This window comes from Eurytemora carolleeae, unplaced genomic scaffold (genome assembly GCF_000591075.1).
Source record: "Eurytemora carolleeae unplaced genomic scaffold, Eaff_2.0 scaffold1045, whole genome shotgun sequence".
NCBI classification, from domain to species: Eukaryota; Metazoa; Arthropoda; class Copepoda; order Calanoida; family Temoridae; genus Eurytemora; species Eurytemora carolleeae.
In genome coordinates, this window is record NW_019396947.1 from 1 (window position 1) to 71384 (window position 71384).

General features: G+C 33.4%; 8 protein-coding genes across 8 annotated transcripts in view; 1 reads left to right on the forward strand and 7 right to left on the reverse strand.

Annotated features, from left to right (window-relative positions):
• Window positions 1–7518: 7518 nt before the first annotated feature.
• Window positions 7519–15998, reverse strand: LOC111710397 (uncharacterized). Its single transcript, XM_023484477.1, has 12 exons — window positions 15771–15998; window positions 15447–15514; window positions 14894–15102; window positions 13684–14249; window positions 13357–13419; window positions 12937–13064; window positions 12578–12642; window positions 11734–12206; window positions 11223–11284; window positions 10352–10724; window positions 8987–9324; window positions 7519–7759 (listed from the first exon to the last, which is right to left on the reverse strand). The coding sequence occupies exons 1-12, from the start codon at window positions 15892–15894 to the stop codon at window positions 7721–7723; spliced, it is 2508 nt and encodes an 835-aa protein (XP_023340245.1). The 5' UTR covers window positions 15895–15998; the 3' UTR covers window positions 7519–7720.
• A 1076-nt stretch (window positions 15999–17074) lies between these two features.
• LOC111710398 (glutamic acid-rich protein) lies at window positions 17075–33005 on the reverse strand. The gene is made up of 16 exons (XM_023484478.1): window positions 32909–33005; window positions 32541–32683; window positions 29485–29543; window positions 29094–29179; window positions 27554–27727; window positions 26864–26981; window positions 26054–26146; window positions 25260–25435; window positions 24649–24908; window positions 23955–24031; window positions 22948–23422; window positions 21517–21611; window positions 19740–20732; window positions 19199–19368; window positions 18139–18248; window positions 17075–17175 (listed from the first exon to the last, which is right to left on the reverse strand). The coding sequence occupies exons 1-16, from the start codon at window positions 32992–32994 to the stop codon at window positions 17093–17095; spliced, it is 3198 nt and encodes a 1065-aa protein (XP_023340246.1). The 5' UTR covers window positions 32995–33005; the 3' UTR covers window positions 17075–17092.
• Window positions 33006–34491: 1486 nt separating this feature from the next.
• Window positions 34492–43862, reverse strand: LOC111710396 (eukaryotic translation initiation factor 5B). Its single transcript, XM_023484476.1, has 10 exons — window positions 43799–43862; window positions 42729–42832; window positions 41978–42087; window positions 41312–41420; window positions 40902–40946; window positions 39538–39777; window positions 39287–39371; window positions 38368–39009; window positions 35020–35096; window positions 34492–34574 (listed from the first exon to the last, which is right to left on the reverse strand). The coding sequence occupies exons 1-10, from the start codon at window positions 43860–43862 to the stop codon at window positions 34503–34505; spliced, it is 1548 nt and encodes a 515-aa protein (XP_023340244.1). The 3' UTR covers window positions 34492–34502.
• A 475-nt stretch (window positions 43863–44337) lies between these two features.
• LOC111710402 (ataxin-10) lies at window positions 44338–45854 on the reverse strand. The gene is made up of 4 exons (XM_023484482.1): window positions 45730–45854; window positions 45328–45423; window positions 44893–44949; window positions 44338–44471 (listed from the first exon to the last, which is right to left on the reverse strand). The coding sequence occupies exons 1-4, from the start codon at window positions 45742–45744 to the stop codon at window positions 44412–44414; spliced, it is 228 nt and encodes a 75-aa protein (XP_023340250.1). The 5' UTR covers window positions 45745–45854; the 3' UTR covers window positions 44338–44411.
• Window positions 45855–45948: 94 nt separating this feature from the next.
• On the reverse strand, window positions 45949–53560 carry LOC111710403 (uncharacterized). The gene is made up of 11 exons (XM_023484483.1): window positions 53495–53560; window positions 51583–51689; window positions 51386–51477; window positions 50767–50862; window positions 50130–50200; window positions 49369–49466; window positions 48012–48119; window positions 47724–47819; window positions 46728–46823; window positions 46466–46555; window positions 45949–46116 (listed from the first exon to the last, which is right to left on the reverse strand). The coding sequence occupies exons 1-11, from the start codon at window positions 53524–53526 to the stop codon at window positions 46019–46021; spliced, it is 984 nt and encodes a 327-aa protein (XP_023340251.1). The 5' UTR covers window positions 53527–53560; the 3' UTR covers window positions 45949–46018.
• Window positions 53531–56966, reverse strand: LOC111710404 (uncharacterized). The gene is made up of 6 exons (XM_023484484.1): window positions 56873–56966; window positions 56364–56442; window positions 55532–55596; window positions 54863–54950; window positions 54559–54640; window positions 53531–54303 (listed from the first exon to the last, which is right to left on the reverse strand). The coding sequence occupies exons 2-6, from the start codon at window positions 56388–56390 to the stop codon at window positions 53660–53662; spliced, it is 906 nt and encodes a 301-aa protein (XP_023340252.1). The 5' UTR covers window positions 56391–56442; window positions 56873–56966; the 3' UTR covers window positions 53531–53659.
• A 1432-nt stretch (window positions 56967–58398) lies between these two features.
• Window positions 58399–67719, reverse strand: LOC111710399 (dnaJ homolog subfamily C member 21). The gene is made up of 13 exons (XM_023484479.1): window positions 67584–67719; window positions 66901–66993; window positions 66399–66471; window positions 65616–65655; window positions 65257–65327; window positions 64642–64858; window positions 63740–63860; window positions 63332–63398; window positions 62278–62331; window positions 60762–60841; window positions 59278–60109; window positions 58912–58997; window positions 58399–58441 (listed from the first exon to the last, which is right to left on the reverse strand). Exons 1-11 carry the CDS (start codon window positions 67671–67673, stop codon window positions 59354–59356), a joined length of 1662 nt encoding a protein of 553 aa, XP_023340247.1. The 5' UTR covers window positions 67674–67719; the 3' UTR covers window positions 58399–58441; window positions 58912–58997; window positions 59278–59353.
• A 957-nt stretch (window positions 67720–68676) lies between these two features.
• Window positions 68677–71384, forward strand: part of LOC111710405 (uncharacterized) — a gene marked incomplete in the record, with an annotated part of 23082 nt that continues 20374 nt past the window's right edge. Inside the window, 1 exon segment of the mRNA XM_023484485.1 lies at window positions 68677–68723. Within this exon segment, the coding sequence (XP_023340253.1) occupies window positions 68691–68723 (33 nt within the window).

Consider the following 71384-nt stretch of genomic DNA (forward strand, 5'->3'; position numbering starts at 1 on the left):
AAATCTTCAGGGCATATTCTAAAAAACATACAAAATAAGAAATTTGAATAATAGATGTTTAAAATTTTAAAGAATTAAAAGATAAAAGTAACAATGTATAAACAAAAACAAATAAACAGATTTCAAATGTGATACCTTACTTTAACTCGACCAAAGATTAACTGAATATAAGTTTGAATTTTATGAATGATGATGGTCAGATCTAGGGTTGCTATATATAAAAAAGTTGTAATCACTGTTTGTCTGTCTGTTTACAAAAAAAGTTGTAATATTTTATATATTTAACATATCAGACACTGAAATAAGTGGCAGCGCCGCGAGAAGTACGAACTTTTTAGTTTTTTTTTCCTAGGGGCGGTAACACAGATTTGATTATTAGAATTTACAAAAATATTGATAAAAAGGGAAATAATTAATTTATGTAGAAAGTTAAAATTCTTGAGATAAATGAGACCCAAAAACGCCGAGGTTTGGGCGGATTTATCAAATTAGCGTGGGAGTTAAAAAGTTTATATATTTATCCTGAAAGATGTTGGGTGGTGACAAATTTCTTGTATATCATAATACAATACATAATCGCTAGCCAAGGTGTTAAATGTCCATGAAGGACTTAAAGAGACAATAGACGTAACTTCAAGTGATCCTCCATTTATATAAAGTTGCATGCACGATAATAAAACTCTTCTATGCTAAAAAAAGTGTTAAATTCTTACATTATCCTTCATAAATTTTACATTATCCTTCATAAATTTTACATTATCTTACATTATCCTTCATAAATTTTACATTATCTTACATTATCCTTCATAAATTTTACATTATCTTACATTATCCTTCATAAATTTTACAAATTTAAAACTTGAAAAATAAGGATTAATCAGACAAAGGTTTATATATTGTGAATCGGACATGACTGTTAATGAGAATGTTCACTAAATGTATATAACAAGAGGCGCAACCAGTGGGCCTTAAAGGGGGGGGGAGTGCAGCGCAAGCCTCCAGGATATTAAAAAAGAAAAAATGACATGGCATAAGCATCGTAGTGGCAATTAATTTAAGTACATGATTTAAAAAATACGATTTGAAATTCCAAGATTTTCGATAACATGTTTTTAATATTTTCTTTGTCTCACTAAGAAGTAAGAAAAACCCAAGACTGTGCCTCTATATGTAAATCAATTTAAAGAAAGAGAATACCAGACTTTACACAAATGTGTTATTCAAATTCAACGTTTATGTTAATGAGAACCTTGTAGAAAAAACTGCGCAGCTACGCGCCGCGGGGGGAGGCTCAAAGGCATTTTCAGGGGGAGGGCTATGGGATCTCAGCCCCCCTCTGGATCAGTAAAATCTATGATTTCCAGGGGAATTTTGGGTCCCAATGGGTGCTGAGCCCCCCTCCTTGAGAGAAAAAAGTTTACCCCCCCCCTAGATTTAAAAAAAAATGAGGCTCATCATTTTGTTTCTATTTTAAGATAATATTTGCATTAAATGGGGTTCATAAAAACCCAAATCAGTCATAACTACATTATTGTTTTAACCTTAATAAATGCTTTTGAATATACAATTGAATACTTTCAATGAAAGTTCTCCAAAACTTACCTGAACAGTCCATAAAAATACAAGTATAGGGGCACCCATGAAAACTATGGAAAAGAAAGACGACTTTTAGACTCAAGATATGACTTTAGATAGTTCAATAAACATAAAACACAAGCCAGAAAGTGAGGATAAACTTTATGCAAAATCACTGGTACTTTGTGATCTCATAAATCCACTATAGTTTTGATTTTACGCAAAAGTATGAGAAATCCAAATTTATTTAGTTATATATTAAATATTCAACATCCCTTAAATAAGATGGGTTTTGATTAATTAAACATTTTTAAGATTTCAATCTGTCAATTTACTTTAGTTTAACGTGTACACTGTTCATGTACTCTTTTCAATTTACTTTAGTTTGTCGTGTACACTGTACATGTACTCTTTTCAATTTACTTAAGTTTAACGTGTACACTGTTCATGTACTCTTTTCAATTTACTTTATTTTAACGTGTACACTGCACATGTACTCTTTTCAATTTACTTTAGTTCGTCGTGTACACTGTACATGTACTCTTTTCAATTTACTCTAGTTTGTCGTGTACACTGTTCATGTACTCTTTTCAATTTACTTTAGCTTGTCGTGTACACTGTACATGTACTATTTTCAATTTACTTTAGTTTAACGTGTACACTGTTCATGTACTCTTTTCAATTTACTTTAGTTTGTCGTGTACACTGTACATGTGCTCTTTTCAATTTACTTTAGTTTCACGTGGATATTGTACAAGTACTCTTTTCAACTAATAGGTTAATTTTTAAGCTCATGTATAACAGGGTGTACCTGTAACAATCTAGGTCCCAAGTATTCCTTAGCTACTTGTCTCTAACTCTAAATCTTAAGTCAATCCTGACTATCTTCCTAGCTTAACTAGGACTTTTTTTCTGGCTCCAGTATGATTTTATAAAAAAAAAGTCCTCGGAAAAAGTCCTCTAACAAGTGAAAATTCAAGATTCACAATTCTAGGTTTTTCTTTCCTCGGATTTATTTTCTTCAGGACTTTTTTTCCTGGGATCTTATTTCCTGAGACTTTATTGGCAGTCCCCATTCCATATCAGGAAAAAAAGTCCAAGGAATCCAAAACACAGTACTTTATTAATTATTTCCAGTGACATTTTTTCCAAGGACTTTATAAAATTCGGACTTTTTTTCCAAAGTTTTTATTTCCAGGTTTTTTTTCCAGGAACTTTTTTCCCGGGACTTTCTTACATAGATTCGGCTAAACACGTCCGTGTTAAACAAAGATTCGTACTATACTAATTTATTTATAACAGGTAAAAATCGATTGGCCGGTCGGGCCGGTCAGGGTCGAATAGAAACATAGATAATACAGATAGGTAAACTATACACAATACCCATGAATTTATTACAACCCAATTAACATGGAAATTCAGTGACGAATTCGATTTCGTCTTTTCAAATAAGTCTTTGATTTAGTATAGTGATACCTACTGAGAAAGCTGTTTTTGTTTGTTTATGTTAACTTGGCCGTCTTCACTGTTCATCTTGCGGAGACATTATAGACACATCTTTACAGTCTTTTACCCTTTTCATAAAATAAACTCTAGCAGACACAATACTATTATGGCTGTTAAAATTAGGTATTACAATGCTAATTCATAAGAAAGACAATATCGAATTCGTCACTGAATTCACATGTTTTTTTGGGACACCCTTTAATTAAAAAACAATATCAGATACAAATTCGTTTGCTTAAATATCGTCTTCGTAATGTACAGTTGTTTTGGGGTCCCACTGTATCAATCCCGATGTTGTTTTTTGGGAACACCCTGTAAACCATTCAGACCTGAGACTATAGGCAAATGTATACTTCCTTCCTGATCACTCCTCTCAATTGGCAGATTTTTTTCAAAATAAAATTTCTTTAAAAAAAGGAATATATTAAAGAAAAAAAACAATTGTGTTTTGGTGAAAAATATGTGAGGTTGTTTTATCCCTGTTTCTACACTCATGATTCTTCATCTCCTATACACCCACGCTAAATATATATATATATATATAAACATTCATATACAGGGTAAACCACGAAACATAGTTTTAGATCTTTGAAGTAATGAAAATCTTCAAAATTTTTGTAATCTTCAGATCAAATTAAGAGCGCAAAAAGACAGACCACATTTTGGAAATGCCACGTCTTGTGATTATGTGATTATAGTTTGAAAAAGGCGGGCCGTAAATATTTTCAATTGAGTCGTCTCCCGGTGGACACCCTGTATATACACACATATGAGTCCATTCATATATATATATATATATATACTAGACATCCATCATATCTCGGTTTACGATACTCCCTGGTTTTTCTCCGCCCTAGGCTTATAATAGGGATACTCAGTTATAGACATACCAAGAGATCCTCCAGGCAAAGATGACAATGCCAGATTTTCTGAAAACTGATTATTTTGACTTGTGGTTTATCTTCAAAATCTACAATTGCCCATTTCTTGCTTATAAGAAACACTGGAGAAATTATCAGAATTTAACAGAATTTGATCAGATTAATGTTACAATGGTCTGTAACATTAAATATTTAATATTAAGCCGGGTGTCTTTTACAAATTTTTTATTTCAGTATTTTTTGTCCTAGCACTCTCATTTTTTTTACACTATCACCGTAAAACTTTGTGACATTTAATGAATAGTAATTTAAAGAATTTTTTGAAAATGTTTTTTTTAATGCATAGGGTAGGGTTTATGGCGGAAAAAAATTTAGAATAGCCTAGAACATTTTTGTAATTACAACTAAAGATCTAAAAACTATAATTTGAAAAACCCTTGAAAACTAAATCCAGAAACATGTTTCACACTTTGATATTTATTTATAACAAAAAATGCTTTTTACTACATTTTTCTGACCTTTTTTTGGCATTTTTTCAACCCTTCATAGCACCCAAACAAATATTTGGTTATTGGTCTAATTTTTTTTTCAATAAGCAGGCCTTGAAAAATTGGGTTATGAACATGCATTACAACCTATTCTCTAAAGGGGACTGTACCGTTGTGAATGGGGCATTGTCATCTTTGCAATGAGGGTCACTTACAGTCCCCTTAAAATATTATTTTTGTAGTTTCGTCGATAGAAGGAAACAGAACTTGATACTGGGACCGAAATTAATTTAATAATCTTTGAACCACATCGTTATCCCGCAAAGAAGGAGACTTCAGAGACGACTATACGGAATTTATACCATCTGAGGCTGAATTAAACTCGGACTATGGTTTTTAAAATAGAATGTTTCGAAGATGAATTAAATAAATCTGTGTCCGAATTTAATGAATTTAAGCCGCGTCTCAAATCCCTCGAAAAACGATTTCAATTGAGCGCCGGCTTCAATCTTGAAACATTTAATATAATTTTAAGTGTAACCAACCATATTTGAGTCGCGGATTAAATTTAAGCCGCGGCTTTCTTTAAATTCGGCCTGCAGTTGAAAATGAAAGCTTGATCACGCACAAGATAAATAAGTGCTTTTGATTTCTACTAACTTCTATCTGTTGCGTCTATAAGGTGAAAATTGTAAAAACGACTCATTCCGAAGAACGTAGCGTCCATACAAATTCAGAAAGTTGCAACATTGAACTCGAGTCGTAAAATAATCAATTTAATTCCAAACAAATCATGCAGCTGTTACAACCAATAGTCATCGATCATTTTTCGACATATTCGTATATAATTAATATTTCATAACATTTTTTTATTTTTCATGATCTGAGAGATACTTTTGAAAACATTTATACCTGTTTCGAGGATTTCTAATTATGAAGATGACATTTTCATATTTTCCAAAATGTTCGAAAATCCTGCGCCAGCGAAATATTGATTAAAAACAAAATTAAAAATATTATGAAATTTTACATATATACGAATGCGTCGAAAAGTAATCGATGACTATCGAAAGAATTTATCAAATGTCGTATTCTTCACTTTCTGATTGATTTTAGATCTACTTTCGTAGTCAGCCCTAGAAATAATTTTCATCATCGGCTTGTAGACGGTTGAATACTATACATATACATCCTAGCTCTAATTTGAATTAAGAAACTAGTAAGTTTAGGATCAAAAGACTCAGGCAGAGAAACTTCTTCTCAAACAGTTTAAAAGTACCTAAAATGATCATCCTAGGTTTTACGTGTCTCATACTTCATATGGAATATATAATCGGAGAAAAACCAAAATTCAAAATATAAAATATAAAAAAATATAAAATATACAAATAATTTTGTAAAAATTAAGTTTTAAATGAGCCAGTGCTTTGCCATGAAACACCTGGAAACTCAATATTTATCAAATTTTCGATTGCTTCCAGATGAGTAAAAAGCACATCATGACTGGTTGAAACAGATCCACCTATACAAATTGCATTAGTTTGTTTTTTCCAACGTCCGAAAAAGTGCCTTTATTATTCTTCACTTTCTGATAATGGAATGTTGCAGACATTTAGTTTTTAAATTAAATGATTATATGAAGCTCTTTAAAACTGTTCTTGCATATTCATGACTATTTATTTATTTTCGTAAGTACTTTCTAGGACTTACTTGACCTATTCTATATCATCGGTAGAATAAAACTTAAAGTGACCGTAAGCCTAATTTCAAGTGACCCTCCATGCATGCACAAATGACGATTCAGGATTTACATTGGTACCCTTAAAAGCTTTGAATTAGATAACCATGAATTTGTTCAGAAATTCGTGGAAATAATTACTTCTCGAGTCTGAAAACGATGTTATCTTCAACATTTTTAATCGGATTAAGGTTTCAAAGGTACCGTTGTAAATCGGGCATTGTTATCTTTTCATGTGAAGGGATCCACTTGAAATTACGTTAACAGTCCCTTCAAATAATAATTTGTGCATGTAGGTCATTTGACTTTTCATGCTTTGAATAAATAAACAAAAAGAAAATGTTTTCTAGCTTAAAGGGACTGTCGTAGTTTCATGTCCTTAAAACCTTAATCGGATCAAAAATGTGAAGGATATCGTCGTTTTCCTTACTCGAAACCGCAAATAAAAATAATAATTTATAAGTAACAAAACTGCCTACCGCCGGTTCAAATTCTAATCACCGATTCAAATTCTAATCACCGATTCAAATTCTTCCTTAATATTTAACTTAGAATCAGAGGTTCAAATTTGAACCGGCAATATTTAGTTAAGCGACTGGGCTCAACTCTAATAAACACGATCCTTGGAACCATTAGAGTTGCACCACAAACTTGATCCTGATCATTTAAGCCGTTTTGACGTATATTGGATGCAGAAAACGGAAAAACTTTTAAGAGTACAGTTTACTATTTTTGATTTTTGCTTCCTTGGTTTTATAAAGGTGAAATGTATTATCGGTTACAAACAGTCATCGACATATATACCAATACAATGAAGACGACTTTATAATTAAGATTACAACAGTTTTGAACAGCTGAGGCACATATATAAAAATGGGGTCAGAAAGAAGCTGTAAATAGACTTCTCTTTTTGTTTAAATGTAAAATTGCAATTTAAAAAAGACTATAGTCAGGGCTTAAATCATTATTAATAAAATAAAAAGTATCTTCATAGTATTGACATAAACGCGCACCACTGTAGAAACTTTAGCTTGACAAAGTCATAAGTTAATCTTTTCCTTACTTTTAGTTTTCCACAGGGGGCGTATATTTTCCTAAAAAATCAAAACCTCCTTTAAATTTTTTGTTTAAATACTAAATTAGGAAAATAAATAAAATTTTGAGTAAAATTTCCAAGATGGATAAACAAATTTCCAAGATGGATAAACAAATTTCCAAGATGGATAAACAAATTTCCAAGATGGATAAACAAATTTCCCAAATGGATGAACAAATTTCCAAGATGGATTTCCGGGAGTAAACAAAAATCCTATTCGCTCACAAATCGGACTCCAATTTTTCATGTTTATTTATCAATTAAATGCACAAATATTGTTTTATACAAGTTTAAGACTAAGCAAGGAAAAGACATGTCAACATAAAATGATTAAAGACACTGGAAATCCGTCATCTTCTTCGTAAGTTGGAAAAACTTCGCAATTTGATATAAATTACACAGTAATAGGTTTACACTTCCTTCAGTGCATATTCCACTATTCTACAGAAGGAACAGAGTTCACCTCCACCGAATTCTGAAAATAAGGAAAATTAATTTTCATAATTTTTTCGGATAGTTTTGGTTCCAATAGAAACCCCCATTCTTTGTTGGAATCCTTCCACCTTAATGATAACTAAGGAAACCAGCATCACTTCAAGGCACTGTAATCGTAATTTCAAGTGATCATCCATGCAAAGATGGCAATGCAAGATTCACAGAGGTAACCTTAGAAGCTTAGTCTGATTAAGAATGAATTAGATTTCAATGTTTATAATTTTCATTTGTGGTTTCTCTACAAAAGTGACTGGCGCATTTCTACTGCAGAAAAAAAAACATAAGAAATGATCAAAATAAACACTTTCAAAGGGGTTTTAAGGATACCGTTGTGAATCAAAATGATTTGACGCTACCCTACATTTATATTCTCAAAATGAGAGCTAGGAGCTATCCCTTTTTTTATCTAAAAATTGTCCTTTTAGATTGCGGGATCTCAACGAATTTTAGCCGAAAAGATAAAAAAAAATTTGAAACAGAAAACGACAAAAATTGCCTCATTGTGAGAAAAAAGGGATTAACGTTTTATTGAATTTTTGTCGATAGTCACATACTCATCCATTTCCCCACTAATCATTTTGAACTTCACAACTTCAGGGTTATCCAAAAAGGATAAGACTTTAGTGTCGACCTTAAATTTGTTAGTTTAAAGAATTAGCTTGGCCCACCGAATTAAAAGTAATCTCATAAAGGACTGTTTAAAAGGAATATTCGCAAAAAATGAAAGGGGGGTATAGGCTGACATCGAATTCAATCAAACATTTGCCTTTTATTTCTCGTAAACAGTTCCTTTAATGATTTAGTAATAAAATAAAGCTTCGTCTCTGAAATCTCCTGGTGGGTAAGGGTGTACCAGCTGACCTTGCATGTGAGCAGAAAATTATATTATACAGAGGAACACCCTTCATTCAACCAGATATCAATCCACCCAAAATAATTAAAGGGACTGTCGACGTAATTTCAAACGACTCTCCCTTTAAAGCGGGGCCTGGTCGATTCATGATGAAGATAAACTTTTTTTCTCCACGAAAAGAGTGTTGGGGATTTCTGCAGCAGAGACAAAGAGGGAAGTCATTTATTTATTTATTTAAACAGATGCAGAACGATGTTTAAGGTTGTTCGATTAATTGAGAGAAAAGCTACTTTCGTAATGTTGTCAATAATGGGAATAACTTAAAATCACGCAGCTAGTCCCTTAAAGACTTACCTGGATCAAACTTGGTTCAGAAACTGGTTGTACGGTCACTTCCATATCCTTGATCATTTCCGCATCTTCATCATTAACTTTAATACTCTCAGAAGCTTCGATTGGGACATTTTCTGCCGTAGAATCGGCAGATGGTTCGTTGTGTTCTTTCTCGTCTTCGCCGTTGGTTGATGATTCTTTAATCGCCTCTCCCCCGTCGTTCTGGGCTTGAAGACGGTTGGTTGACCCCGAACTCACAATATCCAGGTTTAGTATTGGGGTAGGCTGAGATTCTGAGCTTGGATTGGAACTGGAGATTGGTTGGATGTTGAGGGATAAATTAGAACCTGCCGCCTCTCCTTAATATTATATCAGAATAAGATACAAGGATTAGTATTTGACATTTTTTGGTCTTTCAAATAAGAATTGGAATTTACCTTTATTAATACTAACTGTTCATTCATGTCAAATCAAAAGATCCCGCCGGTAGGAAAAGCCCAGTTTAAAAAAAGTTAGTTAAGTATATATGTAATAATGACTGTAGTTGTAATGAAAACTATTAATGGGGTTTTTTAAATCAAAAATTTAATTGTACTATAACATACTTGAAAAGCTCTGAAATAGTTTGATTGTAAACAAACGTTATTTATAAAACATTGTGGCATTCCTGTTCTTCAAGAATTATTTGTTATTGTTTAACACAAAACCGGTTTCTCTCCTTATACGTTACATTAAAATGTGAAATGCATACAACCCCTATCGTGTTCTACATATCTTACATTTTACAACACAAAATAGTTCACTGAAATGGTGATATGATAAAGAGGCTACATTTTACATATAGTTTATCCCAGAAAAGAACTGAGTTTTGTCACAAACTCAAATTGTCTAATCTCTATTACTTTACAATCTGATGATGTAAACCTTCAAACTTAGATTAATTGGTCTAACAGAATTCATATTGAAATGGTTGGGTTCTGCTTTCGTATTTTGAAATATCAAAGGTCTACGACATTGGGTAGCAAAGATAAAGAGATAAAAAAGTAGAGTCTTTGTTGAAAACTCAGTTCTATTGGAGACATTAAAAGAATTTATAAAGTGTCGTTTTCTAACCATACTGATATTTAATGCTGAAGATCTTTAGTTTTTTAATTAAATAATTATATGGAGGTCTTTAAAACTATTCCCACATATAGACTATCTATATATTTTACAATAACTTAGAGTTAGGAATAATAGTATAACAACCCATTTAAAAATTTGTGAAGACGACATTTTATAGTTTCTTTCGATGTATCCGATGTTTTGGGTTTAACTAAAATGGCTTTTTATTATCATTTCAATAACCCCTGTATCTTAGTAATATTACTTCTTGACTAGACTAACCTTGTAAAGGGATTGATTCTTCCGAGGGGATTAACATTGGAGATTTGCCAAGAACTTCAAGATTCCCAAGTATAACAGATTCATCTGCTTTAGAATCATCTACTACTCCAGACTCATCAACTTTAAAATCTTCCAGTAGGACCGATTCATCAACTTTAGAATCATCTACTATTCCAGATTCATCAACTTTAAAATCTTCCAGTAGGACCGATTCATCAACTTTAGAATCATCAAGTAGAACAGACTCGTTAACGTTAGAAACGTTAATTATAACAGATTCGTCGATTTTAGAATCGTCCACGACGTCGGAATCGTCTGTGACATCTAGTTCTACTACGGATGTGTTTAGCGTGACTGCACTTTGCTGCTTCACCTACAATTAATCAATCTCAAATCTCAAATCTCAAATCGCAAATTGCAAATTGCAAATCCAAATTTAAATCTAAATCTAAATCCAAATCGCAAATCGCAAATCCAAATTCCAAATCCGAATCCGAATCCGAATCCGAATCTGAATGCGAATCTGAATGCGAATCTGAATGCGAATCCAAATCCGAATGAGAATCCAATTCCAAATCAATTGAAAACAATGAAATGACACCAAATTAAAAGAACCAATCAACTCAAATCAACTTAAACGAAAATAAAATATAAATTCGAAATTGAAATGGATAGTCTATTAATGTACTCTACTGCATATAATTTGTGAACATTTACATGATTTATACACTTTGAACTCCCTTTCAGGCTGAAAGGGACTGAAAAAATTCATACCGAGAGATCTTTTTAATTCCTCTCTATATATTCTGTTCTCTATGTGTGTATATCTATATATATATATATATATATGTCTATTTATGTATATATATACCTGATGATGAACTGGGGGTAGACTCATAGGTTTCCCAAACATAGGAGCACTATAGGGATATCCTGCAGAAAAATTACAAATATCAAATATCAGTACAAAATCACAATTTAACTAATGTTTTTACTGATAAACTGATCTATTATCTACTGATAAACTGATCTATTATCTACTGGTCTACTGGACTGACTTTCTGATCTCTACAGGTCTCTACAGATCAACTGATCTACTGGTCGACTAATCTACTAATCTACTAGTCTATTAGTCTATTAGTCTACTGGTCTACTGGTCTACTGTTCTACCGATCTAATAATCAACTGGTCTACTGATCTACTGCTATACTGATCCACTGATCAACTGATCAACTGATTTACTTATCAACTGATTTATTTATCAACTGATTTATTTATCAACTGATTTACTTATCACCAGATATACTGATCACTGATAAACTGATCACTGATCTACTGATTAACTGCTCTAATATTCTACAAGCTCCACGTTGATGAATTACCTTGGTTAAGGTTAGGATTTGTCTGCTCCAAGACCTGGTATGTAATATCTGTCATCTGTCCGTATCCAGGTAAACTGAATCCATATCCGCCGGACAATCCGGATATACTCGGCTCTTTGGTCTTCTGCTTTACAAGCTTGAGCATGTCAGATGGCAAGGCGGAGAAGGGTTTCAACAATACTTGTCTACCTCGGAATACAATTGCTTTAGGTTCACGAAGTTTAGGTTTAGGCTGCTCTGGTTGTCTGTATCCCATGTGGTCGAAATATCCTCCATTTTGTCTGGGATAGTGCTGAAGATACGAGGGGTTGGAGAGGAAACTGTTGGAGCCGAGGGGAGGAGTACGTCCGTACATAGAGGCTGGATCTAGTCCTAGATGAGGCTGCAGACGAGATTGGGGTTGAGGTCGGGCCTGGGAGAGAGGTTGGACCGTTAATCCAGGTATCTGGGGTAGTCCTCGGGGTAAAGGTTCACTAAACATTGAAAAATATGAAATTTTTATAAGAAGAAAGAAAATAAACAATTGGAGATTAATCACACATATATTTTCATTGATTTCCAAGATTTATAAACAAAAATACAAGAAATATTTTATATCACATCTTTCTTAAAAACTATGTCTTGAAGATTTTAAAAAAAATTAAAAAAGGAATTAAAAACTTGCAAAAATATCATTTCTCACCCAATGGAGCTAAAATTAATTTGGCCATCAGAATAAGAAATGGCCCAATTTTACACTTTAGAAAAACTCCGTAACTGATAACTCTCAATTTCTCCAAATATTGCTAACAGTCTCTTTAATATTAACATATTGACTGTACGCGTAATATTAAAGGGTAAATACCTGAACTTGGTTTTAGGTTCTTCATCCTCACTGTCACTATCTAGACAGACCTCCTCAGCTTCAACCTTGGAATATTAATAACAATAATTATCGCTGTCAACCTTTAATCTGAAGTGCGTAGGTCTGAGCTCCCGTTCCCTTGCATTAACTGTGAGCTGAGTGTCCATATGCAGATCAATAATTTTAGATTAAGAAAGAAATGGAAATTAAGAAAGAAATGGAAATTAAGAAATCAGGACCAGGATCAGGATCAGGATCAGGATCAGGATCAGGATCAGGATTAGGATCAGGATCAGGATCAGGATCAGGATCAGGAAAGAAATCATAATCAAGAGATTTTTATAATTGACAAAGCTTACCTTTTGCTTTTTATGAGGAGGTTGATTATAATTATCCTCCTCTTCCTCCTCTCCTTCAGTTTTCTCATCTTCCTCGTCCTCCTCATTCATGACCTCATCCTCATCCTCCTCATATACCTCGCCATACTCTTCAAAACATTCAATATTTAATGTAACATGTAATAGGGACTGTAGAGGTAAATTCAACTGACCCTCGAATTAACGATTCACTAAGGTACCCTTGAAACCTACATCTCAATAATATTGTGGAAGATATCGTGGTTTTTCAAACGGGAGAGTGTTGAATTCTTTTAATAAATACACAAACAAATAAAGATATTCTATTATCTTAGATCTTAGGTTTAAAATGTACGGTTTTGAACAAATATTTTCAAAAATTAATTTCAGTCCATCCTTCCCGTCCTTAAAATATGTTATTACCTTGTCCCTCACCCATATCTAGAATATCCTGTTCAAGTAGAGACCCAAGATCTATACCAACAACTAAAAATAAAATAAAAATTATTTTTTAACAAAAAATATTTGATAAGTCTTATCTCATGCGATATTAACTTTTTTGTGCGTGTACACTCTTAATAAAGGAAAGTTCGTCAAAAGAAAATTATTTCCTCCCAGAAGCTCGAGAATACTTAAAAAAATATATTTTGCCTAAAACACCCAGAGCATAGCTAAAGATATACAAGTTTTATCATGTTTCAAGAAAAAAAGCGCGACTTTTTTTACGAAAACTTTGCAAGTTTATATCACCTTTTTTCTCTGATTCATTGGTTGAAGAATTATCATGAACAACTTCCAGGAATCCCGTTTCTGCTGGAACCTCAGTAACCTCGAAATGTAAATCCGAATTCACAGATACTTCCATAGGAAGATCTTGTGCTGGTTCTGCTGTATTTGAATGGGATTCAGAGGACTCGGTTTGATTATCATTAGGTACACTTACTTGAGCTGAAACCTCAAAGATCTCAGCTGCTTGATCTGCATCAGGATCAGAAGTACCAGAGATGAGTTCAACAGTATCCTCTGTGATTTCCAAACCTTCAACTGGAGAGTTCATTTGATTGGTCAATTGATCTTCAGGATTTAGCATAATTTCAGAACCTTCTCCGGGCACGTCAACCACAGGGACAACAGCTTCTTCTTGGAGAGTTTGCTCTTCTCCAGGTTGATGAACAAGAGGTGCTGAATCTTCAGGAACTGCTTGTTCTTCATCAAGATTATCTTCATCATAACCTCCGTCAGTTTGAGGAAGGTTCTCCCAGGAGGGTTCTTGATTCTGTAAATTGGTTGGAGGGTTGGACGACTGGTCTGCACGACTTAAATAAATTGAAATAATTGAAAATTAAATGATAAGTCAATTGGACAATTGAATGAGAATGAATAAAAAGTAAATAGGATAGTTGAATGGAAATTATGAAAATTGAATGGAAATCAATCGAAACATGATTGGAAAATTAAACAAAAAATTGGAAATGAATTAAAAAATTGATGAAAAATAAACGGAAATGAGAAAAAAATTAATGGAAATCATTGGTAGTGAATGGAAAATTGAATGGAAATGAATTGAAAAATCAATAAAAAATTGAATGGAAAATTAAAAGAAAATGAATTAAATATTGAATGAAAATTGAATGAAAAATTGAATGAAAAATGATTGAAAATCAAATGAAAAATTGAATGAAAAATTGAATGAAAAATTGAATGAAAAATTGAATGAATAATTGAATGAAAAATGAATAACATGAATAACATGAATAACTGAATAAAATGAATAACATGAATAAAATGAATAAAATGAATAAAATGAATAAAATGAATAAAATGAATAAAATGAATAAAATGAATAAAATGAATAAAATGAATAAAATGAATAAAATGAATAAAATGAATAAAATGAATAAAATGAATAAAATGAATAAAATGAATAAAATGAATATAATGAAAAAAGTATTTATCGAACCTTGGAGATGAAATAGGTTCATTATGGGATGATGTTTCGTCCATGTGTAGGATTTGATTCATCATGTTTTCCTCCTCATTCTCTTCTCCTTCTCCTCCTTCCGTTCCTTCCGTTCCAGTTATCAATGGTTCAGATGGATTCGTTGATGGTTCGTCATTCATCTCAGAAACAACTTCCATAGAAATGTTCATTGCTTCCTCAGAGGTTTCCTAAATTAAAAGTAGAAAAAACAGAATCCAGGTTTATTTTTGATATTTTAATATTTTGATACACATGAACCAAAGCGCTTTAAGCATAAGCGTAAAAAACCATGGCCAAATAAAAACTAAAAAATATGATTTTACATTTTTTCTTCTTTCCTTCTCCTTTCACAGTTTGTTGATTTTATGTTGATTCTTTTCCTCAAAAATGTAAGGTCCTATTTTTGAGATCCCTGAGTTTTACATGGGGAAAAAATTGATCTTAGGGAGGAAATTATCAAAAAAGGAGACTATTCATTTTAAGTCAATTTCTATTTTGCTTCTAAACCTTGATGTTGTGACTTAAATTTGACCTGTTCTGGTGGAAGGACAGTCATAACAATACCCGCTGGTAGTCTAGGGACTGTTAATTCTCCCGACTCTAACATTAAAATTATGATATTGATGTTTACTATAATAATGATATTAATAATAACAATAAATATTGAAATAATAATGATAACAAGCTGAACTACCGCCGAAAAAAAAATAGAATTTTGAAGAAAAAAAATTATACTTCTGAAGTAAGTAATTAAGTAAGTTTGGCCAGCTATAGTAACATATAAATATATATATAAATATAAATAAATGATTAAAGAGCTTTATTATATAGATGAAAACAAAAATAATAGTAATACCTTGTTGATCCAAGAGGATCTCCTCCTCTACGGGTTTATTCTCCTCCAGAGTGTCATCTGCATCCTCACCTTCAGGATCCTCTTCATCATCATCTTCTTGAACATCATCGTCATCAACATCCATGAGAACTTGTTCTACATCATGAACCTCAACATCGTCTGCTCTTTTTAGTGTTATTCCTGGGGGAAGTCGTCGTCTCCAATCTCCAGCTTGAACAATATAACAAAATTAAATTATAAAATATCAAGATTAAAGGGAGTGTTCACGAAAAATATTCTCTGCATGTTGTCTAAACTGAGATGTCGCCATTTTTTGGTTTAACAGAAATTTGTTTCAACTGAGCGGCGGCTAAAATCTTGAAAGATTAAATACAAATTAAAAACCATATTTGAGCCGTGTCTCAAATTTAAGTCGCGGCTCAAATTCTTTAAATTCGGCCTCATATTCCCCAATTGTAACTCACTATAAAAAGGCAACTTGCATGAATGGGCTAGGAAAAAAGGCGAACGAATTAACGACCCCCCCCCCAACAGGAAACGGAACTTGTACACTGAGTACAATTGAATCTCTGTCACACCTCCAAATGTACACAATACACTTTGCAGTATCGTTATATCTAAAGAAATATTTCAGGATTCTTAAATTTAATCTTTTTTTACGGTGCTAATCTTAGTTATTGACTTTAACACTTAAAAGTAGTCTTATTTAAACAAAAAAAAAGTTTGCAGCATTCATTTGGCAACTAATCTTCAGAATATCTTAATTATTACAAAAGCGACCTAGTCCTACAGTTTCAAAAATGTGGTTTTCATTTCTCGTGTTTTCATAATTACTGGAGATATGAACGATTTCGTGAAGAATTTGACAATTTTAGTTTTATTTAAAAAAGTAAAATGTAAACAAAATTCTTATCTCTGGTAGTAAGCAAAAATGGCAGACCACGTTTTGGAAATCGCAGAACTTTTCTCTAGTGATATAACTTTGCGAAACATTTAAAAGCTGGATCTGGAGAAAACTTGGGATGGATATTGAAAGGACTGTAAGCGTAATTTCAAGTGACCCTCCATGTATAGTTGGCATTACTGATTCACAATAGTACTCTTTCAAGCTTTGCTGGATCAAGTCTAAATTAGATAAAAATGTTTATAATTTGAAATGATCAGATTGAACACTTATAAACCTAGAAAAACGAAATTATCTTCCACGTTTCTTGATCAAGGTTTCACGAGTACTGTTGTGATTATGTATCGTGTATTGCCATCTTTGAAGGGCTACTTAAATCTACGGTTACAGTCCCTTTGAACAAATAGAAAATAAATAATTAACCTTCTTCTTTCTCATAATCGTCCTCGTCTTCTGATCTATAATCGTCCTCTTCCTCCTCGTCATAGTCCCCGTCAGAACCTGGAAAAATAGTCTTGATAAATAACTTAATAAAAGGTGAACCATTTTTTCGTGGAAATCATGGCCGAGCCTCTTCAAAAATAACCGCAAAAGGACGGAAACTAATGTAACAGTTGATTAATGACACAAGTCTAGTGTGAATCAACATGTCAAGGACTAGGCCTACCACCGAGGTCCCCACACCCTCCACAGTCGCCTGGACTAGTCCAATTCGGTATAGGTATAGAGGTGTCATTAGTGTTTCTAGTTTTAATTCTTATTGATAAATGTTGGTTAATTATCCTTCATAATATCTCCTCGATCGCAAAACATTGCATACGAACTAATAATAATATTGAGATGAAATCTGAAAGAATTCTACTAATAATAATAGCAACACTATACAGGGTTACCCACTAAGGATGAGATTTCAGAGACGACTGTACGAAATGTTTACTCAACTGTCTGTTTTCTTTATGATTCCCTGTAACTTAAACCTTATTTCGTTCTTTGTTAAATCAATAAATAAGCCATTAAACGACTATATTTAAGGCAGAAGACTTAATTTAACCTTGGAATGTCATATTTTATGTGGTTTATGTCGTCTTTACAGTCTCATCATTTGTGGATAACCCTGTATCTACGATAGCTTCAATTACTGTGTAACAACAAAAACCTCATAATACACGTTGTTAAAATTAACTTGATAATCTAGAAAACAAAGCTCTTCGCTCATATATAAATTTATTTATGTATGTATATTTATGTATGTCAGCTATAGCTGGCCAAACAGCAGGATCGAATACGCTGAAATTTTTTAAGAGAACCCTTGAGTACCCCGGGGGTAAGATAGCCTAAAAAATTTCGATTTTTTTACTTCTAAAAATCTAATATTTTTTGGTCAAAATTCGAATTAAAAATATTCCACGGGCAACGCCGGGCAGTTCAACTATTTGGTAATAATAACTATAATAATAATAATACCTGGACTTCTGCTTCTTGTCTTCTCCCTCTTGTTCTCCTTCCTGTTTTCCCTGAACGGTATATCAGGATACTTAAACTCGGTTTCCTTATCCTGCTCAGCAGCTAGGCTCCTAAACATTAAAAGGTTAAATAGATGAACGTTGATTAGAGACAAAAACTTTATCTTAAAGGTACTGTAAGCTATAAGGGCAATGTCCGATTTACAACAATACCCTTTAAACATTTGACTGTTCATCGAGTAAATAAAGCTCATATTTTAAATATCTTGAAACCACTTGAATCCCTCAAAACGCGGTGTACGCTGCGTACAGTTGGAATTCAACACAGCTGATGCGCTACTTGTGTAACTTGACAATACCCAATTTTAAATTTAACGGTTTCCAAATATTCAAAAGAAAATGTTTATCATCTGCCAATACTAGAAAGTGAATATTAATATTTTTTTAAAACTTTAGAATGAGATATCCTTAATCCCAATTACTTAATCTGAGTATCCAATGGACACGCTTTTGATTTTCTTCTTAATCAGTTCTTTCTTGTATATGTAGAGAAAAATCAAAATCCGGTTTTTTAAATTTAGTAATCCCTCCCGTTTCTGTATATAATCTTAAATGGCGCGCAAAATTTCAAATTTATCGGCTTCATATATGCGACTTTGATTGGTTGAATTTTATACACTTTTGAGAATACAAGTACAAGATTAGGTTAGTCTCGATATTAAGAAAAAGAGAGGATTAAGCATTAATCTCAATATCCACCATTCTAAAGTTTTCAGCTCTGGTCACATTTCAATTTACAGTTTTCAGTATCAGTAGACTTAAAATGAAGTTATCATAATGAAATGGAATCGGCAGAGGACCCAATCAAAAATTGACCGCTGCCAGAAGTGGAAAGTACTGTCCTGTTCCAGACCTTTATCCCGCACCTGGTCTTTTTTCAGCCGTAGGGAATCAAGGAGATACTTCCGATGGCTGGCAAAGTAGTAACCAAATAAAAAGAGTCAATCATAGTTTCTTTCTTTAAAATCTCATTGCAACCAACTGTATTAGATATGATCTACCTGACTAGCTCTGCTATTTTCTCTCTCTTGCCGACCACCTCCTCCATGTCGAACCAAGAGGTGAGGTGTGTGATGGGGATTGTGAAGTCGTTGATGGGGAACTTGAAGAAGCTCTCCACAAACTGAAGAAGAAATATCCCACAGTCGGTGAAGTTTGGCTGCTGTTGAACCTGAGGTTAAAATATTTGTATCATCCGTAACCGAATTTAATGAATTTGAGTTACGTCGCTAAATCCAATAGATGCGGATAAGCGCTTTCCCACCCAAAAGATTTACCCTTACATATTATTACAAGGGCAGTAAACTTTAACATAGAACACAAAAAGCAAGTTTATAAACAGAATCTGATTTTTCATGGGTAGAATTTGCGCAGAATTATACAGATGATTTTCAACAATCTGGGGGAAGTATATTAACCCAATTTAATACTTTTATTTATTTAATTTAATTTATTTATTTAAATAACTTTATAGTTTTCAAGAAAGTACAAATCCCTGATTTTTCATGTTTCTTTAACAAATCTCTGAACGTAAAAACTAACCTTTGGAGCTGTACCGGGCATATTCCTGGCGTTGAACTCTCTTGTCTCTCCATACTTCTCCTTATATTCCATTGCAAGGAAGTCACGGAGAGTGGCGCACAAGCGCGCTTGACGAGCCCGAGATCCACCTAGAGAGTCAAATACCAGAATACAGGGTTGCTTAACGGCACAAACATCTTCAGATTCGGCTTCGTCTTCAGACTCCTCCTCATCATCGTCGTCTTCTTCTTCTTCTTCGCCCATATCATCAACCTCTCCCTCCTCTTCTTCGTCACCCATATCATCATCGTCATCGCCCATTTCTTCGTCCATATTAGAGTTTCTCTCTTCTCCTTGCTCGTCAAAATCACTGTTGTACTCATCGTCCTGTTCTTCCTTCCGTTCGTCCAGTGCTTGAACTTCATCCTCATCTGATTTGTATTGTTCACCCTCTTCCTTATCGGATCTATGATTTTCTTTGTCTTCCTCATCGGAGTGGTATTCCTCCTCCTCCTCCTCCTCTTCCTCATCGGCTTTCTCAAGAATTGACACAGTTTCATTGTTCTCATCATCCTCTGTCATTTCAATTGTGTCATCAGCGTCCTCAACTGTCTCATCAGCATCCTCAACTGTCTCATCAGCATCCTCAACTGTCTCATCAGCGTCCTCAATTGTCACATCTGCGCCCTCAACTCTCTCATTTGCGTCCTCAATTGTCTCGTCTGCATCTTCTGTCTCTGCATCAGCCACAATGATGCCTCCGAAAACTATCTCATTATCAGAATCAACGGTAGCAACTTCTTCAACAACAGACTCTTCAAGCTGAAGTTCAGGCTGAGAGGATTCCGCCGACTGGACAGATGTCTCCGCTGCTGTTTGAGGTTCAGTAGCAGGGTTGGTCTGAAGTGCAGATGAGGATTCAACAAGCTGAGGGATTGGTTGATTCTCCTCATTGATCTGTTTATCTTCATCTTCCTTATTCTCTTCATCATCTTCATCATCCATACCATCGACCTAAACAAAGGTGAAAATCATTAATAATGGACTTGAAGGGACAACTGTTGTAATTTCAAGGGACCCCCCCCCCTCCCCCCTTTAAAGAATGATCCCCGATTTACAACGATTCTCTTGAACCCTTAATCTGTTCAATAATGTGGAAAATGACGTCGTTGTAACAGTGAACAATTCAGATAATTCCACCATGTTTTCCAGTAGCAAAATGCTTAAGTCCCATTTGAAGAGAACCCCCACGCTAAAATAATCAATTTTTGAAATTATTAACATTACGGAATTAATTATCTAATTCATACTTGATCAGACAAATATTCAAAGGGGACTCTATATATGGAGATCTACAGTATTTTGAGAATTTAGATGTTCACTTTTCATATTTTCCGATTATAAACTTTTAAGTGGATTGGAAAGCTCTGATAATGAACTCTAGATATGCTTCTCCTAAAAAATAAGTTAACTTGCAAAACTAAATAATAAAAATTAAATTTGACGCTTCGCGCAAACTTGCAGAACAAATATTTAAGTATGTTTTTTTAAAAACCAATTTTAAAAGAAAGAATGAATATTCCTAAAAATTTGAAATTATCAAATAACTAAAAACATTTCCGTATTATCAAAAAATCCTTACCCAATTATGTGCACAAAAGTGTTAAATAAAATCAAATATTTATCATTAAGATTCGGTAAATTGAGATCTTAGGCAAGAATATTATATTTCATAGATTTATAAGGAATATTTTGCTGAACATCTAAAAGGAGGGAGGAGGAGGGGGGGGGTACTAACCTGTGGTATTTGTGCTTGTGATTTGTCTGAAACCTGAGTTTCCTCTTCCTTAGGTTCATCAGCTTCTGCTCTTCCTTCCTTCTCAGATTCACCATCTTTAAAAAGAACATTTTTATACAAAATATTTTCTAAGCTGACCTTTTTTTCTAGATTCCAGGTTTTTCTATTGTATTTAAGATTTATAGCACATTGCGAACCAAGATGTGCGTGCGCGCTCAACCAAAAATCCAAGCAGTATTTTGCCAATTGCTCCTTTAAAACTTAAGCTAGAAACAAAAGTGTTGCAGCTACAAAAAGGACCTCACTAGTCTCCTGGAGTTTGTAATAACTCTTGTAATAATAGAGATAAATGGTGCTAACTTTGCACCTATATTCTTATAATCCATAAGGGGCATAAAAAATTTAAAATTTTTTTTTCTTGATCAGGGGCGTAGAAAGGGGGGTATTTGGACCAAAACAGGTATTTATATATATAAATATTTTTTTGCCGATGTATCATTATTGTTTTCAAGATTTTAGGTCTGACAGAATATTAGACCATGACAAAATAGCCTAACAAGGACAGATTCAGCTTGCAGGAGGAGCCCTGTATGGTTCAGGGGCCAAAAAGCCAACAGTCAGGGGGGTCCTTTGATCCACATCAGACTCCTGAAAAATGAAGAGGAATCAGTGCCAATAATGCATTAAATAAAAAAAGGCAAGTAAAATTCTAAAAATGTTTTGTAGTTATTTGAATTGATAAATCATAAATATATACTTCTTCAGGGGCGTTAAGAGGAAAAATATCACTAAACACTCCCCTTCTGGATTTCATTAGTCTAAAAGTAAGAAAATAATAATTTTATAATATTTTAAACCATACAATCCTTTAGGAAGTGTCTTCAATAGCTTAAAGATCCAAAATGAACCATTTTTATCAACAGGGGCGCAGAAAAAAAATTTGAAATTTTTTTATGCCCCTAATGGATTAAAAGAATATAGGTGCAAAGTTAGCACCATTTATCTCTATTATTACAAGAGTTATTACAAACTCCAGGAGACTAGTGAGGTCCTTTATAAGAGAGTTTGTGAGGTAAAACCAAAGGTCAAGGCGTTGCGACACTTCAAAGTCGAGGCTGTCTAAAAAAATTGATGAAAACTTTTAGTTGTCTAGATTTTGGTGAGCAGGGTTAATCTTTCTTGGAAAATCATAATAATATTGCGTATATTTGCTGAATTGGGGAAACATAAATGATTTATAAGGAAAATAAATGAGTTTTTTTTGGTAAAATAAAAACTTCAAAAAGTATGGCACAGCTGGTGTCCATTTTTATTGACAAACCACAATGTCTTAAAACCCGTATAAATTTTGCGAGAAAATTCTCTTATTTAAAGAAAGGTTTTACAGATTATGATCCATACATGAAAAGATAAGGACAGAATAAAACCTACCTTGAATTTGCTCTTTTGGCGGTGACAGTGAATCAGAAGTTTCAGCTTCAACTCCAGGTGAAGAAGTATCAGCAGTTAAAGCTGCTTGATTAGTATCAGAGTGTTCAAGATCTTCAGGAGGCAAGTCTAATGTAGCTGAGTCAGTTTGAACAAGATCAGCTGAAGTAGAGTTTACATGATTGGATTCAGCGGCAGTAGAATCATCTTCAGCAGCGGTAGAATCTTCTGGAGTGGTATCAGCAACAGTAGAATCATCTGGAACTGTGAGATCTTTCTGTGCAGGTACACTAGAAGTAGCAGGTTTAGAGGCAGCTTCAGATGGATTGTCTTGGAGGGGTCCACTAGGGTCCTCATCCGAGGAGGGTTGGAGAGGATCAGCAATCAAAGTTTCAGATTCAGGTTTCAGATCTGAACCTGGGTTTTCTTCCTCACTGGAGTCCCAGTCATCCTTCATCTCTTTCACTTCTTTACTCTCCTGAAAAATTGAGATTTTTCATGGAAATCAAAGTTTCATGCTCAGCCAAACCTCAGCCAATTTTGTCAACAATTTACGAGTAATCCAAGAAAGGAACGGGTATTAAATGTCAGAATTCACAACTGTTCTTTTTTTTTTAAATTTGAGAGAACTGATTCATTTCTGTGAAAGAAAAAAAACTTCTGAATAAGGAAAAAATTCCTCCCACATTTCCCCTTAGAAATGTATATTTATGCATACAACTATATTTCTGAATGAAACTTCACATTTTTATGTTACAAAGAAATATACTAAACATTATGTTTCATACTTAGCCGGAAATATACAGTGGTAAATCTTTGATCAGAGCTGAAAACTTTAATTCCGATCGGTTAATTAATTTGGAGACTAATAACAAGAAGAGAACAAGCATTATTTAATCTGGAGATTAAGAAAAAGAGTAGATCAAGCATTAATCCCGATATCCACCACCGATCTACTGTCTAGTTTTACATATATATCTATAAACCGGAAATAAACCGGAAGCACTGACCTCTGGTTGTTCCTCTTGACTGTGAATAGAGGAGATATAATAAGCTGCTGAGTCGGAGAATCCTTGATTTTCAGATTCTTAACAAATATTTTATTAATTATAAAAAATAATACACTTTTAAAGGGACTGTACACTGTACACTGTACAGTGTACAGTTTACACGTAATATCAGTTAACTCCCTCCATTGATAGACTGGCATGTTCAATTCACAAGGTTATTCTTGATAACTTTGTCTGATCAAGTATAAATTATATTGTCATAGTTTGTTTCTTAAAACGAACTTTTATCATTTGTGGTTCCCCTATAAAAGAGACTTGCGCATTTCCTGCTTCAGAAAAATGAAGAAATTGAATGTAAGCTAAAAAACGACATTATCTTTCACATTTTATAATAAAGGTCTCAAGGAAACCTGGTGAATTGGGCATGCCCTTTTTTTAAAAAAGGAGGCCACTTAAATTACGACAACAGTCCCTTTAAATAATTCAAATATTGATTTCAATAATCATATCATATCAATAATATTTGCAGAAATGGCCCCAATTAGTCCCGCTCCAGAAAAAAAGACTTTTAGAGCAGTATTATAAATAGGACACTCATCTGTTTAAGGTAAAGTGTAATTTAAATAACTAATTTTTGGACAAAAATCCAAACGATATAATTTTTTTGTCATTTATAAAAATAACAGTTTGATACCTGGCTTTGATGATTCTATTTGAGCATCATCAATAGTCTCATCAATATTGATTCTATCTTCCTGAGCTCCCTCATTCTCATCATCAAACTCTTCTTCCTTGTGCTCATCTTCATCTTCGTTATAATCTTCCTCGTTGTAATCTTCCTCATTGTAATCTTCTTCTTCTTCCTCATTATAATCTTCTTCATTGTATTCTTCTTCTCCTGCCATTTCTTCTTCCCCTACCATTTCTTCTTCCCCTGCCATTTCTTCTTCATATCTGTTAATTTTTTCAATTAATGTCTCAAAAAACCAAACCCCCCTCAAAAAAAACTTCATATCATCCAACCTATAACCCCCCCCCCCCCCACCCTCCCGGATTTAAGAAAAATTACAAATTTTACTTCATAGAGGAAATTAAAATTTAGTCCATGTCGACATAAAATAAAAGATGAACCAAGCGCTGCAGAAAAATCAAATCAATAAAGCCACAATGGCCGTATCGAATATATCGAATTTGTCCATAAGTGGGGATTATGCTTCGACAATTATCCAGGGGGAGGAAAGAGAGAGGGGGGGGGACACAGCCCTTCCCCCCCTCCTTGTATAAACCCCATAATTGAGATATTACCTTTGTCTCTCTCTTTCTTTTCTCTCTTGCTCTCGTTCGAGCTGTTTTCTGTTCCATTCCTTGAGTTCCTTTCTCCTTCTCTCCTCCTCTTCCTTCCTCCGCTCTTCTCTGATGATCTCCTCCTTCTTGAACTCAACCAGCTTTTTCTTCCAGTACTCCAGGTCCAGGTTCTCACCCTAGAGAACAAAGAATTATATACAATACAAGCTTGGGAACCCAGCGTTGTCCAGGTTAATCATAGTTACTCCCGCCGTTTACCCGCACTTGGTCGATTTTACCGGAAACCTACATTTTTGCTCAAGTCGATCCACTCAACTTAGAGTTTCAAAACCAAGCTCAGAACATTCCCGTGGTACTCCCGAGTTCCCCAATTACAATTTGAGGCAAATTGATCAATGGGTTCATAAGTTATGATCGAACATACAAATAAACAAACAGACAAACAGAGATTTCAACTTTATATATATATATAGATATTGGATGCTTTAGTTCTTAGACAGAGAGCTTGAACCCAGAACTTTTGTTCTGTAAATCTAGGGATCAAGCATTGATCTCCATTTCATGCAGACCTACGGTTTAATTAAATTCCTCTTTGATATCACATAGAGGTCACTGATCATACAATGCAAATATAAGTTAAATTGAGTGATAAAGCGTTGATCCTCAGATTTAAGTACCCACATTGGATATCAAAATCAATTATTCAAGATTGATAATACTCTACACAATAGTTCCGACCTCTGAGGCCGAATAGACGCGGCTCAAATATGCATGGTTCCACATAATGTTCCTACCTCGTGATCCAGCTCATCTTCACTTACAATCGGTTCATCTCTCTCATCATTCTCATCTTTCTTACTTTTAATTCTCATCTTCTTCTTTATCTCCTGCAACCAGATTAGAATTAAAAGTTAAGTAAAGTAAGTATTAAGTAAGTAATGATTTATTTCAGGAGAAAATATCTAAAAACCTCAAAAATTAGAGGTTGTGGGAATATTTCCCCCACAATTCTAAAATAAATAAAGAAAAGGAAAGAAAAGTAATATGTTTATTGTTTAAATTACATTTAATATAACTGGTGGTGGATTGTCAGTATTTTTCTAAGATAAACGAACAACAATTAGAAATAATTTTGTCCTTGTTCTTCCTTCTTGACCTCTATCCTCTAGATATATTAAACTCCTTACCTTGATCTTGTCCTTGTTCTTTCTTCTTGACCTCTGTCCTCTACATATATTAAACTGCTTACCTTGATCTTGTCTTGTCTTGATCTTAGATAGTTTTAACTCCTTACCGTGATCTTGTCCTTGTTCTTTCATCTTGTCCTCTGCCCTCTAGATATATTAAACTCCTTACCTTGATCTTGTCCTTGTTCTTTCTTCATGACCTCTGTCCTCTACATATATTAAACTGCTTACCTTGATCTTGTCCTTGTTCTTCCTTCTTGTCCTCTGTCCTCTACATATATTAAACTCCCTACCTTGATCTTGTCCTTGTTCTTCCTTCTTGACCTCTGTCCTCTACATATATTAAACTCCTTACCTTGATCTTGTCCTTGTTCTTCCTTCTTGTCCTCTGTCCTCTAGATATATTAAACTCCTTACCTTGATCTTGTCCTTGTTCTTTCTTCTTCTTCTCTGTGCTCTGGGTGTATTAACCTCCTTGTCCTCCTCCATACTTCGGCATCCAACCTGTCCAGGATAGCAGATAATACACAGGTACCTACACAATACACATTAGAGAGAATATTCTTTATCAATTTTAGCCAGGTTCCTGGTATTAATTACGAGTAAATCAGAACAGAAAAGTTAAGAAAATTATCCAAATCGGGAAAAATTTTGTTTTTGCATAAAGGTTAAAACGAGATTTTCGGCAAATTGTGATCGGATATACTTGCAGCTCAATTAGAAATAATCATGAGTTTATGTAAACCGTAATATAAAATAAAACCAAAATGAACATAAGACCCTTTTTCTCAAAAATCTTAAAAGCATAAAAAACTTCCAATTATAAAAAATCTTCCAGTTGTAAAAAAACAACTTAAGTATAAAAAAATCTTCCAATTGTAAAAAAACAACTTTCAATTATAAAAAATCTACAAATTGTAAAAAAACAACTTTCAAGTATAAAAAAATCTTCCAATTGTAAAAAAACTACTTCCATTTATAAAAAAATCTTCCAATTGTAAAAAAAAACTTCCAATTATAAAAACAACTTCCAATTATAAAAAATCTTCCAATTTTAACAAATTTCATCAATTATAAAAAATAACTTCCAAATTTTATAAATTTTACCAATGAGAGTTCTCGTTGACCGGAACCACCACAAAATCCTTCTCAAAGATATTAATCTTCCTGGTCCACCGTTTAACTCTATCATGGCGTCTGATAATCCCTTCCTTCCTTGCTTCAATAGGAGAAGGTTTACTGGTAAGACGACTGAACCAGAACGTTGTAAATATGTGAACCCTGATCAATTAATAGTATTATTAAAAAACAACCTGGACCTGAACTGGGATAATTATAAACCCGTTTGCGTGATCTCAATATCAACTGTGGGCACTTATAAATTGAGGATTTATAATAAGCTTTTCCATATCTTTATCTTGTTTATTCCTCCCCCGATCAAAGCTCCATTCAACCCTTGACTTAGTACAATTATCATGCGGGATATCGAATAAAGATTAAATCAATCTGCAGATTAACACAAGACCAAGATCAAACCATTGTTCTCAATAAGCAGCTCAGAAATTGAATTTAAAGAATTTGAGCCGCGGTTTAAATCTGTCAAAACCCGGTTTTAATTAAGCGCCAGCTTAAATCTTGAAACATTTGATACAATTTTAAGTGGAACCAACCATATTTAAGCCGCGGCTTAAATTTAAACCGCCGCTCAAATTCTTTAAATTCGGCCACTAGTGAAATCAATTAAAGAGAGGATTAACTTGATTTAAACAGGACCTGAGACTAAAAAACATTTTTTTTCTCTCTATTTGAACTTATTTTCTATTTTAACAAAATCAATCAATGAAAAAATTAATAAAACTCGAGTAAAAGGTAAAAAAACATTTCCAGGACTTTTTGTTTATTTAAAAAGAAAATTCGAAGAAAAATTTTGGTTGTTAATACTTGTGAAAAAAACTAAAGTAGCACAACTTTTTAGATTTGGAGCACAATTACGTTCACCGCACATACCCTTCGATAATATCTCTAATGGACAAATGCTTTCGTTACTTTTCTCTAAGGAACTGAATCTTTGCTACGTTCTAATTTTCTAATCTTTATATCTTAGCAATCTGATGTCATAATCCTTTCGTAACTAAGAATTATTTTAGATCAAATAATCTAAGTTTGAAAATATATAAAAGGTTTTCACCATCAGGTTGATAGGAAATGTGATTTAGTAAATTTGAGTTTGTGGCAAGAACTCAGTTTCTTTGTTGGCAAAAAAAAATTCTATTTTGACAGAAAATATCCGATATTCCTGGTCTCAGAGAGATCTTGAGTGGTCAAATGGGAGAAATCATGATTATACTTGTAATTATACTTGTAATTATACTTGTAATTATACTTGTAGTTATACTTGTAATTATACTTGTAATTATACTTGTAATTATACTTGTAATTATACTTGTAACTATACTTGTAATTATGAAATTATTTTTATGATTAATCTTATTTTGAAATGTAAATCATCAGGTTGCTGGGATTTAGGGATTAGCAAATTTGAGTTTGTGGCAAGAACCTTTTCTTAGTTAAAAAACGTATTTCTTGAAAAATTAATGTAGATTTTGACAGAATTATCTGCTTTAATCCTAAAATGTATTCTTCCAACCTGTCTCTGTCTGCCTGCTTGAGAATAGAATACTGGAGATACTTCAGGTAGAAATCTATTATCACGTCGTTTAAAAACGTTCCAACCTAGAATTAGAACTTTTAGCCAATATCATCTTTTTATCAAGGTTGAAATCCACCAAAAAGAAAAGATAAATCCACAAAGTTTCGTATTTTGAAACCAAAGAAGATCTACTCTAATCTTCCTCTCCTTTTATCATTATTTATTGTGAATTTTTATCAAGAAGAAATAACGGATAATGCATAGATATTTTGAGAATGCCTCACAAAAAGTTACAAATTTAAGCCAAAGCAAATTTAACAAGTTTTTTTCTTTATAAATGGGAGTCATGAAAAGAACCATTTAAATAAATGCTATATATTAAACATACCTGAAGAGTTTTATAATCATCTGTTGTGACAGTGACAGGACCCACTCCTTCAATACTCCCTAAACATTTCGAATTTAAGCGAGGGTTAAAACTAGGTCAAATAGGCCAGATGTACTGCAAAAAGTCTGACCGCGCCATAAAAGTTGAAACCGAGTCGACGTAGGATAAGGTCGTGCCGGTACTTGCTGCGCGTCACTAAGGCCGGTACAAGGAGTCGGTCTGGTTCGAATTCAAATTGACCTAAGTCCGCCTTGACAGTACAGGGAAGTTAAGGTAATTTTATTTGACCATTCTTGCTGCTGTGCTATGAATGTTTTGTAGGTAATACATGGTCGAGGGAACATGTTGTAAAGAAGATTTTTTTGTGTGGAAAATTTAGGTGTACACACTGTTTTACCATAATTTGAGATGAAAATACGCGAATCTCTAACTTAACGTTCCATTGTTGGGGGAATCATAGGTCGGTATTGTTGGTCCAAAGGAGGTACAATTTTCTTATAAATAGTAGTTTCATCTCAAACCAGTCTTTAACTCCTGGCTAAAGGACTTGACATTAGGTCACCCTTGTCCGACTTAGTCCGGTCAAATCAGATCAAAATCAGATCAAGATAGTACGGTCATATCAAAATAGTAGGGTCAAATCAGATAAAAATAGTCCGGTCAAATCTGATAAAAATAGTCCGGTCAAATCAGATCAAAATAGTCCAGTCAAATCAGATCAAAATAGTCCAGTCAAATCAGATCAAAAATAGTCCGGTCAAATCAGATCAAAATAGTCCAGTCAAATCAGATCAAAATAGTCCAGTCAAATCAGATCAAATAGTACGGTCAAATCAGATCAAAATAGTCCAGTCAAATCAGATCAAAATAGTCCAGTCAAATCAGATCAAAATAGTCCGGTCAAATCAGATCAAATAGTCCGGTCAAATCAGATCAAATAGTACGGTCAAATGAGATCAAAATAGTACGGTCAAATCAGATCAAATAGTACGGTCAAATGAGATCAAAATAGTCCGGTCAAATCAGATCAAATAGTACGGTCAAATCAGATCAAAACAGTCAAATCTGATCAAAACAGTCAAATCTGATCAAAACAGTCAAATCAGATCAAAATAGTACGGTCAAATCAGATCAAAATAATAGGGTCAAATCAAATCAAATAGTCCGGTCAAATCAGATCAAAATAGTCCCGTCAAATCAGATCAAAATAGTCCAGTCAAATCAGATCAAAATAGTCCGGTCAAATCAGATCAAAATAGTCCAGTCAAATCAGATCAAAATAGTACGGTCAAATCAGATCAAAATAGTACGGTCAAATCAGATCAAAATAGTACAGTCAAATCAGATCAAAACAGTCCGGTCAAATCAGATCAAAACAGTCCAGTCAAATCAGATCAAAATAGAACGGTCAAATCAGATCAAAATAGTCCAGTCAAATCAGATAAAAATAATAGGGTCAAATCAGATCAAAATAGTCCGGTCAAATCAGATCAAAATAGTCCGGTCAAATCAGATCAAAATAGTCCGGTCAAATCAGATCAAAATAGTCCGGTCAAATCAGATCAAATAGTACGGTCAAATCAGATCAAATAGTCCGGTCAAATCAGATCAAATAGTCCGGTCAAATCAGATCAAAATAGTCCGGTCAAATCAGATCAAATAGTCCGGTCAAATCAGATCAAATAGTACAGTCAAATCAGATCAAATAGTACAGTCAAATCAGATCAAATAGTACAGTCTAATCAGATCAAAATAGTCCGGTCAAATCAGATCAAAACAGTCAAATCTGATCAAAACAGTCAAATCAGATCAAAATAGTCCAGTCAAATCAGATCAAAATAGTCCAGTCAAATCAGATCAAATAGTACAGTCAAATCAGATCAAATAGTACAGTCAAATCAGATCAAATAGTACAGTCAAATCAGATCAAATAGTACAGTCAAATCAGATCAAACAGTACGGTCAAATCAGATCAAAATAATCCGGTCAAATCAGATCAAAATAGTAGGGTCAAATCAGATCAAATAGTCCAGTCAAATCAGATCAAATAGTCCAGTCAAATCAAATAAAAATAGTCCAGTCAAATCAGATCAAAATAGTCCAGTCAAATCAGATCAAAATAGTCAAATCAGATCAAAACAGTCAAATCAGATCAAAACAGTCAAATCAGATCAAAATAGTCAAATCAGATCAAAACAGTCAAATCAGATCAAAACAGTCAAATCAGATCAAATCAGAACAGTCAAATCTGATCAAAACAGTCAAATCAGATCAAAACAGTCAAATCAGATCAAAACAGTCAAATCTGATCAAAACAGTCAAACCAGATCAAAACAGTCAAATCAGATCAAAACAGTCAAGTCTGATCAAAACAGTCAAATCAGATCAAAACAGTCAAATCAGATCAAAACAGTCAAATCTGAACCGACAAACTTTGTGTGAAATAGCGCTGATATACAACGCCTGATCTCAATATCCACTGTGACTACTTTTGAACATAGAATTTAGTTCTGATTGAGAAATATCCAAGAGGAAATTATAGCTTGGACGACAAGAGATGCGGATAATTGTTTAATCCCGGGATTTTACAAACAAAAGTTTTGACCCCATAGGGGAAACATAGTTGAACTGCGTAGAGTCAGTTAAACCACTTATTCTACCATTCTTCAGCATGGCGTGAACCAACGCACAAGAGAAGTAATTCAAGTTTGTAATATCAGATCAATTTAGTCCGGTCATCTGATTTCATTAAAGTCCGGTCAATTATCTCGGTCATAACAAGTCAAGCTTAAAAAGACTACTTGAAGACATTCCCAATAAACTGGAGGGTGGGAACGGGGGGAGGATTTCTAAAGAAAAGATGTGTAAAAAGCCATCCCCCCCCCCACCCTTTAAACATCTTTCCCCCCCTCTCTCCTCCAGAAGTTGGGTTGTTGGGTAAAAAATATCAAAAAGAATAAAAAAACACGCTTTTTACGGTCTTATTTTACAATATTTTTTTCCAGGGGGGGGGGTAGTTATGAAAATGTAGGAAATATCTACCACTGAATGCCTACCTGGAAGAGGATACTGGCAATATTTCTGAACTGGATCTGGTTTAGGAGGAGGAGGACGGGGTGGAGGTTGCTGCTGGGGTAGAGGACGAGGTCCTGGACCTCCAGGCTGTCCGTACATCTGCTGCATGTACGGGTATCCCAACCTGTACAATCATAGTTTTATAAAAAGTAATCATCTCTTCTTGTATGTCCGATCAGAACTCATGAACCCCTTGACACCCAAGTCTTTTTCCATTTTGACTTGGATGAAAGTTAAGATTTATGCGCAAGGCTGGGTTCCAAAGCTAACTCCTGAATGTGTCAACCATTTAACTGTTTTTTGTTTAATGCCACTGTTGTTTATTTTTTAGAGGAGGGAAGGGTTTTACCCTTGAAGTTGATGTTGTTGATGTTGTTGGTAGAGCCCTCCCATCATTTGCATCTGTCGAACCATAGAAGGAGTTATACCAAGCATCTCAAGAATACAACTCTAAAAACAAATAAGATCAGACACGGGATTTCATCTTGGAGAGCTGAGACCGACAAATATTTAGAGAAAACCCATATTCTTTTAGATTCTCATGAGAACTAAAAACAAAATGGGATAAATACATCTTGGAGAGCTGAGACCCACAAATATTTAGAGAAAACCCATATTCTTTTAGATTCTCATGAGAACTAAAAACAAAATGGGATAAATACATCTTGGAGAGCTGAGANCTCTGAGTCAGAGTCCTAGATAGTATTATTATTATTGTTATTATCATTAATATATCCTCTTCACTCTCTGAGTCAAAGTCCTAGATAGTATTATTATTATTGTTATTATCATTTATATATCCTCTTCACTCTCTGAGTCAGAGTACTAGATAGTATTATTATTATTGTTATTATCATTAATATTCCTCTTCACTCTCAGGTCAGAGTCCTAGATAGTATTATTATTATTGTTATTATCATTTATATATTCTCTTCCCTCTCAGAGTCAAAGTCCTAGATAGTATTATTTTTATTGTTATTATCATTAATATTTCCTCTTCACTCTCAGGTCAGAGTCCTAGATAGTATTATTATTATTGTTATTATCATTAATAAATCCTCTTCACTCTCAGAGTCAAAGTTCTAGATTATTATAGTATTATTATTATTGTTATTATCATTAATATATCCTCTTCACTCTCAGAGTCAAAGTCCTAGATAGTATTATTATTATTGTTATTATCATTAATATATCCTTTTCACTCTCAGAGTCAAAGTCCTAGAAAGTATTATTATTATTGCTATTATCATTTATATATCCTCTTCACTCTCTGAGTCAGAGTTCTAGATAGTATTAATATTATTGTTATTATCATTAATAGATCCTATACCACAACCTATTTACTCTCGGACTCAAAGTACTAGAAAGTATTATTATTATCGTTAATATCATTTATAGGTCTAGCTGGAACTTAAACGGATAGGAGCTCAAGCCTGAAATCTCAGATTGAAGGATTGACAGTACTTGTGATTATTATTATCATTATCTTTATCCCAACCTATTCACTCTCAGAATCAAAATCGACCTCCCGTAATGTACAATATTTCTGTACATGTACAATATTGATGTACATGTACAATATTTACGTACATTTACAATATTATGTAAATGTACAATATTTATGTACATGTACAATATTGATGTACATGTACAATATTTACGTACATTTACAATATTATGTAAATGTGTACAATATTTATGTACATGTACAATATTGATGTACATGTACAATATTGATGTACATGTACAATATTGATGTACATGTACAATATTTATGTACATGTACAATATTGATGTACATGTACAATATTTATGTACATGTACAATATTTATGTACATGTACAATATTTTTGTAAATGTACAATATTAATGTACATGCACAATATTTATGTAAATGTACATAAATTATTAAAAAAGCTAATAAGAAAACTAACCTGTCCTGTTCAAGACTCAGATAAAACTTTAATGAGTTTAAACTTAGTTCCTTTCTTCATGTTCATGAAATCTACCAGTTCCTAAATAATAATAATTTTCAATCTTGGGCTAACATTTTAAATTTAAAATTTTGGACAAGATATTTTTTTTTTTTTTATGGCGCTTTAATAAAAAGTTGTCAAAATTGTATTTATGAATACACCGACCAACGACAGAAAGGGTGGTCAATATTGGAATTAAGCCAACCGCCAACCGGGGGTTGCTGCGTTTTTACTTGATTTTATGCTTAATTCAAATCTAAAAGCGCTTTTAAAAATATTAAAAAATTAAAGAAGTTATTGCCAAATAACGGTCAAAAAACTTGTTTTTTACTTTTTAATGTTGTTGGTGAGTTTTCTAGTCATTCAATTTAAGCACTTTTCAGTTTTGAATTCAGCATAAAATTTCGAAGAAAATGATGTGAAACATCAGTCAGAGTAGGGCTAAAAAAATAAATTTAAAAAAAATTATTATTCATTGATTTACCTTGTCTTCTGTATTGTTTACGTTGACCAACATTAAAGCTTTTTCCTCTGAAGCTTCTGCTGCCCCTAGAACCTTGTCTGATAAACAAAACAAATATCAACGCGTGTACAGGGTGTCAGAATAAACATACGAGTTAAGGGACAAATTCCTTGTTGACTTAGTTCCGCGTGGCAGTTTTACTTAAAGACAATTTTGGCAGTATCACATTTAAAAACTACTTGTCTCGGGAATTCCAAAATGTTTTCTACCATTTTTGCTCGTACCAGGAATAAATGAAATGTACCAGGACAGGATAAAAAGGACCTGGAATGAATGAAATTTACCTAGAATGATTGAAATGTACCTGGAATGAATGAAATGTACCAGGAATGAATGAAATGTACCAGGAATGAATGAAATGTACCAGGAATGAATGAAATGTACCTGGAATGAATGAAATGACCTGGAATGAATGAAATGTACCTGGACAGGATAAAAAAGACCTGGAATGAATGAAATTTACCTAGAATGAATGAAATGTACCTGGAATGAATGAAATGTACCAGGAATGAATGAAATGTTCCAGGAATGAATTAAATGTACCAGGACAAGATAAAAAGGACCTGGAATGAATGAAATTTACCTAGAATGAATGAAATGTACCTGGAATGAATGAAATGTACCAGGAATGAATGAAATGTACCTGGAATGAATGAAATGTACCTGGAATGAATGAAATGTACCTGGAATGAATGAAAAGGACCTGGAATGAATGAAATATACCTATATAATAACCGACCTCATGATGTGATCGTAACGATACCGCCAATGGTATAGGTGGTGGATTGCTTGTGTATGTGAAAAATGGACTCACAATTTTAAAACTGATAGTTTAGATTTATTTAACCAATTCTGCCAGTTCAGAGTGATATCTGAGAACAACCAAGACTTAAATGTTACCCTTGTGTAATGATCACCCAACTTACCAAATGCAAACAATTCAGAACTTTGTGACCTTTTAAAATCTCTTGGTAAAAACAACTTGATCATTGGAGATTTCAACTTCCCTACAATCGACTGGGAAAATAACTCAGGTGAAAATAAATGCAGACCATTTCTTGATTCATTAAATGATAAGTTTTTACAGCAGATGGTTGACTTTCCAACCCACATTTGTGGTAATGTTTTAGCCCTTGTTCTTACAGACATCCCTGAGCGAATAATAAACATTGAACCTATTGGTACCTGGGAACAGTGATCATTATATTTTATCCATAGATGTCATGCAAAATGTCCTGTTCAACCAAACCAAAGAATATATCCCAGACTGGAATAAATGTGATGCTGAATCTTTTTCATCCTACTTATCTCCAGTGAACTGGGAGGATGAATTTCGGGACAAGGAAACTGATGAATGTTGGATGTTTTTCAGGAACAGGATTTCTTCAGGTATGAAGGAATTTATCCCAAACAAGCGAGAGGACAAAACAATAAACCTCCCTGGATGAGAAGAGACATTTTAAAACTTGTCAGATTAAAGCAGAGATTGTACAATGTCTATATGAATACTAAAAGTGAATATAATTTTACTAAGTTTAAAGAATGTGAAAAAAATACAAAAAAATTAGTTCGTCAAGCTAAACGAAGATATGAAAAGAAACTTTCTTCAAAATAAAACAAAAAATTATTTAACTCATATGTCCAAGCTAAAACCAAATCAAGGTCTGGAGTGGGACCTTTAAGCCAGGATGAACATCTTGTCAGGGACAATAAATCAATGGAGGACATTTTGAACAGCTATTTTGGTAGTGTTTTTACAAACAATACTCCCAACACAAGCCAGTATGCCTTAAATCAGAGAATCTTTGGTGAACCGGTGACACAAATAAACATAACCCCAAACGATATTGTTAAGAAGATTAAAAATTTGAAGCCTAACTCTGCTGCAGGACCAGACAATATTCCAGCAAGATTTCTTCAAACTTTTAGCACACTGATCTCGGAACCTCTGGCACTGATCTTTAACAAATCAATTGAAACTGGTACTGTCCCGCCAGATTGGAGATGTGGTAACATTACTCCGATTTTTAAAAAAGGATCAAAATCAAGTCCTGGTAATTATAGACCGGTGTCTTTGACATCTATTCCATGTAAAATCCTAGAATCATACATCAAAGACAGGGTTACTGAACATCTGTATGATAATATACTTATATAATCATCCCAGCATGGATTTACTAAAAATAAGTCCTGTCTGACAAACCTGCTAGAGTTTATGGAAAAAGTGACAAAAAAATATGATTCAGGAAATGCCTTGGACATTGTTTATTTAGACTTTGCTAAGGCCTTCGACAAAGTTCCTCATTCAAAACTTATAGACAAATTAAAATCCTTTGGAATTCAAGGTCAAATATTGCACTGGATTAACAAATGGATCAGTGATAGAAAACAAAGAGTTGTATTAAATGGAGAATTTTCAGAGTGGATCCAGGTTCTCTCTGGGGTACCCCAAGGAAGTGTACTGGGTCCTCTTTTTTTTCATTGACGACATTGACATTGCAGCAGGTGACATATCTATCCTCAACAAGTTTGCAGACGACAACAAGTTGGGTCAGGTCATGTGCTCAGAAGAAGATAAAGAGAAACTCCAAAGCTCTCTTGATGCCCTCTGTTCATGGGCAGACACCTGGGATATGAAGTTTAATGTTTCAAAATGTAAGAACCTTGTCTGATAAACAAAACAAATATCAACGCGTGTACAGGGTGTCAGAATAAACATACGAGTTAAGGGACAAATTCCTTGTTGGCTTAGTTCCGCGTGGCAGATTTACTTAAAGAAAATTTTAGCAGTATCACATTTAATAACTACTTGTCTCGGGAATTCCAAAATGTTTTCTACCATTTTTGCTCGTCGTACCAGGAATGAGTGAAATGTACCTGAACTGAATGAAATGTACCTGGAATGAATGAAATGTACCTGGAAAGAATGAAATGTACCTGAAATGAATGAAATGTACCTGAAATGAATTAAAAATACCTGAAATTAATTAAATAAACCTAGAATTAATGAAGTATACCTGGAATTAATGAAATTTACCTGGAATGAAATATACCAGAAATTAATGAAATGTACCTGGAATGAATGAAATATACCTGAAATGAATGAAATATACCTGGAATGAATGAAATGTACCTGGAATGAAATATACCTGAAATGAATGAAATGTACCTGGAATGAATGAAATTTACCTGTAATTAATGAAATATACCTGGAATGAATGAAATGTACCTGGAATGAATGAAAAGTACCTAGAATTAATGAAATATACCTGGTATGATTTAAATGTACCTGGAGTGAGTGAAATGTACCTGGAAAGTGTTGTTTAAACATCTGTGACTGAATCTTCTCTAAGTAGGATGAATGGGAGTTGAGGGAAGGATTAGTACTGGGATGAGAACCAGGCTGAAGGGAAGGATGAAGAGCAGGATGGCCCCTGGATTGCAGGGACGGATGACTAATGGATTGGAATGACATATGAGATCCAGGATAGTATCCTTCAACACCTACTGCACCCTCTTCATCCTCATCGTAATATCCATCTTCATCTTCAACTTCTTCTTCGTCGTCCACTTCTTCGTCATCATCAACGTCCTCAACATCCTCAACATCCTCAATGTTCTCAACGTCCTCAACATCCTCAATGTCCTTAACGCCCTCAACATCCTCAATGTTCTTAACGTCCTCAACATCATCAACATTCTCAATGTTCTTAACGTCCTCAGCATCCTCAACGTCCTCCACGTCTTCAACATCCTCTACATCTTTGTGCTCAATCTCTTCAACGGTTTTGACCTCATCTTCAGAAAGCTGAACGACATCAGAATCAGCAGTGAGCTCCAAGACATCTTCAACCTCCTCAACCATGTCCTCCTCGTCAGCCTCTGTCTTCTCCTCAGTGTCCTCTGGTTTAGAACTTCCAAGTATTTTGCTTCTCAAAAGAACTCCATTGTCTGAACAAAAAGTTGAGAGCAAAACTTTTGGTCATCCCAATAAATCGGATAGTTCCCGCCATAAAAAGTATTAACACTGTTCACCCCCTCCCCCCATATTATTAATTGATTGTTCTTGTATTGCTGAAATTTAGCTGTTGAAAAAAAAAATTTAGGATAAATATTCAATGATCAGACAAAAAGCTTTAAAATAAACGTATCTTTATCCTTTTTTTCCTCTCTCTTATTACTTGGAAAATTGCCCCCCCCCTTTCTCAAAACAAGAACCTCCCTTTACCTTGAGCCTGATCTAGGGTTTGTAGTGTATACATTAGGTTTCTTGCACTCAGGTTCTTGGCTTCAGATTCGGATTTTCCTGATCCCTAAACACAGTCAAAATATATAACAACATTTTCAGGGGTGTATATTTTCTTTAAAAATCATTACCTCCGCCACGCCCCTCCCCCCATCTTGCAAAGTGATTAAATACTAAAGTGGGCCAAACTCATAGTTGGATGACGACATTTTATGTCCCAAGTATTNTCTGACCTGAAATTGTTGAGAAATGTCAATCCAGAGTTTCTGAAGAATCTCGCAGTAATCTTCTCCCTGCTTATCATTCTGCCCCAAACCAACTACTTCATGATTCTCCTCATCTTTCAATCCATTCTGCTCAGTTCTCTGTTCAACGGTATCTCGGGTTGGATCGTGATCTGTCTGGCTCTTAGGTAAGGTTCCGTTTTCAAAGTTGTTAAAGCTTTCATTTCCGGCGTTGTCCTCCCCTCGCTCCTAAACATTAGCATTTAATTAACCAACGATGCTATATCAATTGAACTAATAGCCGAGTGAACTCAATTCCACCAAATTCAGCAATTCACCAAACTAGTTTTTAGTCCATTTAAATATTAATCCATACGGAAAAAATTGAGTTTAATTGAACTTAAAGTTTAAAAAAAAGTGCAAAATCTTATAGAGATCAGTGACCGCAACGCCCAGCCTACTAGTCTGTTCTAGCTGCGGCGCCCGGTCCCCTCGGACTGTCCAAGCTAAAACGCTCGGCCCCCTAGTACCTCCAAACCGTTACTATTTGACTATTTTCTTAAAGGTCCTCTTGAGTGTAGCATAAAACCCTCCATTTATAGAAGGGTATGTCCGATACACAACTGTACTCATTAAAATTTGTCTCAGCTGTTCATTTTCATTTGCGGTTTCTCTTTTAAAGGAACTTGCGGATTTCAAACTTCAAAAACAAAAAATAAAAATGTTAAAAAAACTTTTTAGGCAAGTAATACGACGACATTTTCTACAATGCTGATCCGATAAAGTTCGAGGATACTGTTTGTTAATTGTGCATGCCCCTTATTTACATGTAGAGTCACTTGAATTTATGTCTACGCCCTACAGTCCCTTTAATAAAGGTCGGGAATATAATCCGTTCGGCTTTAAAGCTAATAATTAATTTTCAATACAACTTTTATTAAATTGAAAGTATATAAATAGTTAGATGAATTATTGAATAGACAGACAAGACTTATTGGAGGGGGTCATTAATTATTTAGACTGGGAAAAAGTCTTCTTCGTAGAAGAGTGTCTTTATTATAATGGGAGTCATTTTTGTTAGAGGGAGCTTTAAAAAAATTGAGGGAGTTGCTCGCAAGAGAGGATGAGCACATTCTTGTTTTCAAAATTTGCTGGTGATATGCTGGCTGTTCGCAAAAAAAAACACAAAATTATAACAAAATATTACAAAAACAAAATTACAGGGAAGACCATTATTTCCAAAATATTACAAAAACACAATTACAGGGAAGACCATTATTTCCAAAATATTACAAAAACACAATTAGAGGGAAAACAGTAATTTCCAAAATATTACAAAAATTCTAAAATAATTGTAAAATTTGTTGACTCACCTTCTGTTCTTTATCCTCAAGCAGTTTTCTCAGATAAAAAACACCCTGAAGCAAATGCAAGTTAATGAAAATTGTAAAATTGGTTTGGACGAAAATATAAATAAAACTTCAACATACCAAACAACTTACCAGAAGAATATCATTTCAAGAATTATCCCTTAACCAAAATAATATATACTTTTGCAACTAAACTCGGGAATTAAAGCCCTTGAACTTTTATCACTTCTAAAGAAAATATATCTTCATTCTGTAAAAATGATTCGCTTTGTCTTAGGCTAAAGTCGTATCGTAAAAATTGTAACTGATTCAGTTTTTACATTTTACAACTTACAGAAACCTAGACGAAACATTATTTTAAAACATAAGTAATGAAGACGACAGTTATTCCAAAGTTGCAATTGACAAACTACCTCTTTAGCCGCGTGTCGCATACAAAGGAAGGGCTTAGTTCCGGTTCCAGAGAATTTCCGGTCACAGATCTCGTAATATCCGGAATAATCCCCTTCCTCCGGATTTTCCCTACAATAATCAGTGATTAAATCAAATCAGAGAAGGGAGGGGTGGCGACGCAGCCATGAACCCCGTAAAATGTCTCCGAGCCCCGTACAGAAAGATACAGTTTAAAAGTACCGCATATGCATTGCATTAGCATTAATTCTTGAATTCTCGACATATGTGTTAAAAAATAGTTATAACATAATTCATTTTATTAATTTATTAAGATGGTAATTGAAAGCTACTTAAGCAAAAGTATGCAAATTCTTACGCGATAAATGCAAATATTATGCAAATAACTACTAAAAAAAATACAACATAACTGACGCGAATTTATGCAAACAAAATTTACGCAAAATAATACAACTTGCAAAATAAAAATTTACGCAAAATTCTTGCGCTGAAAAAGCAAAATATTTTCTCAAAACAATGTGACAAACCCGACGCTTAATGCGAAATTACTTAGGAAATTCATGCAAATTGCTAACGCAAAATTTTGCAAATTACTTACACCAATTCATGCAAAATAACTTACGCAAAATTATGCAAATTACTAACGCAAAATTATTTAAATTACTTACGCAAATTTATGAACATATCCCGGTGGTTTGGTAAATATAAACTCTGGTTCTGGAAGGTTGAGGAGAGAACAGAGTTCGATTAGTTGAGCTCGGTACGATAAGTTGTCCGTCTACAAACACAGGATTAAAGGGAGTGACCGGCTGCGGCAATGTATGGTGGTTGAACTGAATATGTAGTATTGTGGACAAATTTTTTAGAATTCATTTGAGACATGTAAAACGTTTCGACTTTGCACTCAAACTCGGCAATTATTGTGAAAACGTTTTATATATCTCAAATGATTTCTAAAAAAATGTTTTACATTACTGCATACTCAGTTCAACCATCATACATTGCCGGTCACTACCTTTAAAGAAAGTAATTATGTATGTAAGTAAGTATGTATTTCAGTATATTATTTTTAAAATATAACAAAAACTTAAAAACGTCCAAAAATAGAGTTTGTGGGAATATCTCCCCCAATTCTTAAAAAAAGGAAAAGGAAAGTTAACTTTTATTGTTTACAATTACATTTAATATAGCTCATGGTGGATTGTTAGAATTTTTCGACGATGAACTAACAACTTTTAGAAATAAAAATTATAGATTTATTTTCAATATTGAAAAACATAAAATAATCTTTAAGGGTTGTAAACAAGATATAGGTATCTTTTTAATTTAATTTATCTGATTAATTGATTGACAATCAAAGTTGACGGGGTGATAAAGATTAAAAAACATATATCCCTATGATACTAATGAAATATAAACCTTGGCGCGCTTAATCCCTGATGTCGATGAGTCTCCGGATTCAGATTGATCCGGACTTCGGGTTCTCTTCCTACTACTCTCCTCAAACTCACCCTCATTTACACCTAGGCAATCAATCAATCAAGCAACTAATCAATCAATCAATCGGTTCTCTTCCTGACACTCCTCAACCTATCCCTTACACTTAGGCATCAATTAATCAGTTAATTCATCAATCAATCAATCAACCAATCTGGCCTTGTTCAATTCTCGAAATTCAGCCATTTACTCAATCAATTAATAAAAAAAACACCCTTCACCACCCCCTCCCCCTCAGGGAAGAAAATTAAACAAAAAAGAGAGAAAAAAAGGGGGGGAAGGGGGAAAAAAAGGAAAAAAGGGGAAGAAAATAGAAAAAGAAGGGAGTAAAGGGAAGAAAAACTATGTTAAAAGAAGAAGAAACATAATAATATCACTGTACTTGATGAGTCTGGGGAGGAAAATTCAAAAGATATTTCTTTCCCTTTATTTCTGAATAGTGATATTTATACTTCCCCCAGTTGCTTAAGGGAAGAGAATAAATTTGATTTCCCCCAAAAATATTAAAGGCATACACTGCTTGGACTTGTGGGAAAAAATATCATATTCTTTTCCTTTAGAGCAATATCATGCTTTGCCCCCATTTAAAAAGCTATTCTGTTGCCTACATATCTGAATGAATAAAATCAGCTTGATAAGGGCTTTCAGAATTTCAAGAAATTTAAGGGGGACCTTTTTCTTGGCAAAGAGTAAGAATATACTCCCATGCTCATTTATTCCTAAACGAACGCAAATTAAAATAAAAATCATCAGTTCAAATCAAAATCAATAGGTAAAAGCCTCTTGATAATATTCAATTATTCAATCAAAAACCATTACCTCAAACTTACATAAAATGTTCGTAGGAACATGTATAAAAATAACTTATGGTAATATTCACTCCTGCTATTTTTTTAAGTGGTGGAAAAGGAACATGACAGGAACTGCTTTCAGGCAGTTCCTAGTTCGTTAAGAGGAAGAGGGGCTGGTTGTTGGGATTTACTGTAAATTACCTTTCACTTTCTCATCATTTCCGTTTTTATTGTGCCAGGGGTTTCCATCCCCATTTTTGGACATCTGAAAATACATATGTAGAAAATATCAGATTTATTTTATTCGTTCCGAGAAATAAAACCCTGCAGTCCTTTTACTCATATAAAAAATATGTTTTAGTTTTGATTTCAAGGGACTCTTTAATTGAAGAGTAGCATGTCCGATTTTCAAACAAGAATGAATGAGATATTCACGATTTCTCTGTGAAAATCGATTACTTGCATTAAAAGTTTCTCCATCAAAGTGACTTGCGAGAAAATTTCTTGTGTACAATTTTACACTTTGTGACACCTTACCCCTCCTTTCAAGTTTGTACATGACCAATATCCAATATTTATCAACAAAATTAATATTTATTTTGTATTATTTCAGGGTTAGGTTAGGCTAAGACAATTTCTGGGCCAAGCGCTGCGGCTAGGGGGTCGAGCGCTGAGTGGTAGCAAAAATTATAAAACATGCCTGAATGACTTGTAATAATTGAATTAGTGAAAAAAGTGGATTTATGAGGCGTCTGCTGGAAACCGGAATGGAGAGAATAGGAGGTTTCTACCGGAAGCCGGAGGGACGAGTTTATCAAGTTTCTGCCGGAAGTCGAAGCCCTAGTTCCTTGAGTAATGTTGAATCAGCAGCTCCCTACAATCAATCAATACAATCTTTTGTCGGTCAACCAAATATTGAATCCTTGGGTTCGTTTCAGTCCATGAAGCATTGATACTAAGGCTTTTCTGGCCGCCCCATGAAATATTGAATCTTTTTTTTTTACAAAATATGCAAAAATATATTATTTTCGAACAAAGCAATAATAATTGGAAACAAGGAAAATGCATGTCCACGGAAGAAAGAAATATCTGAACTTTCTATGCTTTAAAGTTTGCAGAGTGCAGAAAACAATAACTAAATATTAACTATAATCAAATCAAATCAGACTTTAAGGGATGTCATTCTTCCATACTTCAAATTCAAAGTGACTTTACTTATTTAACAATTAATAAAAAATTAAACCCGATTCAAATTAAACCACATGCATTGATCAAAAATATGGTTGTATTAATCCCTGTCGACGTAAATTGAAGAGAATATTCTGATTTTCTGGATGCTTGTCACATAAAGCCTAAACATTTTAAAGATTAAAGGGAGTGTTTGCGAATTTCAATTCGATATCAATCATTACTAGTTTATTTTTTATCTTTTGCTTATATCCGGAGAATATGGTTGAAAACGTCACAAAGTTGCATTATTCCACTCAGATCATAAATAATTTATTCTTTACAATTAATCATTCAGATATTACAACCTTTAAACCTCGAATTCAATTTGATGCATTCGTATATGGTTAGCATTTTATAAAATTTATTTTATCTATTTGTTTACGATGTACTTTTGATAAAGATTATTAGGCTGCTAGAGTGCTATGTGTCCCTCACAAGTAAAATCCCTGAAATTCTCTAGATCAGAGAACCCAGCGGCAAACAATCGTTCTCAAAATTACCTTGACCGATAAAATAACCCATTGAGAGATTAAAGGATTCTTTCCATCAATTTGAGAACAGTCCAGTAAAAGTTGAACACCTTCTAATTCTCCTACCTTTAAATTCAACTATTTAAAAGGGTTTTATTTTTAAAAATTTTTAATGACTTTTTTTATTTTGCCATTATCTAAATTGTGGATGATGTTAGATATTTGGAACCCTTAATGGAACTGCAAGCGTAATTTCAAGTGACCCTCCATGTACAAATACAATGCCCGATTCACAAACACAATACCCTTAAAAGTATCAATCAAATATCAATGTTCATAATTTAGAAAAAGGATGATTTTTCTACAAAGTGACTTGCACATTTCAGTGGAGAAAAACGTAAAGGAATTATCAGATTTGAACTAGAAAAACACCTGTATCTTCCACATAGTTGATCAGATAATGGTTTCAAGGCTATCCTTGTAAATATTTGCATAGAGAGTCAGTTAAAATTATGTTTACACCCCCTATACACAGCACATTTTTTACTCTGGAATAATTAAAATTATGTTTACACCCCCTAACTTTTTAAATTCGACCGGCAATACACTTTCCGGTCTTGTGAGTTGCCACAAAAATTTGGGCCCAATCGGTTCAGCCGTTTTAACATTTATTTGACACAAACAAACAGACAAGCCCAATTTATGGGTAGATTATATGATGTTATCCTGTTTCCTTGAATCCAAAAACTGGATTAGATTCCAGATCATCTTCTGATCCAGGGGTTTTCTTCTGTAGTTCTGACAGTTCAGATAATTTTCCTAAAGTTAAAAAACTTGTAGAAACGCGAGCAAAGCCTCCTTACAACGAATGTGCTTTGTCAACGATGTCAACTAATTTTCTAATCCATATAATTCAAATAATGATTCAGGGATATTTCTTGAACATTTTCTCACCATACCCCCCCCACACCCCTCCAGATGTAAGGTATGTTTGCATTGAGAGAAATTTTGTTTTTGGAATCTTTTCATGAATTGGGGAACGCAAATGATTTTTGGAGAAATAAAAATTTTTTGGCTAAAATAAAAGGTGAACAAAATTGCCTAGTGGTGTTATATTTTTCATTTTTATCCCCACAAACATAATAACATATATTTGCCACTCCCTTACCAATTGGTTTAAAATCCTCGACCCCGTTCTTCCCGGCCTCATGGACCATCCTCAGCAGGTATAATGTGTTCAGCAGTAAACTCTGCATTCCTGAAACATTAAAACTGAACAAAAAAACAAAAACAGAGACTGCAGACTTATTTTTTGGGGGCATTTCCGATTCATTGGTATCATTTAAATCTTGTCTGAGTCCTAATCCCTCTTTCTCTTTTTTAAAATTGATTTGTGGGGGGGGGTAGTATTTCTACACAATATAACATACCTTGCAATCTTGACTGATGAATTGTGATAGCAGCTGCACTTTGAATAATTTCAAGCAAATTCATAATAATTTCAGGTTCAAGATCCTCTACACTTCCTATTATATATAATTTCCTTTAATATATATATATTATATATACAGTTTAAAAATCAATCGGGTCAAACATCTTATTCACACATACCATACCCTTTTCAAACATCATTCCCACTTTTTTCAGTTATCATTCCCACTTTTTTCTGTCATCATTCCCACTTTTTTCAGTTATCATTCCCACTTTTTTCAATCATCATTCCCTTTTCTTAAACCATCATTCTTCCGATGTTAAAGTTTAGGAGTCTCAGCATTTTTTTAGATAATAATTGTGTGCAATGCTAATCAAATGCTATCAGGCTATTGGGAGTCCATCCACCCCCCAAACCAAAGATGTAATGCAAAGAAAGTTATTTCAGAAGTGTACGCATCTTTTGTACTGCAGTGTACTGTCTCTGTGCGGTAATGTAAACACAAGGCGGATGTTACCGCCTGACATGGGATCCATTTTTCACAAAAAAAAATCAATGAAATATTCTGATCGTAAGAAACTATTATGTGAATTATCAAAATTATCAAATCTAATGCTTTTAACCTCCTCGGATACTAAACGAACACTGATGCATCTATTCTTGTTTACAAATTCCGCCCAAAGAGAACTGGTTTCAATATGTACGCAGAGTATACGCAACCGCAATTAACTTTCCTTGCATTACACCCTTGCCCCAAACTCGGCCAAACTATAATTTCGTTTTCTGTCACAAACTAGAATTCCCATGACAAAATTGCTCAATTACGTTGGCTTAATTAAAAATGAAAAAATAAAATGTCGAACCTTTCATGACAGAACTGTCATACAAAATTTAAATGATCTACATATACTAAAATAAACTTCTGTTCAAATTGAACCGACGCAAAAGAAAAGTATTCACCTACGTCTGCTTAGTTCAACTAGTAAAAACTTACCGATATTAGTAGTGAGAATTTTGTCCGTGAGGAATGTAAAATCTTGAACAATACTGGATACAGAGTCTATATCTAGCTCAGGAAGGATTTCTAGATCTGTGCAGACAGCATTCAACAATTAGAACAAATGTTTAAAAGTTTAAGATCTATCAGCTCAAATAAAAAAAGAGTCTTAAGGATATTCTACCAATCACATTTCAACCTTAAGATAACCTTAATAATAAAGGTTATAAAAGTATCCCATGAAGTTTCGGTGGGAATTCCTTTAAATATCGTTGTATAATGTTCCTATGAGAATGGGTAGAAGAGCTTGTCTCTTTAAGCTCTCTAATTCCACAAGACGATGCTTTAACACAATATGTTTTATACACAGGGCAGAGAATTCAACTTCCTCTCCTAGAATATAAACTATTAAAGAAAAAAATATTTTAATTGTTAAAATAATGAGCAATTCAAATATCTAAATTTTTTGGGTTTTTTTCTCTAACTAATGAATGATTGTATGTGTTAAATGTTGAGTACTCAGGGTTAACTTTTCGGTGACATGGACTCAACACGGAAATGCCTCAAAAAAACAGAATCATAAAACTAATTTAATGTCGTCTTCTCTCAACTTAAAATTGTTAAAATATTTTTTTTTAATGAGAGAAGACGACATTAAATTAGTTTTATGAGTCCCTTATTTTAAAACATTTCCCTGTTGAGGCGTTTCCATGTTGACTACGGTCGTCAGCGTATTCAAGAAGACAATAAACAAGAATTTCTATTTTCTATTTTCTAACAAACTTTTAAACAGCATGGATACCCATTACACATAATCATGGGAACAAAGTAAAGCCATCAAAAAAAGTAAGTAGAAATGTTCAGAACTGCGTAATAGACTTTTAAAGGGGGGAGGCTATGCAGCTGATGCAACACAACTAAATATATGAATAAGGATACCCAGGAAAGAAGAATATTTGAACAAATGATTATTTGCATTAAAAACATGTATTGCTTAATACTGGAAACTTTTAAAAAATATTTTGATAAAAAATTCCCGATTTGTAAAAATAAAATAAAAATGCATGTTATGAAATTTAAATTTAAAGTACAAAATAAAAACCATGGATTTGTCAAATCTAACCTGATACAAGATGGATTCATGGATCAATATAATCTAACCTGATACAAGATGGATCCATGGATCAATATAATCTAACCTGATACAAGATGGATTCATGGATCAATATAATCTAACCTGATACAAGATGGATCCATGGATCAATATAATCTAACCTGATATAAGATGGATCCATGGATTCTAACCTGATACAAGATGGATCCATGGATCAATATAATCTAACCTGATACAAGATGTATCCATGGACTAATATAATCTAACCTGATACAAGATGGATCCATGGATCAATATAATCTAACCTGTTACTAGATGGATCCAAGGATCAATATCATCTAACCTGATATAAGATGGATCCATGGATCAATATAATCTAACCTGATACAAGATGGATCCATGGATCAATATAATCTAACCTGATACAAGATGTATCCATGGACTAATATAATCTAACCTGTTACAAGATGGATCCAAGGATCAATATCATCTAACCTGATATAAGATGGATCCATGGATCAATCTAACCTGATATAAGATGGATCCATGGATCAATAAATTGTAAATATTTCTCCAGATTTTCTTCTTTCTTCATCAGGCTTAGAAGGATAGAGGACAACACATTGCTAAAACAAATATTATATTTTTATATAAAAATTTTAAAACATCAAATACATAAACAATTTCTTAAGTAAAAATAGAACATGTGTAATACCCATTCACTGGTTTTTTAACTCAAATATTTGAATAAATCCATTTTTTTATTTGACGATGAAAAATTAGGTCAAGGGACTGTAAGGGTATTTTCAAGTGACCACTCATGTAAAGATGTCAATGCCCGATTCACTACAGTATCCTTAAAACCTTTATCTGATCAACAATATTGAAGATATTGTCGCTTTTCTAGGTTTAAAAGTGCTTAATTCTGATAACTCCTATTTGTTTTCCTGCAGTAGAAACCCTTCAATCCCTTGTGTGGACAAACAGCAATCATAAATAGTCAGTTTAATGTTAGAAACATTGATATCTAATTCATACTTGATACGAGTAAGCTTTAACGGGAAGCATTGAGAATAGGGGTCACTTTGAAATTACGCTTCCAGACCATTCAATAAAACGCAATTATTTTTAACGCGAAATTTGACTAGCTTTAATAAAACAGATTAAATTAACATACAAAGATCTTCTGACGCTTTTATTTTCGAAATTTGCACTTCATTTTATCAAAACTATCTGAAAAAACATTTTTTCATTCTTTTTTCATAATAATATATCGATAAAAAAATTACCTGGATTTCTCATCTTTTGAATTACTGTAAATAGAACTTGATATCTCTAGTATTGACTCCTTTAAACATTCCTGAATATTGACAATATTAATAAGTGGAAAAATAACGTCAAAAAATCTGGGTTTTACTCTGACAGAGCTCTCTCAAATACGTTACTTTATTTAATACAAGCTTGAGAACCCTGACCTGCCAAGGTTACTAAATTTACTCCCGTCGTATACCCACACTTGAACGGTTTCACCGGGAAACTAAATTTTCGCTATAACAACTTAGAATCTTAAAACCAAGCTAAGAACATTTCCGTGGACCTCCCAAGTTCCACAATCAAAATGTTAAGACAAATCGGTTTAGGGGTTCCTGAGTTATGACCGGACAAACAAACAGACAGACAGACAAACAGAGATTACAACTTAATAATTATATAAAGATTCAGCAAAACAAATCATTATTTGTTCATTATATAAATACTATGTTAGTGAACACTCACTTCATAAGCAACTTAATAAATATTTTTGTTGTCCGTAATAGAATAAATAAATAAGATTTCAAATTATTTTGAATGTATTATCAAAATAACCCATTTCAAAAATATAGTTATTTAATATCTAACCCTTTAAACAAAAATGTTTTCACCAACCTGAATAATCACCTCCTGGTTAATACAATTCGCCAGCATTTGCAGATATATCCGCAGGGATAAACCGGTTCCAGAGAAAAACAAACAGACCAAATCCTAAACAATAAAACTAGTTCAATAGAAATATACGCAAAGATAAACCGGTTCCAGATAAAAACAAACAAAACCTAATCCTGAACAATTAACTGGTTCAGTAGGAATATACGCAAAGATAAACCGGTTCCAGATAAAAACAAACAAAACCTAATCATAAACAATAAAACTAGTTCAGTAGGAATAAACCCAGGAAAAAAACGGTTCCAGATAAAACAAACAAATCAAATCCTAAACAATAAACTGGTTCAGTAGGAATATACGCAGAGATAAACCGGTTCCAGATAAAAACAAACAATAACATGTCCTAATGTGAATTTTGATCAAAATTGTTAAAAATTTCACATTAAAATGTGATATAAACGAAAGAACAAAATAAAGTTCAAACTTTCTCAAATCCGACAAATTTCAGCAATTTTCTCGCTCATCAGAGAAATACTTTAAATGGGGTACCTCAAATTTACATCTACTCTACAGTAACTTTCAGGTAGACACCCCCCCCCCTCCCCAGTTCAAGAAAGAATACCTGAAGTTTTGTATCTGATGAGAGTTTATCTAGAACATATTGAGCATTCTTCCTCACCCCTGCCACACTCATTCTCAACCCTCGTAAACATTCTTTAAAATATAGTATTCAAGGACATCAGAAAATTTAAATTTAACTAAATCATGAGAGGGAAAACTTTATACATGAATAATTATTTTGTTTGAATACTATTAGACCTAGTTGAGTTTCCGAATCTGTGTTCTCTAGCTCCTGCAGCAGTTGATCAAGTTCTCTAGAATCTAGTTGTTCACGCACTTCGAGATCACTCATGTCTCTTGTCAACCTGTAGGTTTATGTATTAAATACTGTCATGTCTATTCTAGATCACTCGTGTCTCTTGTCTATCTAAAGGTTTATGTATTTAATACTGTCATGTCTATTCTAGATCACTCATGTCTCTTGTCAACCTAAAGAATTATGAATTAAATACTGTCATGTCTATTCTAGATCAATCATGACTCTTGTCAACCTGTAGGTTTATGTATTAAATATTGTCATGTCTATTCTAGATCACTCATATCTCTTGTCTATCTAAAGGTTTATGTATTAAATATTGTCATGACTATTCTAGATCACTCATGTCTCTTGTCTATCTAAAGGTTTATGTATTAAATATTGTCATGTCTATTCTAGATCACTCATGTCTGTTGTCTATCTAAAGGTTTATGTATTAAATATTGTCATGACTATTCTAGATCACTCATGTATCTTGTAAACCTGTAGGTTTATGTATTAAATATTGTCATGTCTATTCTAGATCACTCATGTCTCTTGTAAACCTGTAGGTTTATGTATTAAATACTGTCATGTGTATTCTGGATCACTCATTTCTCTTGTCAACCTGTGTATTAAGTATTGTCATGTCTATTCGAGATCACTCATGTCTCTTGTCAACCTGTAGGTTTATGTATTAAATACTGTCATGTCTATTCTAGATCACTCATGTGTCTTGTCAACCTGTAGGTTTATTTATTAAATATAGTCATGTCTATTCTAGATTTAATTGTTTATGAAAATCTATTTTTCTATCTTTTATAAATTTGACTTGTCTGTCTGAATTTGTTTATTTGTGTCCAATTAACGCTAAAACGATGAAACTGATCGGGCCCATAAAACAATTTCATATGATTACTACTTTATAGAAAGGTAAATGTGGCAACTTACATAACCTGCAGGTAAAGATTTTAATTACCGTCAACGTTTAAAATTGTAGCCCCCCCCCCCAAAAAAAATGTCGCCATTATTTATAAAAATGCCCCAATTGAACTTGAACAGTATAACCCGCGAAAAATTAGAACTACAATTTACGAAGCAAAATTGGCGGCTTAAATCGCAAATTTTAAACGCTCAATTTTTCAACTAAAATTAATCAGGTGCGCCAAGAAAGCCTTTTATGGTACACTGTCACCCACAAAAGATGAGACAGTAAAGACGACCTGAAACTCGTATAATATTACAATCCCGAGGTTAGATGATGTCTTATTAGTCGTTAAAATGATTTATTTATAATATTTGGCAAAATAAGAACGAAGTTTAATGTGCCAACATGGCGAATATGAAACGTATAAATTCCGAACAGTCGTCTCTGTAGTCTCATCCTTTATTAGTCACCGAGTAACCGAGTACATAAACCCAAAATTTAATCAACTTTCATAAAAATAATGATTCCCAGGGTAAATATCTTATTTGACAAAGTCCTTTCTTCATAACTTGGATAACACGAAGGACATGATTGTTGGGTAAATTCAAGGTACTAATGCAAGGAAAGTTAGTTGCGGTCGCGTATACTCTGCGTACATGTTAAAACCAGCTCTCTCTGGGGGGACTTAGTAAACAAGAATAGATACATCAGTGTTCGTTTAGTATCCGAGGTTGATAGTTTTGAAAATTCACATAATAGTTTTCTATGACCATAATATCTCATTGATTATTTTTGTAAAAATGGATTCCATGTCGAAGGCTGTGACATCCGTCTTGTGTTTACTTTTCCGCCCAAAGACAGTACACTGCAGTACAAAATATGCGTACGCCTCTGAAATAACTTTCCTTTCATAAGTACCTTAGGTTAATGCTTATAATTCGTTTTACCTTTGAACAGATTGCAAGTCTAACGGCACCATTGTATTTCTGAAACAGTTTCAATAAACGATAAAATTTTGAGGATTGAATCAGACTAGGCGCCAACGGCATAATAGACACTATAGCAGAACATACTAGGCGCCAGCAGGACATACTAGGCGCCAGCAGGGCATACTAAGCGCTGGTAGCAAAAATAAGGAAAAATCTTGTATTCGAGTTTGGCGAATACATGAGATCCAGGGGTAGGATAGGAAAATGGAGTTTATGCCCAGAATAAACTAGCCAGGGAGAGAGGAGGTATCCAAGGTTTAGATCCAGGGGTAGGATAGGAAGATGGAGGTAGAGTAGTTTAGGCCCAGAATAAACTAGCCAAGGAGAGAGAAGATATTCTAATGTTGCCAAAATTTTAGAACTTTTCACCGATATTTTCCGGTTTTCATCAACCTTACGCAACTCCAGGTTGGTCTTGAGCACTGTAAGCAGCACGTTGGCGGTGATCAAACCCTGCTCGAGAATCTTCTCTGTCAAGAGTAGAGCCCGGAGAATATTTTCGTCCGACTCGGTTTCGAGAACGTGTTTGAGAGAGAAAAGAATATTCAACTTCTCACTCATCTTTAACTCTTGAACCAGAGAGTTAAGAATATCGAGATCAACAGGAAGAGGTTCGTCCATGCAAAATTGGCGGATTTTAACAAATTCGTCCGTTGCAGTGATCAGGCCGAGTTTATCGTCCTCGTCCTTAGACTCAAGGCAGAGGCCGCCAAATTCTACAAATTCGTCCTCGCTGTCCTCGTCCTCCCAACCTCCACCAGCCCGTCCTAGGGGGGATTTCTATTTAATATTAGAAAAAGAAAAATATAAGGATAAGGATAAAAATAATGATGACAAGGATGACATGGATGACAAGGATGACATGGATGACAAGGATGAAAAAGATGACAAAGATGACAAGGATGACAAGGATGAAAAGGATGATATTGATGATAATAATGATACCTGGAATATGTTTTCTAGGTTCTTGTCTAGTTCTAGTTTGATCTTCATGTATTTCACTCAGCTGATAATAATGATACCTGGAATATGTTTTCTAGGTTCTTGTCTAGTTCTAGTTTGATCTTCATGTATTTCACTCAGCTCTAGATCAACTCTGGCAGCCTTAAATCAAATCAAATATTTGTCCTAAGTTTGGAACTTTTCATTGAAATAATGAGTTAAACTTATTCTCTCCTAGGTACCTAGGGGAATGGAAGTGGAAATGCTTCAATTAAGAGAGGTGGGAGAAATTTTTTATTTAAGAAGAATTAATGGAAGTGAATGTTTTATTTAGAAGGGAGGGAAAAATATTTGATGAAGCGTGGAGGGGGGATTGATCTCTACCTGATATTTCCCCCTCGAACTCTTGAGACAAGCCTCTAGCCTCTCCAACCTGGGATCCGGAGTATTCAAAACCTGCTCTACTACATTTCTACAATAATATGAAAAAATGGAAAATAACTCTCAAATATTGTTTTGCTCTTAAAAAGAAGCACCGCGAACTAAAAAACAGGTTAATTTTTTTTTTTAAGTTCTTTTTCTATTTCAGTGGTTTTTTTAATAATTTGTACTGTACAGTGTACATATTGTACATTGTAGAATGTTCAGATTCTAAAAAGTTAGCAGAAGACATTGAATTAAGATTTTAAACATCGCTTGTTTTCAAAACAAATCAGTTAAGAATAAAAACTAATTTACGCTTTGAAAATACACAATATACTTTGCAAAGTATTTTTCACTTTCGTTTCTCAAAAATATTTTCTTATTTAACGGTTTCATGATAAAGAAAAAGTATCTAAAAATTTAAAAATTACAAAACTTAACAAATAAAAATTATTGTAATTTTATTTTTCATATTTTCACAAATAAATATTTAGAAATTAAAAAATATTTTTTTTTCTCTTGTTCTTTTGTACAAAATAACAAAAATTAATGTTCTTTCATTTTTGACATTTTCATCGTTGAACAATGAACATTAAAAATTGAAAAAATAATTTTCTATTTACTATTTACCTAATAGTATCAGTAATATCAGTTTTATATATGGGAGAGTTACCAAACCCATCATACTTGGAGTCCTAGATTACAAAACAGAAAAAAATTAGATAACAAAAACAAATTTCTAAATCAGGTGCTCATTGTTCAAATTATTTAGTCTCAATCTAAGTCTAAAATATTATATGTTGCTGAATTTTTATCACCTTTATAATGCTTTTCATTATGAAAGTTCTATGAAGTAAGTAATCATCGTGCTACTCTGTTTAATTAGCTGTATTGTGTAAACTGTATAATACCACTGTGCAGTATCAGTAATATCAGTTTTATATATGGGAGAGTTACCAAACCCATCATACTTGGAATCCTAGAATACAAAAACAGAAAAAAATTAGACAACAAAAACAAATAAGTAAGTAATCATCGTGCTACTCTGTTTAATTAGCTGTATTGTGTAAACTGTATAATACCACTGTGCCCGGATTTTTTTTTTAATAAGGGTATGAAATAAAAATGAAATCAAAAATTTTGATCAGATTCAGGTTTTAAGGGTACCGTTGTAAATCGGGCATTGATATCTTCGCATTGAGTGTCACTTAAAATGACGCGTACAGTCCCTTGAAATTATATGACAGGCGAAAATTTTTTTTGACAAAAAGAGTCGAAATTAATGACTAAAGACTAAAAAACTAGATTTTTCACTTTTCACACATTATAGTTTATCAAGACAGATATTTTTCCTGTTTTGCACTAGGGTTTCTTTCCCTTAAGCATGCTATTGAGAAGCAATTCTGAAAATAGGAACAAAAAATTCCGCCCCCCCCCCCTGTATCCGCCCCTGAAAATTTACCTGGATGATTTTAGCATCTTTTCCCATCCCCGGTAGAGAGCTAGAGACGGGACAGACTTCAGGTTCATCAGATAGATCTCTGAACAATCATCGATCGTCATCAAATCATCAAAAAAAATGGTGATACACGACTAAGCTGTCTTCGGGACTAATTTAAGACTCGAGTCTTGAGATAAATTTCCACATTACTATATATTGTATTTGATGGATTTTCTCTGGTTGGAATGGCGAATTTCGGAATTCAGATGGAATTAGACTCAACATTTAGACCAATTCTGCAATTCTTTGAAAACGTTTTGTTAGCAGATAAACTGACGGATATTTTTTACAAGAATATGTTCATAACATATTTTTTTTTTTTTTGGGGGGGGGTGCAGTAAGTTTAAATTTTGAGTTAAAAAAATAGTTTCGAACAGCAAGCCACACAATTTGCCACTTCTATTTGTTGATATATTTCCTTAAAGAAGGAATTCGCAAAAAAATTATATAATTTATGTGACAAAACCTACCTGTTTATACAATCTTGATTAAACAAGGAGGTCAATATTTCTGCAACAACCTTCTTTATTTCCTCTACAAATATTGATAGAACTTAATTCTAAAAAAGTCTAAAACGGCCAAGTCTATCAAAGTCAAGTCTAATAAAGTCAAGTATATCAAAGTCAAGTCTATCCATCCAAACCAAGTCTATCAAAGTGAAGTCTATCAAAGTGAAGTCTATCAAAGCAAAGTCTATCAAAGCAAAGTATATCACAGCAAAGTCTATCACAGCAAAATCTATCAAAGCAAAGTCTATCATGGCCATGGCTATCAAAGACAAGGCTATCAAGGCCAAGGCTATCAAAGCCAAGTCTATCAAAGCAAAGTCTATCAACGCCAAGTCTATCAACGACAAGTCTATCAAAGCCAAGAAAAAAAAGCAGTCTATCAAAGTCAAGTCTATCAAAGTCAAGTCTATCAAAGTCAAGTCTATCAAAGTAAAGTATATCAAAGCCAAGTCTATCAAAAACCATTATTATAATAAACCCTTCACAATTTCATAATTGATGTGACCGATTTCTCCCTTCAGTATTTTAAGCAACCATATGAATATCATGACAACAATCGGAAATTTTCTTATATACTCCGCCAGGAGTCCTGAAAATAATCCTAACATAAACATAAACAAGCTAAATGTAATTTTATCAAATTTTATCATCTATTTCTGAAAACTTTTTCCTTAAAAATAAAAATATGTTAGTGTTTAATAAACACTGTTTATCCCTCAATATCAAAGATTCAATGATAACAAAAACATTAGAAAAATTGGAAAATCTGCTGCTGGGAAAATTTCAGGAGGGAATTCCTGTTGAGAAGAATTCTTTGAGGGAAGAAATAGCAGTTTGAAAACAGTATTAGTTAAGTACTGAAAGTTAGAACTTTACGAAAAACAAGAAATAACAAAAAATTGTCCTTTTCCCTCAAAATCAACTTTTTCCCAAAAGGCAAAGTTTCAATGATTACAAAACCCTTTGACAAAAAGTACAAAAAGTACAAAAAGTACAAAAAGTACAAAAAGTACAAAAAGTACAAAAAGTACAAAAAGTACAAAAAGTACAAGTACAAAAAGTACAAAAAGTATAAAAAGTATAAAAAGTATAAAAAGTACAAATAGTACAAATAGTACAAATAGTACAAATAGTACAAATAGTACAAATAGTAACAAATAGTACAAATAGTACAAAAAGTACAAAAAGTACCAAAATCTACGATATGTATAAAAAGTACAAAAAGTACAAGAATAAGTACAAAAAAATATTAAAAATTAAGATAATTACAAAATAAGTCAAAAAGTACAATAAGTACAAAAAGTACAACAAGTACAAAATGAGGACAAAATAAGTACAAATAAAACAAAATAAGTATAAAAAGTAAGATAAGTAAAAAATAAGTACAAAAAGTACAAAAAATACAACAAGTACAAAAGTAAAAAAGGCACAACATGTATAAAAAGTACAAAAATTACAAAAAGTTACCTATGAGTATTGAATTCTTCTTACTCTTGAACGTAAACTCCACCAATATATCATAAACATAACCTGGAAAAAGCAAACAATGTTTAAAGAGAATGTCGACGTATTTTCATACTACCCTCGACTTCATTCCCGATTCACATTGATACCCTTTAAACCAATTTTGAAGATAAACTTGTTCAGAAAAAAATCAATTGGACATCTTACTGGAAAGTTTTCTCTCAATATTCATAATTTGTACCTAAACAAATTTTTATCATTTTCCCAATAAGCGATAAAACTCGTAAAATATTTTATTTATAAATGCAAATTGAGTGATGATTCAACATAATACGGTGAGGCCAATGAAACTGTGGAATAGGAAGACGACTTTAGGAGTCAATTTATGGCAGTGTACAATGTACACAGATCAATTTCACTTTATTTTTTCGAGCTATTATCTGCTTAAACATCACCAAAAACACATAAAAATATCATCTTTTTGTTCCACAGTTTCATGGGTTCTACTGTAAATTTCACCAAATAAATGGTTGTACCTGGGGTGGGTTGAGGACTACTGGAGGTCGCAGCTTTGAATACAGGATAAAGATTAAATACTGTTGCTTGGTCGGAAATAAGCGTCCTAAATTTAAAAAAAATTCTTTATTTTGAACCTAATTTGGAAAACAAGATCTGAAAAAATACCCTCTAGAATAACAGGGAATATAAATATGAACAAAATAAAATCAAAGGGCAAGGTTTTAGCACATTTCAATAATTATAACTCATAAATTATTTTGGAGGAAAATTTGTAGAACTGAAGAAATGATGTTTCAAGAAAATATAAACCCCTGCTCAAAACAATAAGATCATTATCATGTTTATTTTAATTTTTTTTAACGAGAAAAAATGTTCAAACTAACCCTAAATTGTTGAGTTTTTCCGCTAGGCCCTCTTTTGTCATAAAATTCATATTATTTCTGAAAATATTTATATTTTTCATAACTTTCGTTTCTGCTTTTTTGTAAGTTTCTGATCCGCGGGTTTAACCTTGGCTTTCTCCTTTCCCAGATACAACGCGTGTCCCGTGGATTTCAAGTGATTAAACAGTTTGTTTTTGGAGGGAAACACGGAGCCACATTTTCCGCATTTTAACTCCGGATCAGACACGTTCTCGTCGGGATCGTGTTGATTTGTCGGAAGAATTGGGTCGGGGTTGGCAGGACAGATATTCTTGTTTTCATTTTCTTTATCTTCCACCTTCTCCTTGGGTAGAGATGGAGCTGTCTTTCTATTCTTTTTACTTTTTGTCCTTTTCTTATTAAATTCAAAATCTGAATCGTCTGAGACTTGAGTTAACAAATCTAATTTTTCATCTGAATCAACAACAAAGATGATTTTAGGTTTATTTTTCTTCTTCGTTTTTCCTTTTTTCTTGCCCTGGCCGTTCGTCAAAAATTCGTCGTCACTTAAGGATTTGACTACAGGGTTTTTTTCTATGGATTCGTTTAGCTTTGAAGGATCTTGTTCATTTTCATGATTTGAAGGATTAATATCTTTATCATCAACTTCAACATCATCAGATTCATCTTGATCAGATTTAGCATCATCAGGTTCGTCATGATCAAGTTCACCGCCATCCAGTTCCTCATGATCAGGTTCAGTATCATCATCTTCATCATATTCTTCTGCTTGCATATCTCGTATCAAGATTTCCAAGTTTTCTTTGTGCTTTTTCGAGGTTTCGTGATTCTCCTGAACAAAAAAATAAATTATTTCTTCCATTTTTCAATTACCCTCCCCCTTAAAATAACGCACTTTACGAGTCTGTTTGCGTAATTACAAGGGACCTTTCATGCAAAGATGGCAATGCCCGATTCACAACGTTTTGGTTGACTAAGTATAAATAAGATATCAAAGTTTGTAGTTTTAAAAATGATTTTTTAATTATGAGTTCTCAACAAAAGAGGCTTACGCAGTTCTTTAACAGTAAACCGTATAGAAATTATTAGAATCAAAAACTTTTAAACCTAGAAAAAACACAATTTCTTCCACATTATTTATCAGAGGGTACAGTTGTAAATAAGGCATTGTCATCTTTGCATGTCATTTGAATTTACGCGTAAACATTTCATTTAACACTAGCTGAAGGACCCGGCGTTGCCCGTGAAATTTGAAAAAAAATTTTTTAAATGTTAACAAAAATTTGAATTTAGACCCCGGCCACCCCTGAGTGTCCACAAAAAAATTTTATAAGTTACCAGCTCTGTCTGAAGTTTTAAATTTTTCATCACAACCCCCTCACGAAAAATTTGAGGCAAATCGGTCAAGTGGTTTCAGAGTTATGATCGGACAAACAAACATACAGACAGACAAACAGAGATAACAACTTTAAATATATAGATACCTTGGCCGGGATGGTTTTAAATAGTTTATCACAAGCCACACAATACAATTCATCAACAAGATTCTCTAATTCCTCTTCTTCTAAATAAAAAAAACCATTTTTAAAGGGATTGTAAGCGTATTTTCAAGTGACGCTCAATGCAATGATATTAATGTCGGATCCGCAACGGTATCCTTAAAAAATTTTGTCTGATCAAGTATTAATTATAGATCAATGTTTATACTTTTTAAAAAAGATTATTTTCTATTTTGCTTTCTCTACAAATAGTGCCTTGCGCTTTTCTTCAGCAGGAAAAAACTAGGAATCATCAGAATTGAACACAAGAACCTGTTAATATCTTCCACATTATTGATCAGATAAAGGTTTCAGGGATACCGTTGTGAATCTGGCATTGCCATCTCTGAATTAAGGGTTATTTCAAATTACACTTAAAGTCCCATAATTCGAAATCATGCCGAGATGAGCCACTGTTAACACTGACATGTTAAGCTTTCTATTATTAAATACCCCTTTTAACGAATCCCAGATGCATATCTTGGTATATATAATAGGAGGTTTATTTTTAATCTTCGTGACAGAAACAATCTCAAGAACTGACGAGGTTTAACCCAGACCGAAATATATTTTCAATAAATGTGGAACTAACATCTACTTTTTTACTCTACAGAGGTTTGGACCATCACCATCACCGAATTTTAAATAATAGGATGACACAAGAAGAAGTGAAAGTAATAATATCAAAAGGTGCGTAGGTTCTATGGCTGATGTCAACCCTTTGTATTAAAATGCAAAAAAAACTTTTTTGCTCTAACTCGATGAACTTAGGTGGAAGTAGTTTCAGGAAAAACTCACTAAATTCTACATTTTGTGTCCTTTTGTACAGGTTCTAAAAATTGAATAAAAGGCTGAAATTTTGCATGCAGCTACCCATTGTGGCCCTCTTTCCGGATCACAACCCATTGTGGCCCTCTTTCCGGATCACAAAGAAAATTTGGGATCGGAGGTCATTGACCTTCACCAGAAATCAAGATTTTGCAGAAAAACCAAAAACGACTTCTACCTGATGCAATGCTACGATCCACCCAACATATTTACAAAATGCTCAAGTTGGGCCACATCACCCATGGAATCTTTGCACTCAACAAATTTCCCACTCGTATGTCACTCTAATATATAATGCAGGATCGATCTCAGGGATGAAGCTCTCTTGCCTCTAGTGGTGGCAGGCACTTCATAATTAATAAATGATTTGTAAATCAAACATGCAAAAAATGGGAGGTTGCTCAAAATTACAACTACAGATCCTTTAAAACATAATTTATTTCTCTCTCTACTAGTTCTGAAGCTAGAAGGATGTTCCAAGTTTTTGTTTCTTCAAAATTAGCCGAAGAAGAAAATCAAAATGGAAAACAATAAATATAGAAATGTCAAAATTTACTATCATCTAATTATTTATAGAATAGAATATTGTTAAAATTTAAAATTAAAAAATAAATATCTAAAAATAGGCACCAACCTAGTTCTACTTCACTATCATCTTCATCTTCTTCGGAGCTTCCAGCATACTCTCCTGAACATATTTATCTGTTCAAGGCCGGGCTAAATATTGTATTAGAAAATAATTCCCGCATTATCAACCACCCCCCCTTTATCATAAATACCCCCATTATGTTCGTATGATTTTCCCCGGCCCCCTTAATTTGAACGAGTAAAATTAAATGATTATTCTAAATAACCTTTTATCTTAAAGTTGCGGTAAGCGTAATTTCAAGTGACCTTTGATCCTGATTCACAATGGTACCCTGGAAACCTTTTACAGTTCTGAGCTATTGAGCTCTCCTGGTGAAGGAAAAATAATTCCATAAAAATGTTCATATATGTTATTGTTATAGTTATACTGCTACTCTATCTTCAGAAATGTATGAATTGAATTAAATCTGATCAATAATGTTAAGAACATGGTCGTTTTTCTAGTTTTAAAAGGGTTAATATAATAGGATAATATCTTGATGTTCTTCGGCAGTAGAAATGGGCAAGTCAATTTTGTAGAGAAATAATTGAAAATTTTCAGTTTTCAAAATTATATATATATCTATATACAATTCATACTTGATCAGACAAAGCTTTCAAGGGTTCCGTTGTGAATCAAGCATTAAGTACCTTAGCATAGAGGCCGGAGGGTCACTTCAAATTACGCTTACAGTCCCTTTAGTCTTCCTTGCAAGTGGAATATTTTTAAGTGCTACTGGAGGGGAGGAAGACAAGCCACAACATTTTCTCGTCCAAGCCACATTCTCCTCATCTTCTCGTCTGAGCCACCTTGAAATCCTCGTCCTTCGATTATTATGTTTTTGAAGTTTCTAATTCTTGAAGATAATCTATTTTTTATCTGGCCACGTTAGGCCATAAAATATACATAGACTTAAGTATATCTTAGAGGATTAGACACGTTCAAAAAAATAATATTGGAAGGACGAGAATTTCGAGGTGGCTCGGAAGATAAAATGAGGCGAATGTGGCTCGAACTAGAAATTGTTATGGATGGCCTTCCTCCCCTCGCTACTGCTAACCTTCTAACTGTTTCAAGGCATCCTCCATAGTTTTCATATTTAGACTAGCCGAGTCATTCATACTCTCCTTAATACAAACAAATTAACTTTCTATGCTAAAAGAACCCCGATCGATTTCGACCTTTTTTAGAATTGATGTCATTGGCCTAAAAAACAAGAGTTTTTCCCGAATTTTAGGCTTTCAAAATATTTGGAATACTGTAAATGTTTCGATTTTTTCAGTATTGTTTAAGATATAAATATAAAATACTTGAACATTTGAAATATATTTTTCATTTCTAATCGAATTTTCAAAAAAGTGTCAAGTGTAAAGTTTTCAAGAAACCCATGTGAAAAAGGTAAGATTATATGAAAACGAAACAATATTTAAGATAGGGAGAAAAAACTATAATTTTAAAAATTGTCAACCTCTAAAAGTTTCTTCCTTTCTTCTCGTTGCTTCTTCTGGAAATCCAGTGTTTTCTTCTTGTTTTCCTCTGCCCTCTCTTCTAATCTCTTCTTGTAAGCATCAACTCTTTTATCACGTTTTCTGGTTTAAAAAGAAAATTTATAATTTCTACAGGGGAATGATGCACGAACATGATAGAAGATGCAAGAACAAGAAGAAAATGGAGATCAAGAAATAAAGAAAATGTCAAAATATTTATATCTTCTTAGGATCTAATTATTTAAAGAATATTGTTAAAATTAAAAAATAAAAATGTAAAAAAATTAATTTCTACAAGGAAAAATCAAAGAACTCCGGAAACTTTTATTTTACAAGAAATTAACATTTTTAAAAATCATAAAGCATCAAGTTCAGGAGCTGGTAGTGAGAGAACAAGAATTTACCTTTTGTCAAATTATACAGATTTTTTAGACTATCACAACTTCAATGTTTTTTTTTAACTTAAGCCCGTTTATAAAACATATGTTCTGGACTCTTAGAATTGCTTGATTAATCAAAGCAAAATATCTATTACCATTGCTAAGGATCCGGATCCGTTGGATCCGCAACATTATCCTTTTGGCTTCCTGGATCCGGATAAATATGCGGATTCACGGATCCGAATCCAAGGGGCAAAATACCAACCAGAAACTGGAGACAAAACCCAAATCTGAACTGTTGATAACAAGGAAAATTATCAAAAATTTCCGTCACTCTGAATGATTCAATAAGGTTTTAGCATAAAATTCATGAAAAGAAGAAAATTTTCTTTTGTTAACAAAAATGAGTATATCTTAAAGTAATGTTCATGACCTGGATCCGGATCCGCATCAAACTTAAATGGATCCTAAGCACTGCTTTGAACAATTAAATTAGAATTTACCTGACAAATGAAACAAGGTTTCTGATAACCTCATTCCTCTCCTTCCTGGCCTTGTCCCTAATCTTCTTATTCTCCTGTTCCATTTTCCGTTTAACCCACCGGTTCTCCCCTTGTCTAAATATCAAGGGTTTATATTTTCCGTTTAACCCATCGTTCTCCCCTTGTTTAAATATCTCGAGTTTATATTTTCCGTTTAACCCACCGGTTCTCCCCTTGTCTAAATATCAAAGGTTTATATTTTCCGTTTAGCCCACCAGTTCTCCCCTTGTCTAAATATCAAAGGTTTATATTTTCCGTTTAGCCCACCAGTTCTCCCCTTGTCTAAATATCTCGAGTTTATATTTTCCGTTTAACCCATCGGTTCTCCCCTTGTCTACATATCAAGGGTTTATATTTTCCGTTTAGCCCACCAGTTCTCCCCTTGNGGACTTGTGGCAGCAGCGCCCGGCCCCCTAGTAGCTGTCCTAGCCGCAGCGCTCGACCCAGAAATTGTGTTAACCTAACCTAACCCTCAAATAATACAAAAATAAACAGCTGGCGTAGGTCAGAAAGTTAGTAGGTCAAAAGTTTAGTAGGGGGATGTTACGTACAGACGATGTAACATAACCCAATTACATACCTCGAAATCGCTATCCTGTTCATCCATGAACTCAGAATCCTCTTTAGCGATTGTATTGAAAACTTCTCTAAACATAAAACTATAAATTAGTTTTTAATTCTAAGACTGAAAATTTTATTTCTGACAAATTTTCAATTTATTTAATTTTTGATAAATGTTTTCCCTGTTCCAATCCTTTAATTATATAAACCTAAAAATAGAAGGAAAATAACAAAAGCAGAGGTATAGTTTAAAGAATTTAAACCACGTCGCGGAACCGCCAATTTAGCGCCGGCTCAAATCTCGAATATTGTTCTACGTTTTGTGTTTGAAATGTTTTGAATAAGGGCAACAATATTGTATATAATGTTCGAACCTGAAAACACCGTAAAATCCTTTCTCGTCATCTCCATATCCTATAAAAAGAGGTAATGTTAGTATAAATTATTAAACTACCTGGCAGCTACAGGGGTGTATGTTTTCTTGAATAAATATTTCGGGAAAATGAAATAAGTTTTAAAGTATGAAAAAGGATTATGAAAACTTGTCCTTTCATATACTACATTTTCCCCTTTTTGTCACAATCTTCATCTTAAAGTATGTCATGATGAGGATGAATAATTATCATATATTTAAATAAATAAATCTTCAGATAGTTTTTAAACAATTCCCAACCCTACTCTCTAGCACTAGAATTATATAATTTTCTACTCAATATATTTCGCCAAAAACTTTGGCATCATCAGGAGTTCGTCCTCACTCTTTTAAAGAGTATCTTCATTTACAAACATTGTATCAATTGTAGCAATCCATGAATTGTAGCTTGCATAATGATTTCAATGTATTATTACTTTTCCCGTTCATATATTAATTCTAGAATGGATCCTTTAACAAGAAATTACAACGAATTCAGGATAATATAGAAAAATAAAAAGATTCTAACAACCATTAAACGAAGATTTGGGGGCATCGCAAGCCCGCCCATGTATTGATATCGTCTCTGAATCGCGTATAAAATACCCATTTTAAGAGATTTTACGAAAATTTTCAGTTTTCCGTAGGTTTTTAAAACCTCAACGGGTTAATGCCACTTAAGACACTTAACAATCTAGCCGTATTTGACTTGAATAAGATGTTTATGGTGTAAATTAATATCCCCCCCCCNCTTCCATCTTCTCCCCCAGCCCTCCTCGTAGGATCTCCTCTCTGTGATTGTCATACCAAGCTCGTTCCTAACATGGGCGATCAATGATCATTAAAGGGACTGTCGACGTATTATTGATCGACTCTTCAAGAGTCCAAATTGCAACACTACACTTTAATCTTTAATGTTTAGTAAAACTAAGGATGATATTTTCGTCATTCTATTTTGAGACCAAAATATACTGTAAATTTTCTTCTCTATTCTGCTGCATAATCCTCAGTTAAGACTTCAAAGAGAAAGTAACAAATTTTTCGAATGAAAATCAGGAATGACTCCATAATATTTACCCGAAAAAAAATACAGTTGATCTAATTGTAATTTTTTTATGAACTGAAGAAACTTTCCAAGTCAAAAATAAATGCCCCCCACCCTCCACCTTTCTGTTCATTTGGACAACTTAATTTAATTACAATAAGCTGATAAAATACTCTTTAAAAACTAAAATACTAAATCTTACCTGTAAATCAGAAAGGGTTTCATACGCTTGCTGTATCAACTGAAAAGTTTGCTTCGCACCGTCTGGGTCATCCGGATTCTTATCCGGATGGTACTAAAATACAATATTAAGTAAGAAATCCGGATGGTACTATATGCATATATTCATATATATTTCACTAAATTTATTTATAAGAATTTCCAACAAAGATTAAAGATATTTTAAGAGAACCATGATATTTGTCATTCCCGTTTGTGGGATTTATTAAATGGGTGTAACAGGATAAATAGAATAGGGTTTATGTATTATGTCTGTTTATGTGTTTATGCCATGATAGGAAAGCTCAAAAACTGGTTTTGTTGTAATTAGACAGCATTGAGTAGTGATTCCACATACCTGTCCAAGTAAATTCCGACTCTAGTATACAATAGGTTCTTTTAAATGATAAATATAGGTCCTAGCTGTTGTCAAAAGTCACACTAAAGTGAGTACAATCTACTCGTTAAATCCTTTAAAGTTTTCACATGAAAATAAACCTTTTGGTAAACCCTTTATTTTCCACCAACCATATCTCAGTTTAAAACGCAATTGAGAAAAAAGCTCAATTCAATATTAAGCTGAACTTTTACCTATATCGGATTTATTTTTATTGGATATACGCTCCTAATTACACCAATAATAATAATAATAATATAAAAGTAGACCTTTAATGCAAGTTTTCTGTATGCTTTCTTAAGCATATCCTGGTCCGCAGTTCTCTCTACTCCCAACACCTCGTAATGACATCGGACCATTGTTATGGTTCTATTAGAGAATTAAATTAAATCAATTTCTGAGGAATTATCACTAAAAAACTTTATTAATTGTGCTATTTCCCAATTAAACTCTATTTGTCTCAACATCAATTAACTTGAAGTGCTTATTTGCATGGGAACGGTAGTGTCTATTTTATCTTCTGGTGTATCGTTCATCATGTGCGGTGATTTCCTAGAGAACAATTTTTGGACACTCCCCCCCGTCTATCAACTTTAAGCTTGGATCTCATATTTAACAATGGATATAATTAGTCATGTGGTAGCTGCCCCGGCACCCTGGACTGTCCTAGCCGCTGCGCTCTGCCCAAGACTTGTCTGAACCTAACCTTAACATGAATTAATGAAAAAATACTATTTTTGCTGAAAATAGTGGTCATGTACAAAATTATAGGAGGGGGTCCAAAAATCGTTCTCTTCATGTGCTATGTGAACAACCTTATCAAATAGGACATGCAAAACACTTTTGTGCATGAGCTCTTCTCCCTGAAATATGAAGATAATTCAAGTTATCAACTTTTAAACATGTTACGGATTTATTTATTTCAATTTCTATTATTCTGACCAGCCAAATCACGTTCTTACACTGCAAATTCGAGTTTAAAATCTTTTCTTTAATCCTTAACTAACGGCACGACAGGTTGGGTACTGGGTAGGCTCTGGCTGGACTAGAGTCGCCGCAAATATAGAAATAGTTTGCGGCATTTTCCAAAATTCCCGGCTTTCTGTTTTGGAGGACAGAACACAAACAGAATTACGAATTAAATTAAATTGAGAACTGTTCATTCGAAATATGGTTAAACTTTGTTACTTTTGTATTTCTTTTTCAAATTACTACGAGCTAAAAAGCATGTAAATGAACCGGGGGCGTGGGGTGCATTGTGTTACACCCTTCTTTATCTGGAAAATAAGGGGGGACGGCCCAAGCACATAATCGGAGAAAAAATTTGATATTTTTCGTGCATACACGATTTTCAGAAACGTATGGAGAGGGGGACTATGGGACTGAAGCCCACTGGACTCACTGTAGAGGTGCGCTACCCCCCCCCCCCCGGCCTAAAGATTTTGGGGGGGGGGATGGGGCAAGAAAAATGTTTATTAAGACTCGTGCGATAAAAAAATAACCTTACTGAAATTGCAATCAGAATTATTTTTAGGTTAATTGAATATACCATGGACTATACGACAAGCCTTAAAGTATAAAAATATCGTAAAGTTTCATGAAGTGCAAATGTTAAGACGTAATAAATATGGCATCTCTTGCTTTCTATCAAACTCATCAAACCAGAGCTTTTACATTTACTGTAACACTGTTAATTTTTAATTATGATTTTGACCCAGGGATAAAATTACTAAATGATAAAAATCGTCTTAAAAGGAAATAAAGAGGAATAAAGCAGATATATGCCATGGAATTGAAGAGAGGGGGGAGGGGTATTTTTACTCTTTGATACTATTTCCTAAATAATTCTATTTAAGGTGATCAATAAGTTTCACTAAAATTTTCTTACTTTTGAAAAGTAGTAACTGAAGATAACATTTTAAAAATGCAAATGGTCTCCAGAATAAAGCATGGTGAAGCTGCAGCAGTCTCTGAAAAAAAATACTCAGTAAAAATTAATAAAACGAGCTTTAACAATGCATAATTATTTTTTTTTGATGTTGATTGTGCATCTTGATTACCAATTGAGGACTTCTGCACCCCCCCCCCTGATTTGATAATTATTTTTTAAGGATTTTCAAAATTTCATATCCTGAAACCTTACTTCGGGTCATATGAGTTCCCACAAAAGATTTGGGCCTTCAAAATAAGAGGAAACACCTTAACTAAATTAAATGATTTTTTTTCATCAGAAAGACAAAGATCTGGATTAAATTTGTCCCAAAAATAAGAAATTTTCGACGGAGTATAGTTTTGATCAGATGGTACATGGTACAACATAACTATGCTGAGTAGTATTGGTGCTATGGCTTGAAGCTCTGGTAGGATCAGGAATAGTAATAATTCTATGGCACTGAATAGGACCAGCACTACCAGGGGCGTAATCAGGAATTTGTCCAGGGGGGGCTTAAATTTTTTTCTTTCCAGGGGGCTATGGGGGCTCAGCACCTGTTGGGGCCTGAAACCCCGCTGAAATCCATAGATTTCACTGGTCAAGGGAGGGGGCTTAGCCCCCATAGCCCCCCCCCTGGATCAAGTTTGAGACCAATCTGAAAAAATTTTGTTGTGACAAACGAAGTTGATACACTTTTGGGGGAAAGCTATCATTACAACAAAGATCTGATTTTCATCAACTGATCTGAATAAAAATCCGGTAAAGATAAAGTGAACTTTCAAAAAAAAATAGTATCCCTAATATGTTTTTAGCGAAACTTATTAATCTCACCTCGTATATCTTAAAAACATTTTCATTTTTAGATAATATTTAAAAAAAAAGAATTTTGATTGGTAGTTATATTACATAATAAATAGTTAAATAGTTTTTACAATCTTTCCAATTCAAATGTCCTTCAAAAGTATAGATCAGAAAAAGTTTCTCAGTTTCTCTAATTCAGAACTTTTTAAAGAAAAAAAACATATTAATAAATCTTTATATTATGGTTTGAATACTTAACAATTAATAACACTAGTTAAAAGCAATAATTTTTAATCACAAGAAAAAAGTTCTTGATTACCACAAAAAAAAGAATTTTTTATTCCCGTGTCTTTGCAACCGAATGTTTTAGAACTTTGATATTTCTAACAATAAATTCTGTTATAAGTTTGAAATATAAGGTTGCAAAGATATTGAATTAGAGTTAGAATTTGAGTTTGTAGCAAAGGCTCAACTAATTTAGTTAGACAACCCCAACAAATTATAACAAAACGTTCAAAAACAAAAAATCTTATATGTAGTATAACAAAATGTGTATTGGATAATGAGTTGAATTCACAAGATGACTTCAATGCTTTGGAGCTATTTATAGACATTTGCAAAGTTTTTTTGTAAACAGGGACGTGGGGCTTAGTCCCGAGAAATTTCAAAAGCATAATTCAAAAATGACAAATGACAAAGTTATTCTCCGTAAAATTCCGCCAAAACTTTCCTCAACATTTATACCGGGCAGTCTGAATAGTCTTTAAAACAAACATTGAGATATCTTTAAACTATGCATTGTAGGTTTTAATAAAATACAAATTTATCCTTTCCATGAAGATATTTGATCTTTGTATAATTTAATTTTTTTCTCTTTTTCTTTCTTATTTTTGTACTAAACATGATCTTTGATGAATACTATAGGGTGTCTCAAAATAAAACTTTTATCATATATAGATGCCACCACATAGATCCTGGTTTATTTTTGTCCACTGAGTCTAAAATATTTTTTTGAATATCGGGAACACGCCGTACAAAAACCGAACGAGGTTGTGTGATTTTTTCATAAATTTTCAAGGTTTAATAACATTATCATCTCTTTAAATCCGGTAGAAATAGTAAAAAAAGATGCATTTTCACTGATTATCATTGTGAATCGTTGATAGATCAATTAATCTTAAATATATCAACATAGTAAATCAACATTAGATCAATCTAATACCTTGACATCTCTCATATTATCAATAATATCCTAAACATATTGTCACAAGTATATATTCTACAATTCATAGTATCCATAATATCCTAAATATATTGTCATAAGCATATATTCTAC

Coding starts and splice junctions, on each gene's coding strand:
- LOC111710397 (XM_023484477.1), bottom strand. CDS start 15,894: ATGGATGTTGATGACGATGATGTTCAAGAAGATGATGATGAAGAGGAT. Junction 14,250..14,893: donor GAACCTATTTCATCTCCAAG/GTTCGATAAATA, acceptor AATTTATTTAAG/TCGTGCAGACCAGTCGTCCA. Junction 13,420..13,683: donor CAATGAATCAGAGAAAAAAG/GTGATATAAACT, acceptor TTTTATTTTTAG/TTGTTGGTATAGATCTTGGG.
- LOC111710398 (XM_023484478.1), bottom strand. CDS start 32,994: ATGCTTGGTATAACTCCTTCTATGGTTCGACAGATGCAAATGATGGGA. Junction 26,982..27,553: donor GTCAACGAGAACTCTCATTG/GTAAAATTTATA, acceptor TGTATTGTGTAG/GTACCTGTGTATTATCTGCT. Junction 19,369..19,739: donor TGCCCGGTACAGCTCCAAAG/GTTAGTTTTTAC, acceptor TTTTAACCTCAG/GTTCAACAGCAGCCAAACTT.
- LOC111710396 (XM_023484476.1), bottom strand. CDS start 43,862: ATGTCCAAAAATGGGGATGGAAACCCCTGGCACAATAAAAACGGAAAT. Junction 42,833..43,798: donor AAATGATGAGAAAGTGAAAG/GTAATTTACAGT, acceptor TTGATTGCCTAG/GTGTAAATGAGGGTGAGTTT. Junction 34,575..35,019: donor TAAACAATACAGAAGACAAG/GTAAATCAATGA, acceptor ATTATTATTTAG/GAACTGGTAGATTTCATGAA.
- LOC111710402 (XM_023484482.1), bottom strand. Junction 44,950..45,327: donor GGGTTATTTTATCGGTCAAG/GTAATTTTGAGA, acceptor TAAAATGTTTAG/GCTTTATGTGACAAGCATCC. Junction 44,472..44,892: donor TCTTCAATTTACGTCGACAG/GGATTAATACAA, acceptor GATTGATTGTAG/GGAGCTGCTGATTCAACATT.
- LOC111710403 (XM_023484483.1), bottom strand. CDS start 53,526: ATGGTGCCGTTAGACTTGCAATCTGTTCAAAG. Junction 51,690..53,494: donor GACTTGCAATCTGTTCAAAG/GTAAAACGAATT, acceptor ATAAACCTACAG/GTTGACAAGAGACATGAGTG. Junction 46,117..46,465: donor CGAGGATTTTAAACCAATTG/GTAAGGGAGTGG, acceptor TTTTAACTTTAG/GAAAATTATCTGAACTGTCA.
- LOC111710404 (XM_023484484.1), bottom strand. CDS start 56,390: ATGGGAAAAGATGCTAAAATCATCCAG. Junction 54,951..55,531: donor GATATTACTGATACTATTAG/GTAAATAGTAAA, acceptor ATATTATTGTAG/AAATGTAGTAGAGCAGGTTT. Junction 54,304..54,558: donor ACCTAGAAAACATATTCCAG/GTATCATTATTA, acceptor AATCCCCCCTAG/GACGGGCTGGTGGAGGTTGG.